The sequence below is a fragment of the Pan troglodytes genome, chromosome 2 (genome assembly GCF_028858775.2).
Source record: "Pan troglodytes isolate AG18354 chromosome 2, NHGRI_mPanTro3-v2.0_pri, whole genome shotgun sequence".
NCBI classification, from domain to species: Eukaryota; Metazoa; Chordata; class Mammalia; order Primates; family Hominidae; genus Pan; species Pan troglodytes.
Window position 1 is genome coordinate 51,492,634 of NC_086015.1, and position 70,801 is coordinate 51,563,434.

The 70,801-nt window shown below is 47.7% G+C and overlaps 1 protein-coding gene, 1 long non-coding RNA gene and 1 pseudogene across 17 annotated transcripts; 2 read left to right on the top strand and 1 right to left on the bottom strand.

The window, feature by feature from the left end:
• Positions 1 to 10,138: 10,138 nt before the first annotated feature.
• ELP6 (elongator acetyltransferase complex subunit 6) lies at positions 10,139 to 33,601 on the bottom strand. Of its 16 annotated transcripts, none has more exons than XM_016940953.4 (8): positions 32,901 to 33,057; positions 32,206 to 32,302; positions 30,726 to 30,804; positions 29,762 to 29,832; positions 23,885 to 24,003; positions 21,213 to 21,414; positions 17,761 to 17,907; positions 10,139 to 10,903 (listed from the first exon to the last, which is right to left on the bottom strand). In XM_016940953.4, exons 1-8 carry the CDS (start codon positions 33,026 to 33,028, stop codon positions 10,817 to 10,819), a joined length of 930 nt encoding a protein of 309 aa, XP_016796442.1. In that variant the 5' UTR covers positions 33,029 to 33,057; the 3' UTR covers positions 10,139 to 10,816. The 16 variants fall into 16 exon arrangements, 15 of the variants coding, with proteins under 15 accessions (XP_016796442.1, XP_063661750.1, XP_063661752.1 ...); XR_010155185.1 differs by lacking the exons at positions 32,206 to 32,302; positions 32,901 to 33,057 and adding exons at positions 15,122 to 15,661; positions 33,117 to 33,292 and having other exon boundaries at positions 10,163 to 10,903; XM_009445378.5 differs by lacking the exon at positions 10,139 to 10,903 and adding an exon at positions 15,104 to 15,661 and having other exon boundaries at positions 32,901 to 33,044.
• Positions 18,361 to 19,692, top strand: LOC129143451 (bolA-like protein 2; annotated as a pseudogene).
• Positions 33,602 to 52,584: 18,983 nt separating the features above from the next.
• LOC134809563 (uncharacterized) lies at positions 52,585 to 57,255 on the top strand. Its single transcript, XR_010155594.1, has 3 exons — positions 52,585 to 52,671; positions 53,620 to 53,738; positions 56,435 to 57,255. It is a non-coding gene; the product is annotated as an uncharacterized LOC134809563 (long non-coding RNA).
• The last annotated feature ends 13,546 nt before the right edge of the window (positions 57,256 to 70,801 follow it).

Sequence of the window (70,801 nt, forward strand, 5' to 3'; positions counted from 1 at the left end):
ATGTCAGGTTTTTCTTACTGCCATAATTTTGCAAAGGTGATTTCGTATCAATCCTTTATTTTAAGAGATAGGGTTTTGCTCTATGGTCCAGGCTGGAATGCGGTGGCACAATCACAGCTCACTGCAGCCTTGACCTCCTGGGCTCAAGCAAGCTTCCCAAGTAGCTGGGACCACAGGTGGGTATGACCACTCCCAGCTAAATTTTAGAGTTTTTAAAATAGAGATGAGGGTCTCTCTGTTGCCCAGGCTGGTCTTGAACTCTTGGCCTCAGGCAACTCTCCCATCTTGGCCTCCACAAGTGCTAGGATTATAGGTGTGAGCCACCATACCCAGCCCCTATCTTATTTTTGATGCACTTCCAGTTAAGTTGCAGAAACCTGATTTTAGTTTTTATATATAGTAAATCAAATGGAACAGTTCCATTTAGCCCTAACTAGGTAGAGCTCAACTTTACTTCAGATTGTTCCCCATAAGAAAGGTGAATTCAGGCCGGGCACAATGGCTCATGCCTGTAATCCCAGCACTTTGGGAGGCCAAGGCAGGCGGATCACGAGGTCAGGAGATTGAGACCATGCTGGCTAACATGGTGAAACCCCGTCTCTACTAAAGAAAATACAAAAAATTAGCCAGGCGTGGTGGCGGGCGCCTGTAGTCCCAGCTACTGGGGAGGCTGAGGCAGAAGAATGGCGTGAACCTGGGAGGCAGAGCTTGCAGTGAGCCAAGATTGCGCCACTGCACTCCAGCCTGGGAGAAAGAGCGAGACTCCGTCTCGAAAAAAAAGAAAAAAAGAAAGGTGAATTTGAATTCAGGCCAGGCATGGTGGCTCACGCCTGTAATCCCAGCACTTCGGGAGGCCAAGGCGGGCGGATCACTTAAGGTCAGGAGTTCGAGACCAGCCTCCCAACATGGTGAAACCCCATCTCTACTAAAAATACATAAATGAGCCAGGCGTGGTGATGCATGCCTGTAATCCCAGCTACTTGGGAGGCTGAGGGATGAGAATCCCTTGAACCTGGGAGACGGAGGTTGCAATGATCTGAGATCATGACACTGCACTCCAGCCTGGGCAACAGAGTGAGACTCTGTTGTTGTAACCGAGTGAGTTATAGAGAAACACCACACTTTGAGATGAATTGAGGAGTCCTTTATTAGCCAGCGACCGAGAGACGGCTAGCACTCAAAATTCTCTCAGCCCCAAAGAAGGGTCTAGATTTTCTTTTATACTTTGGTTTGGCAAGGGGAAGGGAAATCGAGTTGAAGCAATCCCACAGAAGTAAAAACAGGCAAAAAAGTTAAAAAGACAAATGGTTACAGGAAAACAGTTCCAGGTGCAGGGGCTTTAAATTCATCACAAGGTGTTAGGTGCGGGGGCTCTGGGTGCTATCTACAGGACACAAATGCGGGGGCTTAGGATACTATCACCTGAGCGAATTTCTGGGAACTGTGGACAGAGCTTGCCACAGTACCTTATCAGTTAATTGCACTTTTTGATGTGCTGGGAGTCAGCTTGCACAAGTTAAGTCCTTGAGGAAGGGGGTGGGTAAGGAGCCCTTGATGTCTTGCAAATGAAGGAGCCAAATGGAGTCTGTCCGGCTTTCTCAGCTAAGGAAGAGTCTATTCATATTAAAACAAGGTAAGGTATCACACTGTCTCAAAAAAAAAAAAAAAAAAAAAGAAAGGTACATTCAAAAACTTTAAAAACTAAATGTGGCATGGAAATCAAGAAATGATAACAATTTCTAATACTTGAGCTTCTACCCTGGGCCAATTCTCAAACCTGATCTCAATTAATCCTCAGAACAATCTTGAAATATAGAGGCTAAGTTTATTTTACAAATGTAGAAAATTTCTCTGCAAAGAGGAGATGATGTGTCCAAGGTCACTCAGAACTGAACAGAGGGCCGCCTTCTGGGACCCAAGACTCCAGGTTCCAGCCCACTGCCCAGCTGCCTCACCCTGTCATGAGCACAATAAAGGAGTTTCATGATTATGTGGATGTGTCTTTGCAATCACTCACACTGAGGATCATGCTTATCATGAATTAGCAATTAGTGATAGCAGCTGGCAACATCTCAAAGTGGAAAGAGCTGCTTCAGGGCCAGACTCCTTTTATTCAAATCCTGGCTCTGACACAAGCAGTACCTCTGTGGCTGGGAGAATTAACTTCACCTCAGGGAACCTCGAATTAGGAGTCAGGTTCCGAGATGCAAACAACACCAACAGCTGTGGGTTTTGAAAACAATAAAATTGGAGGGTGAACACATGTAAAATGCCTACACTGAAATAAACGGTAGCTTTTTTTTTTTTTTTTTTGAGATGGAGTCTCGCTCTGTCGCCCAGGCTGGAGTGCAGTGGAGTAATCTCAGCTCACTGCAAGCTCCGCCTCCTGGGTTCACACCATTCTCCTGCCTCAGCCTCCCGAGTAGCTGGGACTACAGGCGCCCACCACCATGCCCAGCTAATTTTTTGTATTTTTAGTAGAGACGGGTTTTCACCATGTTAGCCAGGATGGTCTCGATCTCCTGACCTCATGATCCGCCTGCCTTGGCCTCCCAAAGTGCTGGGATTACAGGCGTGAGCCACCGCGCCCAGCTTTTTTTTTTTTTTTTTTTTTTTGAGATAGAGTCTCACTCTGTCGCCCAGGCTGGAGTGCAGTGGCGCGATCTCAGCTCATTGCAACCTCCACCTCCTGGATTCAAGTAATTCTCCTGCCTCAGCCTCCTGAGTAGCTGGGACTGCAGGCACGCGCCACCACAGCCAGCTAATTTTTGTATTTTTAGTAGAGACAGGGTTTCACCATGTTGGCCAGGATGGATGGTCTCAATCTCTTGACCTCGTGATCCGCCCGCCTTGGCTTTCCAAAATGCTGGGATTACAGGCATAAGCCACCGCACCTGGCCCCAATGGTAGCTTCAATAACCATGATACAATCATTTAAAAATATTTAAAATGTCAAAGTTGAATGAATACATTTATTCAATGTCTTTATTACCTATCAAATTCCTACCATGTGTCAGAGACCAGGAATACAATAAGTTAATTTCCTGTACTAAAGAAGTTAACTGTCTTAGTGTTGAACCTTTAAACAAAACCTTATAGGAAATATAAGGTTTATTACAGAGGTCATAATAGCCCATAATAATAACCAATTATTGATTGTTGGGTTCTTGCCAGAAGCAGGTTTTACAATATATTTATCTCAAATAATCCTTGTGATGACCTTTAGAGGCAGGTAAGATAAACCCCTTCTTTTTTATTTTTATTTTTTTGAGACGGAGTCTCGCTCTGCTGCCCAGGCTGGAGAGCAGTGGCAGGAACTCAGCTCACTGCAAGCTCCGCCTCCCACGTTCAAGCGATCCTCCTGCCTCAGCCGCCCCCGGTAGCTGGGATTACAGGCACACGCCACCATGCCCGGTTAATTTTTGTCTTTTGTTTTCTCAGTAGAGACGGGGTTCCGCCATGTTGGCCAGGCTGGTCTCTAACTCCTGACCTCAGGTAATCCACCCGCCTCGGCCTCCCAAAGTGCTGGGACTATAGGCGTGAGCCACCGCGCCTGGCCGATAAACCCCATTTTAAGTTGTAAAAACCATTGCATCCAGAGCTCTGACAACTTCTCTGAGGTTCCACAGTTGCCGTGTTGCAGAGGCATCATCACATGTTGATCCACCTATCCCCAAAGCCCCTGGACTTCTGCCACTGAGCTTCCAAATGCTATGAGGAAAAGGGAATTGGAAACCAAAGACCAGGAATCATGAAGAAGATGCTGATGTGATTTTGGGTAGGGCCTTATAGGGTAAGAGCTTGTCAGGCAATAAGAACAACAGCAGTCAGCCAGGCGCAGTGGCTCATGCCTGTAATCCTAGCACTTTGGGAGGCCGAGGTGGGCAGATCACCTGAGGTCAGGAGTTCAAGACCAGCCTGGCCAACATGGAAACCCCATCTCTACTAAAAATACAAAAATTAGCTGGGCGTGGTGGTGCACGCCTGTGGTCTCAGCTACTCGGGAGGCTGAGGCAGGAGAATTGCTTGAACCCAGGAGGCAGAGGCTGCAGTGAGCCGAGATCATGCCACTGCACTCTAGCCTGGGTGACACAGCAAGACTCAGTCTCAAAAAATAATAATAATAATTAATAAAAAGAACAGCAGCAGTGGCTAATCCTTAAACCAGTTACCAGGCCTACTTTATATGTCATTGCTTACTGATCCTAACAACCCCAATAAAACCCATGAAATGGGCACTCTTTTCTCCCCATTTTTTTTTTTTTTTTTGAGACGGAGTCTCGCTCTGTCGCCCAGGCTGGAGTGCAGTGGCGTAATCTCGGCTCACTGCAAGCCCCGCCTCCCGGGTTCACGCCATTGTCCTGCCTCACCCTCCAGAGTAGCTGAGACTACAGACGCCCGCCACCATGCCGGGCTAATTTTTTGTATTTTTAGTAGAGACGGGTTTTCACCGTGTTAGCCAGGATGGTCTCGATCTCCTGACCTCGTGATCCGCCCTCCCTGGCCTCCCAGTGTTGGGATTACAGGTGTGAGCCACCACGGCCAGCTTGTCTCCCCATTTTATAAATAAAACAAACTGGGGCCTAGAAATGTCCAATCGCGGCCAGGCGCGGTGGATCACGCCTGTAATCCCAACACTTTGAGACGCCAAGGCGGGCAGATCATGAGGTCAGGAGATCGAGACCATCCTGGCTAACAAGGTGAAACCCCGTCTTTACTAAAAATACAAAAATTAGCCGGGTGTGGTGGCGGGCACCTGTAGTCCCAGCTACTCGGGAGGCTGAGGCAGGAGAATGGCGTGAACCCGGGAGGTGGAGCTTGCAGTGAGCCAAGATCGCACCACTGCACTCCAGCCTGGCCAACAGAGCTAGACTCCATCTCAAAAAAAAAAAAAAAAGAAAGAAAAGAAAAGAAAAGAAACCCCTTCTCTACTGAGAATACCAAAAATTAGCTGGGCGTGGTGGCGGGTGCCTGTAGTCCCAGCTACTCAGGAGGCTGAGGCAGAAGAGTGGCGTGAACACAGGAGGCGGAGCTTGCAGTAAGCCGAGATCGCGCCACTGCACTCCAGCCTGGGCGACAGAGCGAGACTCTGTCTCAAAAAAAAAAAAAAGAAAGAAAGAAAGAAATGTCCAATCACTTGAGTAAGATCACTATAGTCAGTTATTTCGTTGTTGTCTTCTCTGTAAGCTGATCGATCATACACATGCACCCCTTGCCCAATGTCCAGTGGCTGTAGAGCCTCCTGGCTGGATGAGTGCACCTCCCCTCTCCATTGTCAGCCTTGGCCAATAAAGCGTGAGTGAACACGACCTACACCAAGTCTAGCAGAAGCTTTAAGAGCCACTGCTTGTGTGCCTCTTGTTCTTCCCCTTAGCCAGGAGAACATAGTCCTGTGTTGGAACTGTTCCTTCAGACCAGGTGCCAGGATGAGAAGCCATGTGGAGCAGAACTGCAGCACATTACCCATGGTCCCCTATATGTAATGTGAGTGAGGAATGTGCTGTCCGTTTTAAGCCAACTGGGATTTGAGGGCTGTTTGTTACTACAGGAGAGCTGTAAGTGGCCGAGTCAGGATCGTAACCTCAATAGATGTAAACACCATAAAATTTACCCATTGTCCAGTGTATATTTCAGTGACTTTCAGTAAATGTATGGTGAAACTATCATCACAATCTTCTTTTAGAACATTTTCATCACCCCCTTTCCATTCTCACTCCCAGCCTCAGGCAACTACTAATTTATCATCTATCTCTATAGATTTGCCTTTTCTGGACATTTCATATACATGGAATCATACTATATATATATATATATACACACACACTATATATATATATATACACTATATATATACATATATACACATATATATATACACATATATACATATATATATATTGCTCTATCGCCCAGGCTGGAGTGCAGTGGCACAATCTTGCCTCACTGTAAACCTCCGCCTCCTGGGTTCAAGCAATTTGTCCTGCCTTAGCCTCCCGGGTAGCTGGGATTACAGGAGCCCACCAACACACCCGGCTAAGTTTTGTATTTTTAGTAGAGATGAGATTTTACCATGTTGGCCAGGCTGGTCTCGAACTCCTGACCTCAAGTGATATGCCTGCCTCAGCCTCCTGAAGTGCTGGGATTACAGATGTGAGCCACTGCGCCTGGCCTATCTTTTGTATCTGGCTTAATGGTTTTTGGTCTCACTATGTTGCCCAGGGTGGAGTACAGTGGCTATTCACAAGACATGATCACAGCACATTACAGCATTGAACTCCTGGGCTCAAGTGATCCTCCTGCCTCAGTCTCCTGAGTAGCTGAGACTACCAGTATGTGCCCGACTAGCATACTGCTTTTGAGGTTCACCCATGTTGCAGAATGTATCAGTACTTTAATTCCTTTTTTTACTGCTAACATTCCACTGCACAGATAGACTACATGATGATTTTTATCATCAGTTGATGGACATTTGGATTTTTTCCACTTTTCAGCTATTATAATAAACACAGCTGTGAATATTCCCATGCAAGTTATTCCATGAAAGGGCCATATATGCAAAATGACCCCCAAATGCAGAAGGAGCTGAGAAACCAAAGAACAAGGCAGACAAATCCAGTTTATCAGCAGAGGGCAATTTATTAGGGAACTTATGGACACAAGCATGGTCTTGGTCAACAACAAGTCAGGTAGATCTCCACACCATTATTCCCCAGACCCGGGACTTATATACCATAGGAAAAAGGGTATGTGCACTATAGAGACAATGAAAGGCAACCCTCTAGAACAGGCCAGAATGAGTTGCGTGATAACATCAAGGTTGCTTTGACCTAAAGGTAGGATATATTGTGAGTACATATTCTTACATTAAAGACAGTAAATAAACAAGGAATCAGGAGGCATTCACAGGACTGCAGTTAATCTGAGGTCAACAAGGCAAATTAGCATCCAAGATGGAGTCACTTTTGTCACCACACAAGAATTTGTGTAGAACTTTGTTTTCATTTCTTTTGGGTAGATAGCTATGAATTGAATGGGTTGAGTCATATAGTATTTATTTATTCATTTATTTATTCATTTATTTATTTATTTATTTTGAGACAGGGTCTTCTTTGTCACATACTGGAAGTGCAGTGACGCGATGTCAGCTCACAGCAACTTCTGCCTCCTGGGTTCAAGCAATTCTCGTGCCTTAGCCTCCTGAGTAGCTGGGATTACAGGCGTGTACCACCACGCCCAGCTAATTTTCTGTATTTTTAGTAGAGATGGGGTTTCACCATGCTGGCCAGGCTGGTCTCAAACTCCTGGGCTCAAGTGATTCACCTACCTCGGCCTCCCAGTGCTGGGATTACAGGCTTGAGTCACTGCACCCAGCCTAGGTTTAACATTTTAAGAAACTGCCAAACTATTTTCCAAAGTGACTGCCCCATTTTACATTCCCACTAACAATGTATGATATGAGGGTTCCTATTTCCTCACATCCTTGCCAGCACTTATTACTGTCAGTCTTTTTGATATAGCCATTTTAGTGGCTATGTAGTGGTATCTCATGGTGGTTTTTTTTTTTGAGATGGAGTCTCGCTCTGTCACCCAGGCTGGAGTGCAGTGGCGTGATCTTGGCTCACTGCAACCTCCGCCTCCTGGGTTCAAGCGATTCTTCTGCCTCAGCCTCCCGAATAGCTGGGACTACAGGCTGGGACCACCAAGCCTGTCTAATTTTTGTATTTTTAGTAGAGATAGAGTTTCATCATATTGGCCAGGCTGGTATCGAACTCCTGATCTTGTGATCTGCCCGCCTCGGCCTCCCAAAGTGCTGGGATTACAGGCACAAGCCACTGTGCCCAGCCCTTACTGTGGTTTTAATTTGTACTTCCCTAATAATGTTGAGCACTTATATACGCATGTTAGCCATTCCGATGTCTGCTTTGATGTCTATTCCAATATTCCGCCTTTTTTTTTTTTTTTTTTAAAGAGACAGGGTCTCAGCCAAGCACGGTGACTCATGCCTGTAATCCCAACACTTTGGGAGGCCAAGGCAGGTGGATCATTTGAGGCTGGGAGTTCGAGACCAGCCTGGCCAACATGGTGAAATCCCATCTCTACTAAAAATACAAAAATTAGCTGGGCATGGTGGTGCATGCCTGTAGTCCCAGCTACTTGGCAGGCTGAGGCAGGAGACCTGCTTGAACCTGGGGGGCAGAGCTTGCAGTGAGCTGAGATTGTGCTGCACTTCAGCATGGGTGACAAAGCAAGACTGTCTCAAAAAAATAGGACAGCATCTCACTGCATCACCCAGGCTGGAGTGCAGTAGTGCAATAATTGCTCACTGACTGTTGCCTTAACTTCCTGGGTGCAAGCAATCCTCCCACTTTAGCCTCCTGAGTAGCTTGGACTATAGCCATGCACCACCACACTCAGGTATTTTTTTTTTTTTTTTTGAGACGGAGTCTTGCTCTGTTGCCCAGGCTGGAGTGCAGTGGCGCGATATCAGCTCACTGCAAGCTCTGCCTCCCGGGTTCATGCCATTTTCCTGCCTCAGCCTCCTGAGTAGCTGGGACTACAGGCGCCCGCCACCAAGCCTGGCCAATTTTTTTTTGTATTTTTTAGTAGAGATGGGGTTTCACCTTGTTAGCCAGGATGGTCTCGATCTCCTGACCTCGTGGTCTGCCTGCCTCGGCCTCCCAAAGTGTTGGGATTACAGGCGTGAGCCACTGCGCCTGGCCACGCACAGGTATTTTTTTTTAAATTTTTTGTAGAGACATGATTTCACTATGTTGTCCATGCTGGTCTTGACCTCCTGGCCTCAAGGAATTCTCCTGCCTCGACCTCCCAAAGTGCTATGATTACAGGCATGAGCCACTATGCCCAGCTTGCTGCCCATTTTTTAACTGGATTATGTGTCTTCTTCTTCTTTTTTTTGACATGGAGTCTCACTCTGTCCCCTAGGCTGGAGTGCAATGGCGTGATCTCGGCTCACTGCAACCTCCACCTCCTGGGTTCAAGTGATTCTCCTGCCTCAGCCTCCCAAGTAGCTGGGATTACAGGTGTGCACCACCACACCCAGCTAATTTTTGTATTTTTAGTAGAAATGGGGTTTTACCATGTTGATCAGGCTGGTCTTGAACTCCTAACCTAGTGATCCACCCGTCTCAGCCTCCCAAAGTGCTGGGATTACAGAAATGAGCCACTGTGCCCGGCAAGTGTCTTCTTTCTTTTATTCTTTCTTCCCCCTCCCCTCCTCTTCCCCCCCCTCCCCTCACCCCTTTCTTTCTTTCTTTCTGTTTTTGAGACAGAGTCTCGCTCTGTTGCCCAGGCTAGAGTGCAGTGGCAGTCTCGGCTCACAGCAACCTGCATCTCCTGGGTTCAAGCAATTCCCCTGCCTCAGCCTCCCGAGTAGCTGGGACTATAGGCGTGTGCCACCATGCCCTAACTTTTGTATTTTTAGTAGAGACGGGGTTTCACTATGTTGGCCAGGCTCGTCTCAAGCTTGTGACCTTGTGATCCACCCATCTTGGCCTCTCAAAGTGCTGGGATTATAGGCGTGAGCCACCACATCCAGCAAGTGTCTTCTTCTTATTCAGTTGTTAAGAGTTCCTTCCATATTATGGATACAAGTCTCTTATTATAAATATGAACGCAAAATTTTTTTCAGGAAAACAAGTAGAATGAATAACTATTTCAGAAAAGGACTATTAAAACTGATATCACGAAGTGACTGGAAATAAAGACCAATAATAAAGAAAAAAATTTTAGATACTCTCCAAAAACGTTATTTTCTTGGCTGGGCGCGGTGGCTCACGCCTGTAATCCCAGCACTTTGGGAGGCCAAGGTGGGCAGATCACGAGGTCAGGAGATGGAGACCATCCTGGCTAACACAGTGAAACCCCGTCTCTACTAAAAATACAAAAAATTAGCCAGGCGTGGTGGCGGGCGCCTGTAGTCCCAGCTACTCGGGAGGCTGAGGCAGGAGAATGGCATGAACCCGGGAGGCAGAGCTTGCAGTGAGCCGAGATCGCACCACTGCACTCAAGCCTGGGTGACAGAGCGAGACTGTCAGAAAGAAAAGAAAGAGAAGAGAAGAGAAGAAGAGAAGAGAAGAGAAGAGAAAGGTGGGGGGAGGGGAGAGAAAAAGAAAAGTTATTTTCTTTCTTTTTTTTTTTTTTTGAGTGGCTGAGATGACAGGCATGCACTACCACACCCAGATAATTTGTGTATTTTTAGTAGAGACAGGGTTTTGCCATGTTGATGAGGCTGGTCTTGAACTCCTGGCCTCAAGTGATCCACCTGTCTTACCCTCCCAAAGTGCTGGGATTACAGTCATGAGCCACTGCACCTGGCCTACAAATTTTAAATGAGTTGAAATGTTATCCATATTTTAAAAATTATTTTACACTAGAAAGCACAGAATAGCAACTTCATTCCAGTGAGAAAGAAAAACATATTTTTGAGTCCTGAAGAATTAATTCATCAGAGATGAAACAGGAACATTACAAGGTCTTGTTCAAATAGCACTGCCCCCATAAATTCTTCCCCAATTTTCTGTGCCCGCAACAAAAAAGAAAAAAAAATTTAGGGGGAAATAATTGTTCTTTCCTATGAACATCAGCCTCATGTTAGTAGAATATTTTTATGGCCCATATCACACCTTATGATCCTGTTTTTCTACCCCTGTATTAGTCCATTCCCACACTGCTATAAAGAAATACCTGAGGCTGGGTAATTTATAAAGAAAAGAGGTTGAATTTGCTCACAGTTCTGCAGGCTGTATAGGAAGCATGACAGCATCTGCTTCTGGGGAGGCCTCAAGGGAGCTTTCACTCATGGTGGAAGGCAAAGCAGGAGCAGGTGTCGTATATGGCAGGAGCAGGACCAAGATGGGGTCTGGGGTGGCGGTGGTGCTACACACTTTTAAACAAAAGATCTCATGAGAACTCAGGACAGTACCAAGAGGGAAATCCACCCCTGTGATCCAATCACCTCTCAGCAGGCCCCATCTCCAACAGTGGGAATTAATTTCCACATGAGATTTGGGCAGGGACACAGACCCAAACTATATCAACCTCTCATTAGGCTACAGCAGTCTTTAGGATTGTTTTGGTTTTTGGTTTCAGGGTTTTTTGTTTGTTTGTTTGTTTTTTTGAGATGGAGTGCAGTGTCTGTCGCCCAGGCTGCTCTGTCGCCCAGGCTGGAGTGCAGTGGTGTGATCTCGGCTCACTGCAAGCTCCACCTCAGCCTCCCGAGTAGCTGGGACTACAGGCGCCTGCAAGCACTCCTGGCTAATTTTTTGTATTTTTAGTAGAGACGAGGTTTCATCATGTTAGCCAGAATGGTCTTGATCTCCTGACCTCGTGATTTGCCTGCCTCGGCCCCCCGAAGTGCTGGGATTACAGGCGTAAGCCACCACGCCCGGCCGGTTTTGGGTTTTTTTTGAGACGGTGTTTCGCTCTGCCATCCAGCCTCGAGTGCAGTGGCTTGATCATAGCTCACTGCAGGCTTGAACTCCTGAGCTCAAACAGTCCTCCCACCATAGCCTTCCGAGTGGCTGGGACCACACCACCATGCCCAGCTTTTTGTTGTTGTTGTTCAAGACAGGGTCTTGCTATTTTGCCCAGGCTGGCCTCCAAACTCCTGGCCTCAAGCAATCCTCCCACCTCAGCATCCCAAAGCGCTGAGGTTACAGGTATGAGCTACCATGCCCAGGCTTTAGGATTGTTTTTATCTTTATAACCCTTTTCATAAAACAGATCTTCTGGCTGGGCACGGTGGCTCACGCCTGTAATCCCAGCACTTTGGGAGGCCGAGGCAGGCGGATCACGAGGTCAGGAGATCAAGACCATCCTGGCTAACATGGTGAAACCCCGTCTCTACTAAAAATACAAAAACTTAGCTGGGCGTGGTGGCAGGCACCTGTAGTCCCAGCTACTCAGGAGGCTGAAGTAGAAGAATCGCTTGAACCCGGGAGGTGGAGGTTGCAGTGAGCCAAGATTGCGCCACTGCACTCCAGCCTGGGCAACAGGGCAAGACTCTGTCTCAAAATAAATAAATACATAAATAAAAATAAAATCCTGGACTCAAGTGATCTGCCTGCCTCAGCCTCCCAAAGTGCTGGGATTACAGGCATGAGCCACCATGCCCGACCAACACCAGGTTTTAATTGATAAGTAAGCAAGGATAAGGAACAGATTCTGTACACACGGAAAAATACAGAGAAAATTATATGCTAGTGATTAAAGAAATGTCCATTTCACACTAGAATCATTTTTATGGACCATATCACACCTTATGATCCTGTTTTTCTACCCCTGTATTAGTCCATTCTCACACAACCACCACTATTAAATTAATTAAAAATAAGTTAAACCCAAAGTTGACAGAGCAAAATCTCTGCATCATTGTCAACTGGCTCCATCATTCTGAAGAACAACCTGATAATGTGCCAGGGCCAGTTTCTGCTGTAATTCAGTAATTCCATTAGAGGGTATGGACTAAAATGTCATCACCCCTCACTTGTCACAGGCCCCTGTGCTGGTTTATTTATAGCACTTATTGTGGTCTAAGTTAAATATGTCCTTTGTCGATTCTGTTGATTGCCTGTCTTCTCTTCCAGAACGTAAGTTCTATGAGCTCTGCCAGTGACCTGGTTTGTCAGGTTCTAAACAAACAAGTACTTATCCCCGCCCGCAATAGGTAGAGTATATAAAATTTATAACAGCATAATTGATAACTGTAAAAACCAGAATCTACATGCCCAGAGGATAACTAAACAAACTAGAATATAATGATAGCATAAAATGCTGAATAGCTTTTTGTTTTGAGACTAAGTTTTGCTCTTGTTGCCCAAGCTAGAGCACAATGGTGCATTCTCGGCTCACTGCAACCTCCGCCTCCTGGGTTCAAGCGATTCTCCTGCCTCAGCCTCCCAAGTAGCTGGGATTACAGGTGCCCGCCACCACGCCCAGCTAATTTTTGTATTTTTAGTAGAGATGGGGTTTCACCATATTGGCTAGGCTGCTCTTGAACTCCTGACCTCAGGTGATCCACCCACCTTGGCTTCCCAAAGTGCTGGGATTACAGGCGTGAGCCACTGTGCCCCGCCCTCAATAGCTATTAAACATAAAATATATAAGGGGAGGCTGAGACGGGAGGATCTCTTGAGCCCAGGAGTTCAAGACTACCCTGGGCAGCAAAGTGACACCCCGTTTCTACAAAAAAATTAAAAACAGCCAGGCATGGTGGTGGGCACCTGTAGTACCAGCTACTCAGAATGCTGAGGTAGGAGGATCACTTGGAATTCACGTGAGCTAAGAAGTGCCACACTGCACTCCAGCCTAGGCAACAGAGAGAGAGAACCTGTCTCAAAAAAAATAGTGAAAACATTTATAAACTAAGTGAAGAAACATGATAGCAACATTTATGTCATGTAAAAAATGGTGCCTTGCCCATTCAAAACCGTAGCTCAAATGAAGTTTGCATAAATAATGAAGTCTTAGTCAAAGAATCATTAGATTCTTTAATAACTACTTTCTCTTAATTGCACTCATAACTTTCAAATACTCTATCAGGTCTACAGTATTTTGAGAATAAAAGCAGCTTACTGTTTCAGAGGGATAACATACACAATGGTATGATTTGAAGAGAAGTGTGATAAATTTTTCCTAAAGACTAAAAATCCAAAAAGTTAAAATTAAACAACAGATACAAGCTGGGCATGGTGACACGCACCTGTAATCCCAGCGACTTGGGAGACTGAAGTGGGAAGAGCCCTTGAGCCCAGAGAGTCGAGGCTGCAGTGAGCTATAACCACACTACTGCAGTCCAGCCTGAGCAACAGAGAGAGACCATGTCTCAAAACAAAGAAAAGAGGCTGGGCATGGTGACCCATGCCTGTAATCCCAGCACTTTGGGAGGCCAAGGCAGGCAGATCACCTGAGGTCAGGAGTTCAAGACGAGCCTAGCCAATATGGCAAAACCCCATCTCTACTAAAAATACAAAAATTAGCTGGGCACAGTGGCACGTGCCTGTAATCCCAGCTACTTGGGAGGGTGAGGCAGGAGAATAGCTTGAACCCGGGAGGCGGAGGCTGTGGTGAGCCAAGATCATGCCACCACTGCACTCCAGCCTGGGTGACAAAGCAAGACTCCATCTCAAAAAAAAAAAAAAAAAAAAAAAAGGCCAGGCATGGTGGCTCACATGCCTGTAATCCTAGCACTTTGGGAGGCCAAGGCAGGCGGATCATGAGGTCAGGAGATCAAGACCATCCTGGCTAGCACGGTGAAACCCCGTCTCTACTAAAAATACAAAAAATTAGCCGGGCATGGTGGCAGGTGCCTGTAGTCCCAGCTACTTAGGAGGCTGAGGCAGGAGAATGGCATGAACCCGGGAGGCGGAGCTTGCAGTGAGCCGAGATCGGGCCACTGCACTCCAGCCTGGGTGACAGAGCAAGACTGTCTCAAAAAAAAGAAAAGAAAAGAAAAGAAAAGAACAGCTATGTAAGTTCCTTTGTATACAGCAAAATAGTATTATTTTTTCATTTTCTTTAAGATAGAATTCATTGTAATATAATTTATATACCAAAAAAGCAACCATTTTAAGAGAATACACCTGGTGTCTACTCTGAGGTGACCTCAACTGAGTGGCTGAGTGGGACTAGTTGTCATCTACAGGATGCGGGGCAAGAGCCCACCTCCTGCAGTCTTCACAGGTGAGGGAGGCACCAGCAACTCGCCAAGGCCTGATCCGCCTGGCAGCAAGAACATCCCTTACCCCTCTCACCAAGGCCATACACACCTGCGCCTACACAGGGCCTCATGTGGCCAAGGCCCTGGTGCCAGGCCCTTGATGGCTAGGATTTGTTGGCATAAAGGCAAGGCACCACAGAAACTGGAGAAGCCAAAGGTCCCCACCTTTGGGTGGGGAGCTGGCCTCTGGGTTCCATGACTGTCAGTCAGCAAGTGTGGACTGTGGAGTGAGGCACAGTTACTTACAGCCTGCTGTGCAGCCTGTGTGCTTCCGAACCTCTCTAGGTCTGTTTCCTCGCTGAACTCACAGGGAAAGGGAAAGTACCTTTCCAGGATGGAAATTGAACAAGACAACCCACAGGAAGCTCCAGTGTGGAAACTTACTTTATTCCAGCCATGATTATCCTAGTTGTCACCTTGCACACCTGCCATCCGGTGCCATCTCCTGGCTGGCACATCTATACCCACTCTGGCTCTGAAAGGCTTATCAACCAAAAATGGGCAGCTGGGGCTAAGGCATATTTAAACAAAGGCTCCAAAGGACCCCTTTCACTTAGGTCTAGCATCCAGCCTCTCTCTCAGCAAAGGCAGGATCGTGGTCCCTTGTGTTTTCTGAACAGGGCCCAGGGCAGCCAAGGCATGCTATCACTGCAGCACTCAACCCTCTGGTCACAGTGGAGTCGCCAGTCCAGCCTGAAATATTACTACAGAGGAGAAAGACCCATTCTTGCTATGTTGCTCTATCTTCCACGTCCAAAAACAGTCCTATGTAGCTTCAGCTGCTCCGAAATCAGGTCACAGAACAGCAGGAGACATTCCTTTGGCAAAAAAGGACACGCTTTTGTCCTGTATCTTATACTGGTAAGTGAAGCTCTGATCCCGGTGGACTGTGGGCTGCGATGGTCTCCTCCACAGGATCCTCAGCTACAGAGACAGAGAAGAATGAAAGAGGAGCAGCCACCCCAGGACCTGCTCCACTGGGAACCCCACCCTACCTTCTCTGTGCCCTTCAGCTGAGGCCTCTATGAGATGATAGTCAGACGTGCCATCTGGTAATGGGGCCAACTTGTAAAATAAAGCCTATCACCAGCTAACTACAAATAAAGGGTTCCCCTCCATTACAGTAGTCATATTGGCTCAATATAGAAAATGTGAAAGAGGAAAAAAAAAGGAAACAGAAGGAAAAAGTCTTTCAGAGGAAGACCCTTAAAGTATTTTTATGTTTTTTTTTTTTTTTTTTTTTTTTTTTTTGAAGCAGAGTCTCACTCTGTTGCCCAGGCTGGAGTGCAGTGGCGCAATCTTGGCTTACTGCAACCTCCGCCTCCTAGGTTCAAGCAATTCTCCTGCTTCAGCCTCCCAAGTAGCTGGATTATGGGTGCGCATCACCATGCCTGGGCAATTTTTGTATTTTTAGTAGAGGCGGGGTTTCACTATGTTGGCCAGGCTGGTCTGGAACTCTGATCTCAGGTGATCCGCCCACCTCGGCCTCCCAAAGTGCTGGGATTACAGGCGTGAGCCACTGCGCCCGGTCCCTTTGTTCTTTCTTCTAAGCATGGTTTTGTACTTGCGGGCTAGACTAATTTTGAAAATCACATTAGAATTTGTACATTCACTACAGAGGCCCAGGAAGGCTAGATACCTGTTTTGATGGTGTTTCTGCTGACTACAATGCTCTGGAGGTCTGGCTGAAGAGAGGCCACAGCTGCCCAGCAGCACCTTCTCCTCAGGCCCTGCTGCAGCACTACACACATAGCACTGCTGGGCTTGGTCCTCTGTGTGACCTACCAGACTTGCCTCTGAAGGACTCTGGGCCAAGACTCCTAGCCACTCTTACTGGGTCAGGAGTGCTCAACTTGAAGTTAACCAGGAAGCTGTGGTGGAGGCTTGGGAGTGGTTCCAGAAGAGAAGTTTGAGAAGGCACAGAGCCACATGGCAGCCCATTTAGAGGGGTAGAATCCAGCTTCCCTCCCAGGGCAGGACTCTCAGTTTCTGCCCAAGTACTCCAATTGTTCTGGTGAGTGGCAGCAGTTGGGGCAGCAACCCTGGTCCACGGGTACGGCCTCCCCAAGTCGTTTTTCTTTTTTCTTTTTTTGAGACAGAGTCTCACTCTGTCGCCCAGGCTGGAGTGCAGTGGCGCGATCTTGGCTCACTGCAACCTCCGCCTCCTGGGTTCAAGCGATTCTCCTGCCTCAGCTTCCCGAGTAGCTGGGACTACAGGCCCGCACCACCATGCCTGGCTAATTTTTGTATTTCTATTAGAGATGGGATTTCACCATGTTGGCCAGGCTGGTCTCGAATTCCTGACCTCAAGTGACCAGCCCGCCTCAGCCTCCCAAAGTGCTGGGATTAGAGGCGTGAGTCTCCACCTGTAAAAGGAACAGGCTGGGCACAGTGGCTCACGCCTGTAATCCCAGCACTTTGGGAAGCAAAGGGGGGTGGGGGTGGATCACGAGGTCAGGAATTCAAGACCAGCCTGGCCAACATGGTGAAACCCCGTCTCTACTAAAAATATTAAAAAAATTAGCCGGGCATGGCAGTGGGTGCCTATAATCCCAAGTACTAGGAAGGCTGAGGCAGAGAATTGCTTGAACCCAGGAGGCGGAGGTTGCAGTGAGCCAAGATCGCGCCACTGCACTCTAGCCTAGGCGACAGAGCAAGACTCCGTCTAAAAAAAAAAGGAACAGTGTTGACCTGAATAGACGACGCCTGCTGCAGTATTGCGGAGGAATTTTGCTGTTATTTGATGGCATGCCCCTGCATTCCACTCTAGACAGCTGTCTCCTCTTTAAGAGTGCCCCACTTTGGTCACAAATGGGACCCCCATGGAAAACGTGGGCTGGTCCATGAGGCTAAGCGCAATCTGGAGCAGGTGTATTACCTGAAGTCTCACAATTTCCAGTGTTTCCCTTCCACCTGAAGTCATGTCCCAACCAGACAGTCCCTCAGGCCTGACTCTCCCCTATGTAGTCAAGAATCATAGGTACACAGGCAAGAAGCCCGTTGCCCAGGAGGCCCCTGCATACCTGCCCGTGCACATCCCTGCAGAAGCCAGTGGCCAGGCCCTCAGCCCGCAGTATCAGATGGCTCTGATGACTGAGGCCATTCAGCAGGATGTCATTCTCCTCATCCTCCGCATCTCCACTGTCGTGCACAAGGACCACCATGTTTCCCTGCATCAGATACAAGATGGAAGCCTGCTCCTTACTGGAAAGGACACCCAGAGTCAGGGAGTGCCAGCCTCTCGTTGCCTCCACTCCCCTGTACATCCTCTCACAGATCACCCTCCCTGCTGCTGCTACAGCCAGCCCCTACCTGTGCTCCCAGACCCTAATTCCAGTCACCTACTGGACAACTTCACCCATATTTCACCCATAATGAGCCAACCCATATTTTCAGCTCACTTCATCTAAACCAACAGTCTTCAAAATTAGCTCAATCTCCTGAATTCCTGAATGTTACTAAAAGTGTCACCATCCTGCCAGGCAACCATTCATTCAGTCAACAGTTCCTGAATACTTAGAGTGTACCAGATCCCACAGTAGGAATAACAAGTGAGAGATATGGGCCCAGGAGACAGACAGATGCTGACAATACAGAATGATAAGACCAAGGGAGAGGGAAGCATGAGGTGTATGGGAGCACAACGAACAGGCATCCCCTGTAACCCGGAGGAGCAGGTCAGGGGGTGAGCTCATGTGAGCTGAATCTCAGAGGGCAAGTAGGAGTTAGCCAAGCCAAAATGGAGGGGAAGGTCAACCCTGCCAAAAAGTGACAGCTTGAATAATGAGACCTTTCAAAGGAATACTGTTCAGTTGTTAAAAAGAATAAAGCTGGCCGGGGACAGTGGTGCATGCCTGTAATCCCAACACTTTGGGAGGCCAAGGCGGGAGGATCATTGAGCCAAGGAGTTCAATACCAGCCCGGGCAACATAGTGAGACCCTGTCTCTACTTTTAAAGAATAGTAATGGGAGGCCAAGGCGGGAGGATCATTGAGCCAAGGAGTTCAATACCAGCCCGGGCAACATAGTGAGACCCTGTCTCTATTTTTAAAGAATAGTAATAAAAGGCCGGGCACGGTGGCTTACGCCTGTAATCCCAGCACTTTGGGAGGCCGAGGTGGGTGGATCACCTGAGGTCAGGAGATCAAGACCAGCCTGGCCAACATGGTGAAACCCCGTCTCTACTAAAAAAACACAAAATTTAGCCGGGCATGGTGGCATGTGCCTGTAATCCCAGCTACTCGGGAGGCTGCGGCAGGAGAATTGCTTGAACCCAGGAGGTAGATGTTGCAGTGAGCCGAGATCGTGCCACTGCACTCCAGCCTGGGCAAAAGAGCAAGAGTCCATCTCAAAAAAAAAAAAAAAAAATTAGCCGGGCGTGGTGGCAGGCACCTGTAATCCCAGCTACTTGGGAGGCTGAGGCAGGAGAATCACTTGAACCTGGGAGGTGGAGGTTGCAGTGAGCCAAGGTCACTGAGGTCGCACCACTGCAATCTAGCCTGGGCAACAAGAGCAAAACTCCGTCTCAAAAAAAAAAAAGAATAGTAATAAAAAAGAAAAAGAATAAGTGGCTCCTGTAGGGGTGCAAAGCAGCGTGGCCAGGCCGGGGTCTGAGCTGGGGTTCTGTCCCTGCTGGGCTATGGCCCCAGCTGGACTGCTGCCACAGAACTCAGCACCAAATAACTCCAGGAGAAGCTACAGTGGGACCCGGAGGCAAAGCATATGGAGGTGGAGGACGTGACCCTCAACCGTCGTGCCTGCAGCTTCCGAGTCCTGGTGGTGTTGGCCAAGTTTGAGGGGAAGCTGCTGCTTCAGACACACTGGCGGGTAAACATGTGGCTAGCTGGAGGCTCTCGCACATCCATGCTTTTGAGCAGAAAACCCTCATCCCAGAGCAGTGGGCTTGTGAACGGCAGAAAGGAGGGACTGGCATCTGCACAGCCATTAAATTATAAATCAGGACCAGAAAAAAGGGAAAAGAATGAAGCAGATCCATGTGTTATTTTTGGGCAATGGACAACAAAATATACCGTGTATTAATAAATGAAAAAAAGAAATAGCGAACAGTGTGGATGGCAGGTTACCAGTAATGTGAAGAAAAATGCAGGGAGACAAATATGTGCATATACTTTGAGAGGCCGAGGCAGTAGAATCACCTGAGCCCAGGAGTTCAAGATCAGCTTGGGCAACATAGTGAGACTAAGTCTCTACAAAAAGTAAAAATATAGAAAAAAAACAAATATGTGCATAATTGTACAGACTGGCTGGAAGGATGCACGTTGGAGGGAGGGAGAGAGGCAAGAGCACTTTTTGCTAAAGTACCCTTTATACTCTTCCTTCTTTTTCTCTTTTTTTAAACAATGCCCAAGTTTTACTTTTTCAACTAAAAGAAGTATTCTTACAAAAAGAGGGTGGTAGCAGGTCACAGACCCAGCTGGGCTGCAGAAGGTGGCTTTGGCTACTTACTGTCACCCCCTAATCCTAACTGTGCCTTCCACACCCCTAACAGTTCCTCCTCCTCCCATTCTTTCTGCATTACCCTGGTTCCTGGCTCTGCAACTGTAGCCAGGACGGCCTCAGAAGTTCCCTGAACAGAGCTTCCAGGCAGGACTTTGCATACAGGTGTTCAACACACACTGCTGGATACCCACACACCTGGCTAACTCAGTTAGCTTATCTCTCCCATTGCTCTGTACGCTCAGTCTGACCGCACCATACCACTGTCCACACGTTCCTGCCAGCTACACCATCACACACTGACAAGTGGCTACTGTGGGCCAGACACAGTGCTGGCATGTTACAAGCTTCATCTCACTTCACTCTTGCAGTCAGGTACCTGTGAGGTAGGCACCACAGCCATTCCTATTTTATTGATTGGCCTATTATTATTGTTAAAAACCCTATTATGGCTATTAAGTGCAGTAGTATTTACATCTAAATGATCACAACCAGTTACAGATTTCTTTGTTCCTTCTCTGTTCCCACTGCTGTATTTGACTAACCAAAAGAAAACAGAAACAAAAACTCTAAAACCTCTATTATGGCAAAAATCTCTATTTGTCCCTCATAACTTGGTAATCAAGGTAATATTGTATATCCTATACTTGTATTGCCCTTTACAATTTTTAAAGTAGTTCATACTCATTATTTTAGCTGATCTATAAAATACACTCAGGGATGATAATAACTTGCCCCAGGACACACAGGCTATTCTGACAGACCTGGGACTGCAGCGGTGCCACACGTAACCAGCCCCACTGAATGCAATGTTGATCATCCCTTTATTTTGGGGGGCTTTACTTTTCAGCAATGGCAGGTAAGGGAAAACAGGGTGGCTGCAAAAGCTTTCTGGGCCTGCCAGAGTAAAGCCAAAACCCCAAGCAAATAAAAAGATCACAGCAAGCAAGTGAGGTCTGGACCTGTCTGAGTTCTTGGAGGTCACAGGTGGGCGCAGAGAAGGCAGTTCCATGAGTACCTTTAGTTCCCAGCACACGGTGGCTCTGCAGTAGTGAATGAAGTCTAGCACAGCCACCGCCCCCATGCCCAGGCTCAGGAGCACACTGAGGTCGTCCACCAGCAGCACCGGGTACGTCCACCGAGCCTCTCCACTGTCTATTGGCTTCAGGGCCTCCCGTACAAACTCAAACAATGGTTTCAAGTTCCCAGCATTAGCCTCCCTGGAGAGACAGGACAAAAGTTACCAGACTTCACTCTCTCTACAGATGTTTATCAAGGACCAAGTAGCACGACAGGAGAGGGCTAAGGGGGACAAAGAACTGTATCACAATTCTTGGCAACAAAGACTTCATGATCTGGTTAGAAAGAAAAGGCATGCACATGTACAGGAGTAATTCAAATATTTCCTGAGGCCTACTAGGTATAAAGCACTGTGTTAGAAACTGGAAGACACAAAAATAAACAGCTCCTAGCGCCCTTAAGAGACACCATACATAGCTGGGTGCAGTGGCTCACACCTGTAATCCCAGCACTTTGTGAGGCTGAGGCGGGTGGATCACTTGAGGTGAGGAGTTCGAGACCAGCCTGGCCAACAATGGTGAAACCCCGTCTCTACTAAAAATACAAAAATTAGCCAGGTGTGGTGGCGCACACCTGTAATACCAGCCACTCAGGAGGCTGAGGCAGGAGAATTGCTTGAACCTGGGAGACGGAAGTTGCAGTGAGCCACGACTGAGATCATCCCACTGCACTCCAACCTGGGCAACAAAATGAGACTCTGTCTCAAAAAAAAAAAAAAAAGAGACACCATACAGCCTCTCAACCCAAGAGCTTAAGGAATCTGGAAGATCAGCTTGGATTGGGCAGGCGGCAACCTTCCCAGGAGGTTATACACAGCTGGAAAAAGTTAAACAGGCTGGGCACAGTAGCTCACACCTGTAATCCCAGCACTTTGGGGGGCCAGCGGGGGAGGATCATTTGAGCCCAGGAGTTCAAGAACAGCCTAGGCAACAGAGTGGAACTATACCTCTACAAAAAAAAAATTTTTTTAATTAGCCAGGCATGGTGGTACGCCCCTGTAGTCCCAGCTACTTGGGAGGCTGAGAGGAGAGGAGTGCTTGAGCCGAGGAGGTTGAGTTTGCAGTGAGCCATGTTTGCACCACTGCACTCCAGCTTGGACAACATAGCAAGACCCTGTCTCAAAAAAAAAAAAATGAAAAGAAGAAGTTAAACAGCAACTCAGTTGCCCTGATGGTGAGTGGCAGTGGCCTAAGGCTTCTGTATACGTAACAGATTTGACCTGTTTCTGAACAAGCCAGCTTGCCTATCTCCGTCTTCTCCAGTGACTACCCCTGGCCATCATTTCTCAGCAATGAGTGGAGGAACAGAGCCCAGGGCCCAGGGCAACTGGCCTACTGCCTTATGCTCCAGGGATGAGCCCCTGGCATTGGGTTATCTTCACTAACAATGAAGACATCTCCCCATACCTTGGGATGAGGTATAACCAGCCCCTGCCTTCAAATGAGGAAACCCCAAGTCAGAGATGCTAAGGGATGTGTGTGAAGTCACACACAGGGTCAGGAAACATGGCCTCACAGCCACTGCATAAGGGTGTGTGCGTCTGAGAGATAAGGCAGTGGGGGAAGTTCCTGTGTGGACCACTTTGTAGTGGACGAAGAACAGCAGCCAAGCGGGGAGTCTTCACAGAGCTATGTTTGTGGCCAATGTTCAGAAAGGAGGAAAAGCAGGAAAACCAGTCTCAGGCCTGTGATGTTGAATACCAAACCAGGGGAAAAATTTTTTCTTAAATGTCTGAAAAGTAAATATTTTAGGCTTGCAGGTCATATGGTCTCTGTCCCAACTACTCAACTCTATTTTTTGCTGTAGTGCAAAAACAGCCAAGGACAACATGCAAACAAATGAACGTGGCTGTATTCCAATAAAATTTTATTTACAAAAGATAAATTTAAAAAAAGGAATTTTGGCCGGGCGCGGTGGCTCACTCTTGTAATCCCAGCACTTTGGGAGGCCGAGGCGGGCGGATCACGAGGTCAGGAGACCGAGACCATGGTGAAACCCCGTCTCTACTAAAAATACAAAAAATTAGCCGGGCATGGTGGCGGGCACCTGTAGTCCCAGCTACTCGGAGAGGCTGAGGTAGGAGAATGGCGTGAACCTGGGAGGCAGAGCTTGCAGTGAGCCGAGATCACGCTACTGCACTCTAGCCTGGGTGACAGAGCGAGACTCCATCTCAACAACAACAACAACAAAAAAAGGAATTTTAAAAAAGACAAACAGTTTAAAAAATATGAAACAAAACAAACAAAACAAATGTATTTACAAAAACAGGCAGCTGACCCATAGCCCATAGTTTGCCATTGCAGTCTCCACTGTTGCAGAGCACAGGTGTATACTAGGGCTCTAAGCCAGGGCTGGAAAACACAGCAAAGCATATCGTTCTGCCATCCTTCCAGCAAATGATCCTCTCTATAGCTTTTGGGACAAATGTCCACCCTCAGCCCCATGATAAGAGCCAGCATTTGATGATGCTGCAACACCAGATGAAGTGTCTGACTCCTGAAGCCAGTTCCATCCTCCTGCACAATAAGAAGGAATCACACAGCAACCAGGAACCCTGCCTGGGCCCACCTGCCACGTGTTGCTTCCGGGCTGGGCTGCAGGCTGACTGACCTGAGAAACTGCAGGGGGTGTGGCTCCTTTTGAGCCTGGAAGACGACGTCCACTGCAGACTTGAGTCCCTCAAGGAACACAAGCTGCCCACGCTCCCGTGCCATGGTCAGGCTGACACCCTAAACATGAAAAAGAGAGTGAGTTACTATGCCTTGTAGGGGAACCCATCAGACTAGATGCCAGCTTGCAAGAGGGCATAAGACACCTTCCAAACTTGGCAGAAGTGTATCTGATCACCCAATATACAGGCCTGTCTTCATTCCCCTGGGTGCTCCCAAACCCATAATGTCCCATCTGTTTTCAGATGTGTATTTCCATTTAATTGTTACATTAAAAGAAAAACTAGCCAGGCATGGTGGCACATGCCTGGAGTCCCAGCTACTTGGGAGGCTGAGGCAGGTGGATCATTTGAGCCCAGAAGTTTGAGACAAGCCTGGGCAACATGGCGAGACCTCGTCTCTACAAAAAAAATTTAAAAAAATTAGCCAAGTGTGGTAGTTTGCACCTGTAGTCTCAGCAACTCAGGAGGCTGAGGTAGGAGGATCACGTGCGCCCAGGAGGTCAAGGCTGCAGTGAGCCATGATCATGCTGCTGCACTCCAGCCTGAGCAACAGAGCGAAACCCTGTCTCAAAAAGACAAAAAAACAAAAACCTAGGCCAGGCTTGGTGGCTCACGCCTATAATCCCAGCACTTTGGGAGGCCAAAGTGGGCAGATCACCTGAGGTCAGGAGTTCAAGACTAGCCTGGCCAACATGGTGAAACCCCATCTCTACTAAAAATACAAAAATTAGCCAGGCGTGGTGGCAGGCGCCTGCAATCCCAGCTACTCAGGAGACTGAGGCAGGAGAATTGCTTGAACTGGGAGGTGGAGGTTGCATTGAGCCGAGATCGCACCAGTGCCCTCCAGCCTGGGTGACAAGAGTGAAACTGTCTCAAAAACAAACAAACAAACAAACAAACAAACAACAAAAAAACCCCCACAAAAAATGGGATGCAGAAATTTAGTATGCCTATCCCTGCTCAGACTAGGACTTTTTTTTTTCTTTTCATTTTTTACTTGTCACTGACTTGAAGCTCAAGAACTTTTTTTGTTTTTGAGACAGTCTCTCACTCTATTGCCTAGGCTGGAGTGCAGTGACGCAATCTCGGCTCACTGCAACCTCTGCCTCCTAGGTTCAAGCGATTCTTGTGCCTCAACCTCTTGAGTAGCTGGGATTACAGGTATGCACCACCAGGCTAATATTTATTTATTTATTTATTTAGAGATGGAGTTTCGCTCTTGTCGCCCAGATTGGAGTGAAATGGTGCGATCTTGGCTCACTGCAACCTCCGCCTCCTGGGTTCAAGCGATTCTCCTGCCTCAGCCTCCTGAGTAGCTGGGATTACAAGCATGTGCCACCACGTCCAGCTAATTTTTGTATTTTTAGTAGAGATGGGGTTTCTCCATGTTGGTCAGGCTGGTCTTGAACTCCTGACCTCAGGTGATCCACCTGCCTTGGCCTCCCAAAGTGCTGGGATTACAGGCGTGAGCCACCGTGCCCGGCCTAATTTTTTTATTTTTAGTAGAAACAGGGTTTCACCATACTGACCAGGCTGGTCTCGAACTCCTGGCCTCAAGTGATCCACCTGCCGATATCAGGAAACCTGCCCCGATAGTCACGTAGGTTCTTTTCTATTTTCCCTGAGCGTTGGCCGGCTTGAGAAATAAAGGGACAGAGTACAAAAGAGAGAAATTTTAAAGCTGGGCGTCCGGGGGAGACATCACATGTTGGTAGGTTCCGTGATGCCCCACAAGCCGCAAAACCAGCAAGTTTTTATTAGGGACTTTCAAAAGGGGAGGGAGTGTGCGAATAGGTGTGGGTCACAGAGATCACGTACTTCACAAGGTAATAGAATATCACAAGGCAAATGGAGGCAGGGCAAGATCACAGGACTGCAGGACCGGGGCGAAATTAAAATTGCTAATGAAGTTTTGGGCACCATTGTCATTGATAACATCTTATCAGGAGACAGGGTTTTGAGAGCAACTGGTCTGACCAAAATTTATTAGGCGGGAATTTCCTCTTCCTAATAAACCTGGGAGCGCTATGGGAGACTGGGGTCTATTTCATCCCTACAGCCTCGACCATAGAAGACGGCCACGCCCAGGGGGGCCAGTTCAGAGACCCACCCCCAAGCGCGTATTCTCTTTCCCAGGGATGTTCCTTGCTGAGAAAAAGAATTCAGCGATATTTCTCCCATTTGCTTTTGAAAGAAGAGAAATATGGCTCTGTTCCGCCCAGCTCACCAGCGGTCAGAGTTTAAGGTTATCTCTCGTTTCCTAAACATTGCTGTTATCCTGTTCTTTTTTCAAGGTGCCCAGATTTCATATTGTTCAAACACACATGCTCTACAATTTGTGCAGTTAATGCAATTATCACAGGGTCCTGAGGTGACATACATCCTCCTCGGCTTGAGAGATGACAGGATTAAGAGATTAAGTAAAGACAGGCACAGGAAATTATAAAAGTATTAATTTGGGGAACTAATAAACAAACGTCCATGAAATCTTCACAATCCACGTTCTTCTGCCATGGCTTCAGCCGGTCCCTCCGTTTGGAGTCCCTGACTTCCTGCAACATGCCTCGGCCTCCAAAAGTGCTGGGATTACAGGTGTGAGCCACTGCACCTGGCCTCAAGGACTTCTTAAATATGGTTCATGAACCACCATCCAATTAAGAAACCCTTTAAGATACCTGACTAAAATGTACATTCCTGGCTGGGTATGGTGGTTCACGCCTGTAATCCCACACTTTGGGAGGCTGAAGCAGGTGGATCACCTGAGGTCAGGAGTTTGAGACCAGCCTGGACAACATGGTAAAACCCTGTCTCTATGAAAATACAAAATTAGCCGGGTATGGTGGCACATGCCTGTAATCCCAGCTACCTGGGAAACTGAGGCAGGAGAATCACTTGAACCTGGGAAGCGGAGGTTATGGTGAGCTGAGATCACACCATTGCACTCCAGCCTGGGCAACAAGAGTGAAACTCTGTCTCAAAAAAAAACAAAAACAAAAGCAGACCCCTGGGTCTAATTCCAGAATGAGGGCAGAACTCAGGATCTACATCTCAACAAACACCAGGAATGGTGATACATTCTAAATGTGCAACCCACTGCTCCACCTGTGCAGAAATAGGTCACATGGGGCTCGGCATGGTGCCTCACACCTGTAATCCCAGCACTTTGGGAGGCTGAGGCAGGAGGATCCCTTGAGCTTAGGAGTTTAAGACCAGCCTGGGAAACATAGGGAGACCCATTCTCCAAAAAAAAAAAAAAGAAAAAAAAAAGAGAGAAAGAGGCAACATGTAACTCTTTAGACTTTCCATGCCCCTACATCAGGTCTCAATTGCTCATTCACACACAAAATGCCCAGGGTCTTCCAATGTCCAGCACCATTTGCTCCAATAGCTGCAGCTGACAGAGAAAAAGACTCCTGATCATCACCCTTGCTCTTGCTCACTACCACTCTATTTATGTAAGTGCAACAATATGCCACGAGTATAGAAGCTCACGCTCCAGTACTTCACATGCCAAGTACTGTGCATGACATTCCTGCTGTGCTGATCATCATACAAAGGTAAAAGAAAAAGTAGCCAGTTTAGATATGCGAACACACAGCTATCTCATCCTGAAACAGATCCAGTGGCCATAAAGCCATGCTGCAGAGCCCTGGAATGCAACATATTTTCTTTACATCCTGACTGTTCTCCCTGGGCTCCTGCCCCGATGTCTAACACAGGAAGTTCTCCCTTCTCTGCAAAGGATGGGAAAGAAAGAATCTACCATCCTCTCACCTCCTCATTTGCTTCTGCCCAACAGAGAAGAGGCAGTGACTTGGTCCAATAGTAAGACTGGATTTTATTTTATTTTTTATTTTTATGTATGTATGTATGTATGTATGTATGTATTTATTGAGATGGAGTCTTGCTCTTTCACCAAGGCTGGAGTGCAGTGGCACGATCTTGGCTCACTGCACTTTCTGCCTCCCAGGTTCAAGTGCTTCTCATGCCTCAGCCTCCCAAGTAGCTGGGATTATAGGCGTGAGCCACCATGCCTGGATCCTCTGAGAAATAAATGAGTAGAATGCACGCCCCATGAGTGAGATGATCCCAAAGTGTTAGGATTAAAGGTATAAGCCACCACCCCTGGCAGCCAAGAATTTTTATAATGACTAGGCCTTCGGTTTTATCAAATGCTTTTTTTGCATTAAGTGACATGATCATATGAATTTGTTTCTTTAGCCTATTGACATGGTGGATTACAACAGCTGATTTTCAAATGTTGAACCGGCTTTGCAAAACTCTAATAAACCCAAGTGTGGTGTATAGTTCTTCTTATACATTTCTGGACTTGATTTGCTTATATCTTGCGGGGGCAGGGGTGGGGGAGTTGCATCTCTGGGAGATTTTTTTTTTCCTTTTTTTTTTTTTTTTGAGATGGAGTCTTGCTCTGTCTCCCAGGCTGGAGTGCAGTGGCGTGATCTCAGCTCACTGCAAGCTCCGCCTCCTGGGTTCACTCAATTCTCCTGCCTCAGTCTCCCGAGTACCTGGGACTACAGGCGCCTGCCACCATGCCCGGCTAATTTTTTGTATGTTTAGTAGAGACAGGGTTTCACCGTGTTAGCCAGGATGGTCTCCATCTCCTGACCTCGTGATCTGCCCACCTCAGCCTCTCAAAGTGCTGGGATTACAGGTGTGAGCCACCGTGCCCAGCCTTTTTTTTCCTTTTTTTATTGAAACGCTGTGTCACTCTATAGGAGCATGCCAACCACCTGGCTAATTTTTGTATTTTTAGTAGAGATGGGGTTTTGCTATGCTGGCCAGGCTGGTCTCCAACTCCTGACCTCAGGTGATCTGCCCACCTCGGCCTCCCAAAGTGCTGGGATTACAGGCATGAGCCACCACGCCTGGCCCAAGACTGGCATTTTAAAGATCACTGCTGAAGAGTAGCCCAGTTCTCTCCCTCTCTAAGCCTGGCCTGTCCAAAAACAAACCAAAAAACAGCCCGTCAGCTTCCATTCGCAGGCAGTGAAGTCCACCTAGTAACAGGTAATGTCCCAGGCTAGGTCAAGAAGTTCATCGGCCTTTTGGCCATCTTATTCTTGCCTGCCTGTGTCTGATGTGGTGAGGGGCAGGAAACAAAAGTCCCTCTCCCCACATTGGGGTCTGAAGCCCTAGACTTAGGGAAAGACAGTGGGAGGCATCCAATTTAGCAGCAGACCAAAGTGTGATCTCCAACCAAGGAGGACGAAAATCAAAACTCATACGGAGAAGGAGAAAACCTTAACTGGTCCAGAATGAGTAGAGAAAGGTTTGATTAATTAACATCTACAAACAGCAGGTCTGGTTCTACGAAGTCTCAATTAATAAGACATGCTGAGATGCTACCTTAGCCCTTCGAGTAAGGGGTTCAGGATCCCAAGATTTCTTTTTTTTTTTTTGAGACAGAGTCTTGCTCTGTCGCCAAGCTGGAGTGCGATCTCGGCTCACTGCAACCTCTGGCTCCCGGGTTCAAGCGATTTTCCTGCCTCAGCCTCCTAAATAGCTGGGACTACGGGTATGCACTACCACGCCCAGCTAATTTTTGTATTTTTAGTAGAGATGGGGTTTCACCATGTTGGCCAGAATGGTCTCCAGCTCTTGACCTCGTGATCCGCCCATCTTGGCCTCCCAAAGTGCTGGGATTACAGGCGTGAGCCACCACGCCCGGCCCAATATTTCTTTAGTCCCTCTTTTGCTAAGTTCTGTACAATGCAAACAGGAAAGCCAAGCTTTTAGACCATGTGTGACACACACACTCACTCAGGGACCTCACCATGGAGCTCCAAAATATTTACCAGCTTCTGTCCCACGATACTGTAGTGGCTGAAGGACTGGATGAGTGCCACAAAGCAGACTTTACAATTAGCTAGAAAACAAAACAATTATTTTAAATAAATCCTCTGGTTACAACCAGACTCACTGATTTCATACCTCTGGAAAAAAAAGCACTGAGGCAAATCTAGAGACCCAGAGGCTTTGCAACCTGACATACGCAATTTGATTCTAAGATGTACTTTTTTTCTTATTTAACAGTTATATCTTATTTTACTGGTTCTAAGATATACTTCTGTTAGATGTAGTACTAGGTACTTATTATTATCATTTGAGATGGTCTCGCTCTGTTGTCCAGGCTAGAGTGGCACAATCATGGCTCACTGCAGCCTCAACCTCTCTGGCCTCAAGTGATCTGACCACCTCAGCCTCCCGAGTAGCTGGAACTATAGGCGTGCCCAGCTAATTTTTGCATTTTTTGTAGAAACAGGGTCTCCCTATATTGCCCAGGCTGGTCTCAAATCCCTGGCCGCAGCTCATCCTCCCACCTGGGCCTCCCGAATGCTGGGATTATAGATAATGAGCCATTACGCCCAGCCATGCAGCAGCCATGTTCTTTAGGAAGCATCTACTGCCAGGACAAAGTGTCAATGGGGTCGAGTGCCCAGAGACCTCGAGATACACAAAGACCAAGGAGCAACAAAATCAGGAGGCCACATAGGACCTCAGTGAGGCAATGTCCACACAGTGGGTGGAGAAGGGGAAGGTAGGACACAGAAACAGTGAGCACATGCCACTCTTTGGCAGGGCTGGGGAAGGAACAAGATGGCCTAGTAACCTGTTATCCTAATAAAATAGCCCCCCTAGGTATCCCAACACCAAGGCTTGGCTTGTAAATGCTGTTATTGCTTCTTTAAATAGTTTTGGTTTTTATTATTTCTGCACCCATCTTGGGTTTCTTTTCTACAGCATCAATGAGTCCCATACCTTTGAGATAGAAGGAGAGAAAGTGGTGTACAAGGAAACTCCCATCTGTCTTGGCATCACAGAGTAGAGTCAGTTTCCCCTAAAAGTTACAAGGAACACAAAAAGGTTAGACTCCCTGGAAAGAGGTCAGCTTAGTGCAGAAATCTAGTCAATTGTGTCCACACCTTAATTTCTACACCTGAAGAGTTAATTTTTTTAATGATATACATGCTAAGGTACCCTGAAATGATGAAAATAAGTCAAAATTATGGAAAATCCATGACTAAAGTTATCACTTATTGTTACTCATGATAGGCAAGCATATCTCAGCCTCCACCTCCTCAAAGCAAACAGAGAATAAACTTATTTCTCTTCCTCACTTCTCATGTTAGTCACTCAGGAACCAGTCTTAGGAAGAATTGGATCCTGAACAAAGGATGCTTTTACCATCAGACTCCAGTGAAAATCAGATTGCTAGGACTGGAAGAGGCCTTCAAAAGGCCTCCCTGCCAACTACTTTATATTCTGATGCCAATTCTATTCTGTAGGGTGAGGGAGAAGGGAGGAAGAAGCAGTTGCTGATACAGATGTCTGATAACAAAGTTCACCCAATGGCCCTGCTTCAGAGGCCTGATCATGGAGAGCTCTAGAAAGACCTCTAAGGGTGGTCTCTGCAGAGCCTGACTGTCCTGCTCCATTCACCCCTATTTCTGTCAGTGACAGGGAAGGTCAGGATCAAGTGATATCATGCATGCCACCTCCTTGCCATGTGACCTTCCACAAATGCCTTAACTTCTCTGGGCTTCAGGTTTTTTCACTTACAAAATGTGAACGATCACATCGTCAGACCTTCAGTGTTACCCCTAGTGCTGTCATTTCCTGGTGCCCACTTGATTACTCCATTCTTTCACCTGGCCCTAGGCTGACTTTGGAAGTGCCAGTGGTAACTGGCAAGGTAATCAGAGTCATCTGGACAAGAACTGCCTGGCAACTAAAATCCACAAGGATCTACTGAAAGCTACCATTTGGCGCTATGGGGTCATAAAAAGGCTTTAGACACTTAGTATCCCGGTTGCCTGGAGGAGTTTACCATTTCATTAGGAAGACAAAGATTATGAATAAACCAGGCTGGGCGTGGTGGCTCACGCCTGTAATCCCAGCACTTTGGGAGGCAGAGGTGGGCGGATCACCTGAGGTCAGGAGTTCCAGACCAGCCTGGCCAACATGGTGAAACCCCGTCTCTAACAAAAAATACAAAAAAAAATCAGCCGAGTAATTAGCCCGGTGTGGTAGCGCACGCCTGTAATCCCAGCTACTTGGGAGGCTGAATAAGGAGAATCACTTGAACCCGGGAGGTGAGGTTGCAGGGAGCCGAGATCGCGCCAGTGCACTCCAGCCCAGGCGAGGGAGCGAGACTCCATCAAAAATAAATAAATAAGCCAAAAGATACACTCCTGAAAGAGGTTACTCCTACGTTAAAATGTGAAAGGTTTCAAGGTACCCCGGAGTGTGAGGAGCGTGGAGAGAACAGGTCAGCCTGGGGTGCCCAAGACGGACTTGGTCCAAGCCAATTTCGCTCTGTCCTGCTTCTAACAGTTCTATTAGAGATCACAAGGAGGAAGAGTAAGAAGAACAGCAGCGTTCAATACAATGTGCCAATTGCTCCGGGGCGAGGTGGCGGTTAGGAAGCTCGCCCATGAAGACGGCGGCGAAACGAACTCCCCTCTCCTCTCGGGCCTATTCTGCAGTCTCCTCTGAGCGCCTGGGACCCCCCACCCCAGTGAACACGCACAGCGCGCCACAGTTCACGTCCGCGAATATAACCCAACCCCACTGTCGGCCATGCTTCCCAGGTACTTTTTTTTTTTTTTTTTTTTTTTTTTTGAGGTGGAGTCCCGCTCTGTCGCCCAGGCTGGAGTGCGGTGGCGAGATCTCGGGTCACTGCAACCTCCGCCTCCCGCGTTCAAGCAATTCTCCTGTCTCAGCCTCCCGAGTAGCTGAGATTACAGGCATGAGCCACCACGCTCGGCTAATTTTTGTATTTTTCGTAGAGACGGGGGTTTCACCATCTTGGCCAGACTTGTCTCGAACTCTTGACCTTAGATGATGCACCCGTCTCGGCCTCCCAAACTGCTGGGATTACAGGGGTGAGCCACCGCGCCCGGCCGCTTCCCAGGGACTTTTAAGGACACGCACAGCCGTTGAGAATATGCGAGATGGCCCAGAAGCCCACTTTCGGCGGGCCCAAGTCTCCAGTCCAATCCCCGGGTCGATCCTCTGCGGACTACAACTCCCAGGTACCCCGTGCCGGGTCGTCGCGCCATTCCCCGGGGTCGTGCGCACCGCCTCCCGGATGCAGTATTCCGCTGCCCTGCCAGGTCCCGCCCCCTTCCGGCCAGCGGGACCTCTTACCTGCTCCGCCCTGTCGGGGGTGGTGTTAAGCAGGTTATTAAGTTCCACGAACATTCCGAGCTCCTGGGACTAGCGCTCTGGAGGAGAACCCGGAGTGCTGCAGAGACGACGGAAGCTGGAGAGCAAAACACACCCGACAGCCCGGCTCGCGCAAGGAAGCGCGCATGCGCAATGCCACTTTTGCGAGCCTGCCACAGCCAATGAGGCGGGTGCCTCGATGGGACCGCTGCGCACGCGCGTAGACGTGCGTCGAGTCCCAGGTGGTAGGAAACGATGGGCTTCTCTGTGCGACTGCCAGCGGCCTCTGGCGGCTCATTCCGCGCAGATCTGCGTGGCGCCCGAGCCCTCCCAGTGGGCCCCCAAGGCTCCACGCGACCAAGTATTCTCCTTCCCTTGGCCTCGCTCTCTGCCCAGCCCCGGGCTCCTTTTCTCCACACGTGGCTGTCAAGCGCCTTCTGTATGCCCCACACTCCTGGGAGCTTGGGCTACATCGATGAACAAAAACAAAGGACAGGGAATTTATTATTATTATTATTATTATTATTATTTAATTGAGACGGAGTCTTGCCCTGTCGCCCAGGCTGGAGTGCAGTGGCGCGATCTCGGCTCACTACAGGCTCCGCCTCCTGGGTTCACGCCATTCTCCTGCCTCAGCCTCCCGAGTGTAGCTGGGACTACAGGCGCCCGCCACCACGCCCGGCTAATTTTTTGTATTTTTAGTAGAGACGGGGTTTCACCGTGTTAGCCAGGATGGTCTTGATCTCCCGACCTCGTGATCCGCCGGCCTCGGCCTCCCAAAGTGCTGGGATTACAGGCATGAGCCACCACGCCCGGCCGACACGGAATTATATCTTGAAAACTTGTGTGGAGAAAACCAAAGTGGGATTAGGGAGTACCAATGGGGGCAGGGGTAGGTTTCAGAATTAAAGAGGTTGTCAGGGTGGGTCTCACTAAGAAAGTGTGGTTGCAGCTGGGCGTGGTGGCTCACACCTGTAATGCCAGCACTTTGGGAGGCCTAGACGGAGGGATCACGAGGTCAGGAGTTCGAGACTAGCCTGGCCAATATAGTGAAACCCTCTTCTCTATTAAAAATACAAAAAATTAGCCTGGCGTGGTGGGGGGCGCCTGTAATCCCAGCCACTCGGGAGGCTGAGCCAGTAGAATCGCTTGAACCCGGGAGGCAGAGGTTGCAGTAAGCCGAGACCACGCCATTGCACTCTAGCCTGGGCAGCAGTGTGAGACTTCGTCAAAAAAAAGTGTGGTTGCAACACGCCCTGTATGCCTGTCCTCAGAGCCTTTATACTAACTCTTCCCTCTTCCTGGAATGCCCCTTTTCCCAGATATTAAGCTGATTTTAAAATTCCCCACTTCCTTCAGGTCTCTGCTCAGATGTCACTTTATTCGTGAGGCCTTCCCTGAGCACCTTACTTAAATCACAAACTGTCCCTTTCCCAACACTTCTTTTTCCTTGCTTTTATTTTTTTCCATAACATTTATATCTATTATACCGTATATAGTTTTGTTCTAGCCCAATCAGCCTCAGATCAGTGGACAAACCTGTAATTCCACCAAAGTCAAGTTTATTGACAGTCACTAAAATAATTGTTATATGATTTGGGAGTCAAATTCAGGTGAAATTTAAGTGAACCGGTGTTTGATATGCTCAAAGCACAGCACAGCTGTGTGTGGAGTCCTAATCTGGCGTGGACTGCAAAGGGGACCCAGGGTCATTTCTGTGGAAACTGCAAGGTTAAGATCGATGTGGAATGTAATCGTTAGCTGAAGCTCTGCACCTGGGATGGAAATCGAGGCTGCTTCTCTGTGTCAAAGGGATGTAGATCCTTCAGCCAAGAATGAGATGTTTCATGCTTATTGAAATGTGAGAAAGAGAAAAAAAAAATTGGCCTGACACTCACAGCTAGGTCTTGGTGTTCCTGTTGAGCATAAACAGTTTCACAAAACACCAACATCAGACTGATTGTGACGGATCAAGACAAAACTAGAACACTCCATAATCATGTTGAACACAAAACATGTACATTGTCCAAGCCACAACCAAACATCTCATTTCCCAGCAAATAAGAGTACCACTTCTTTACCAATCTCTTTAGCCTGATACAAGTTCTTTTTTTTTTTTTTGGCCTGATACCAGTTGTTTATCACATACTGGCTTTGCAAAGATGCCTCCCTGTAAATAAGATATATCAGGGTACCTAATCATAGAATTACCCCAATCTTCTGACAGCCTCCATCTCCAAGCAAAGCTGTACTTCCTTAAACCCTCCCCTAAATCACTTAACAAGCCCAAATCCTATAATTATTTTCTAACACTCTCTTAATGAGACACCCCATGGTTCCCCCATGGTGTACATTCTCCCTCATAGCAATGAGTAATAAACTTAGTGTTTTCAGTAATAAGTATAGTCCTGGTGGTCATTGCCTGGAGGGAATAGACATGATGTCAAGCAGCAAAGTTTTAATTTTAGAGAACAAAGTTTCTTGCTAAGAAAGCAGTAGTCGCCACCGAGTGAGGTGGCTCATGTTAACATGGGAGGCTGAGGCAAGATAATTACTTGAAGCCAGGAGGTGGAGGCTGCAATGAGCCGAGATCACACCACTACACTCCAGACTGTGCGACAGAGCAAGACTCTGTCTTAAAAAAAAAAAGAAAAGAAAAGAAAGAAAAGAAAAAGAAAAAAAGCGGTAGTCTCTCAAAGAAAGGGGTTATTTATGAGACTACAGCTGCAGCATGTTTAATCCCAGCTACCTGGGAGACCTTGAACCTGGGAGATGGAGGTTGCAGTGAGCTGAGATCGCGCCATTGCACTCCAGCCTGCACATCTATTATCTGTGATGAGAAAATAGCAGGACAGGTTTTCACAGTCTGAACTAATTTTACGTTTCTTACTTTCCTTATTTGAACTTTAGTACCAGAAGGCAAGAGGACAGGGATTTTTGCCTGTCTTCTTTGCTGTTATTTCCTCAGTGCCTAAAAGACTGCCAGGCATTGGGCCGGGCCTGGTGGCTCATGCCTGTAATCCTGGCACTTTGGGAAGCTGAGGTGGGCAGATCACTTGAGGTCAGGAGTTTGAGACCAGCCTGGCCAACATGGTGAAACCCTGGCTCTACTAAAAATACAAAAATTAGCTGGGCTTAGTGGCACATGTCTGTAATCCCAGCTACTCAGGAGGCTGAGGCAGGAGAATCGTTTGAACCCGGGAGGCAGAGGTTGCAGTGAGCCGAGATCTCGCCATTGCACTCCAGCCTGGGTGATTATTTTCCAAAGTGGTTGTACCATTTTACATTCCCACCAGCAATGTATAAGGGCTCCAGTTCCTTGGCAATAGGTGGTATGGTCAATCTTTTTAATTTTAGCCACCCTGATATTACACTGCTTTTTCTTTTCTTTTCTTTTTCTTTCTTCTTTTTTTTTTTTTTTTTAAAGACAGAGTCTTGCCCTATCGCCCAGGCTGGAGTATAGTCTGTGATCTCAGCTCACTGCAACCTCCACCTCCCAGGTTCCAGCAATTCTCCTACCCCAGCCTCCTGAGTAGCTGGGATTACAGACGTCCACCACACATCCAACTAATTTCTGTATTTTTATTTTTTTGTTTTTTGGAGACAGAGTCTCACTCTGTGGCCCAGACTGGAGTGCAGTGGCAAGATCTCGGCTCACTGCAACCTCTGCTGCCTCCTGGGTTCAACCAATTCTCATGCCTCAGCCTCCCGAGTAGCTGGGACTACAGGCACATCCTATGCCCGGCTAATTTTTTGTATTTTAGTAGAGATGGGGTTTCACCGGGTTGCCCAGGCTGGTCTTGAACTCCTGAGCTCAGGCAATCCGCCTGCCTCGGTCTCCCAAAGTGCTGGGATTACAGGCATGAGCCGTTGTGCCTGGCCAATTTTTGTATTTTTAGTAGAGAGAGGATTTCACCATGTTGGCCAGGCTGGTCTCGAATGCCTGATCTCAAGTGATCCACTCACCTCGGCCTCCCAAAGTGCGGGGATTACAGGCGTGAGCCACCGTGCCTGACCACATTGCACTTTTAGTTTGCATTTCTGTAGTAATGAATGATGTTGAGCATTTTTCATTTTTTCATGTGCTTATTTGCCATCCATATGCCTTTGGTGAAGTGTGTCTATTCAAATATTTTGTCCTTTTTTTTTTTTTTTTTTTTTAGACGGAGTCTCACTCTGTCGCCAGGCTGGAGTGCAGTGGTGCAATCTTGGCTCACTGCAACCTCCGCCTGCTGGGTTCAAGTGATTCTCCTGCCTCAGCCTCCCGAGTAGCTGGGACTACAGGCGTGTGCCACCATGCCCAGCTAATTTTTGTATTTTTAATAGAGATGGGGTTTCACCATGTTGGCCAGGATGGTCTCGATCTCCTCACCTTGTGATCCACCTGGCTTGGCCTCCCAAAGTGCTGAGATTACAGGCATGAGCCATTGCGCCCGGCCAAAATACAATTGATTTCTGTATGTTGATCTTATCCTGCAACTTTGCTAAACTTGCTTATTCATTCTAGTAGCTTTTTGAAGATTTCCCTTGGATTTTCTGTATAGATGATTATGTCATTCATGAATAGACAGTTTTCTTCTTCCTTTCTAATCTAGATGCCTTTGATTTCCTTTTCTTGCTTGAGTGCAGTGGCTAGAAATGGTGAGAGCAGACATCTTTTATTTCTGATCTTAGGGCAAAGCTTTCAGTCTTTCACCATTAAATATATGTTAGCTGTGGGTTTTTCATGGATGCCCTTTATCAGGTTGAAAATGTTCCCTTTTTTGATACTCCTTTTTCTGGCCTTGGTAGTTTCCTTGTATGCTGAATGCTTGGTGACCCTCTGCAAGTCTCCAGGTTCTCTCTGTGCAACACTGTCATCTCTGGTGCTCTGTCCTATGAACTCCAGCTGCCTTGGTTTCCCCAGACTCTTAGCTCTGTCTTTTCTTTTCTTTTCTTTTCTTTTTTTTTTGAGACAGAGTCTCGTCCTGTCACCCAGGCTGGAGTGCAGTGGCGCAATTTTGGCTCACTGCAAGCTCCGCTTCCTGGGTTCATGCCATTGTCCTGCCTCAGCCTCCCGAGTAGCTGGGACTACAGGTGCCTGCCACTATGCCTGGCTAATTTTTTGCATTTTTAGTAGAGACGGCGTTTCAACGCGTTAACCAGGATGGTCTCGATCTCCTGACCTCGTGATCCGCCCGCCTCGGCCTCCCAAAGTGCTGAGATTACAGGTGTGAGCCACCGCGTCTGGCCTTAGCTCTGTCTTTTCAACTCAAGGAGTATTCCAGGGCCAGACGTGGTAGCTCACACCTGTAATCCCAGCACTCTGGGAGGCCGAGGCGGGTGGATCACAAGGTCAGGAGATCAAGACCATTCTGGCTAACACGGTGAAACCCTGTCTCTACTAAAAATACAAAAAAATGAGCTGGGCATAGTGGCGGGTGCCTGTAGTCCCAGCTACTCGGGAGGCTGAGGCAGGAGAATGACGTGAACCCGGGAGGCGGAGCTTGCAGTGAGCCGAGATCACGCCACTGCACTCTAGCCTGGGCAACAGAGTGAGACTCTGCCTCAAAAAAAAAAAAAAAAAAAAAGACGAAAAATACAGCATGCGGGCATGGTGGTGCACACCTGTAGTCCCAGCTACTTGGGAGGCTGAGGTGGGAGGATTACATGAGCCTGGGAGGCTGAGGCTACAGTGAGCTGTGATTGCACCACTGCACTCCAGCCTGGGCAACAAAGCGAGACTCAGTCTCAAAAAAAAAGGAGTATTCTAGGCTCCACCTTAGTTTCTCCTCACTGTCTGGAAATTCTTTCAAGGCAGTGTGAACGTAGACGATCCTAGGTTCATCACATTATTTTCCCATCTCTCATGGATTATGTCCTTTGCTGGGAATGGAAGTCTGTGGATTATCTTTTTGTTGTTGTTTTATTTTGCTTTGATTATCTTTTGAGATCCAAAGTTAAGAACATATTCCTTTACTGTTTGAGCTTATTGAGTTTTTTAAAAAAGGTCTTTCTTACCCCAAATATCATAAAGATATTCTCTTATATTTTCTTGAAAAGTTATAAAGTATTTCTTTTCACATTTAAGTCTTTAATCTACCTGCAATTGATTTTTGTGTTTGGTGTGAAGGAATACAGATCAATTTTAGAATAGCATGTTGCATTTAACTTTGCTGGTAAGTTGATTGGTATTATGTTGTATCTTTTTTTTCCCCTTTTTTTTCTTCCATTTCTTTCTTCTTATTACTTTTTGGTTCTAGTCTAATCCATATATATTGAATCTTAGATATAGTTGAGGATAATCAATATATTTTTAATATACAATATTGATTCTTCCTATATTTATTCATTCTTGTTTTGATAGTGATGAATTAGTTCTACTTATTTTCCCATTAGAAAGATGCCCTCATTGGCCAGGTGCGGTGGCTCACGCCTGTAATCCCAGCAGGTTGGGAGGCCAAGGCGGGTGACTCACTTGAGGCCAGGAGTTCAAGACCAGCCTGGGCAACATGGTGAAACCTTGTCTCTACTAGAAATACAAAAATCAGCCAGGCAGGCTGGGCGCGGTGGCTCACGCCTGTAATCCCAGCACTTTGGGAGGCCGAGGCGGGCAGATCACGAGGTCAGGAGATCGAGACCATCCTGGCTAACACGGTGAAACCCCATCTTTACTAAAAATACAAAAAATTAGCCGGGCACGGTGGCTGGTGCCTGTAGTTCCAGCTACTCCGGAGGCTGAGGCCGGAGAATGGCGTGAACCCAGGAGGTGGAGCTTGCAGTGAGCCGAGATCGCACCACTGCACTCCTGCCTGGGCGACAGAGCGAGACTCCATCTCAAAAAAAAAAAAAAAAAATCAGCCAGGCATGGTGGTGCATGCCTGTAGTCTCAGCTACTCAGGTGGCTGAGGTGGGAGGATGGCTTGAGCCCAGGAGACAGGGGCTTGCAGTGAGCCAAGATTGTACCATTATGCTCCAGCCTGGGCAACAGAGCAAGAATGCCTAAAAACAAAACAAAACAAAAAACGATGCCCTCATGAACATACTAAACCATGTCTCTTGGTGAACATATGCAAGAGTTTCTCTAGTATCTGGAGTGGAATTGTTGGGTTATAGGCAGCGTTGAATTTATCATAAAGCTAATAAAGCTAATCTACTGTTCATAATGTTGTACTCTTTTTGTCAAAGAGAACTCCCCTCCAATTGTATAAGCTTCAGGTCCTGGAATACTTGGATTTGCCCCCATTGTTGTTTATGCACATGTTGAACAGCATAGTGCAACTATGGAAAATTCAAACAGCTTCTCTGCAGGAAAGAATAGTGTTCAAAGGACTGGAGGAACAAAAGGGTGAAGGGGATTTTACGTAGCAATTAGGAAGCTCCTATCTCCCCTGGCCTTGAGTGCTCTCCTCTGTATTGAAGTGGGCTGGAAGCTTGTAAACTAAATCTTCCAGACTGCTTTTCCAGCTGGTTTCTAATGCAGCTCTGTCAGGGAGACACTGGAAGGAGACTGGAAGGCAGGAAGAAGGAATTTTTCTGTTCATGATCACTCCCCTGGCAGGGTCAGCATCAGTAGTGGGTGACTGGGCTGCAGCAGGCAGCGACGGTCTCAGCAGAGGCAGCAGGGGTGAGCACAGGTGCCTGGGTTCCAGCAGCCACGAGGGCAGCCACACCTCCGATGGCTCTGCAGTTCCCATAGCTCCTTCTGTCCACAGTCCCCATCACGCCCTCAGTTCGCCATATATTCAGCTTCTTTTGGATCTACAGGCCTTCATCATCTGCATTTTCTTTCCATTAGCTCCATTTCCTTCCGTCCCTAGCAGGAATCTATGAACTATCCTTGAACTCAGAGTTCTCTTGAAGGCACCCTCAACATCTTCATCTTGTTGGCCTCCTGGGAATGGCACCTGCTCTGCAGCTCCCCGTCCTGGATGCATCCTGTAGCCCCACTTCTCTTCCAGGTGCTGGTGACCCTCACTTCTAGAAAACAGCACGGGCCCTGCCAGCCCCAGTCCCTGCGCTGCTGCATGGACACTATGGCTCCCTGTGCCTCCCTGTCTCTCAGTTGATGAGTTGCTGCCTCATCAATAGGTTGTTGTCTGACACCTCTATCATCTGTGACAAGAGGTTGTGTGTTTTTTTTTTTTTTTTTAATAATAGAGATGAGGGCCAGGTGTGGTGGCTCACGCCTGTAATCCCAGCACTTGAGGAGGCTGAAGCAGGCGGATCACTTGAGGTCAGGAGTTCGAAACCAGCCTGGCCAACATGGTGAAACCCCGTCTCTACTAAAAATACAAAAATCAGCCAGGTGTGGTGGCGTGCGCCTGTAGTCCCAGCTACTCAAGAGGCTAAGACACGAGAATTGCTTGAACCTGGGGATTGAAGGTTGCAGTGAGCCAAAATCACGCCACTGCACTCCAGCCTGGGCAACAGAGCAAGACTTCATCTCAAAAATAATAATAATAATAATAATAGTGATGGAGTTTTGCCATATTGCCCAGGCTGGTCTCGAACTCCTGGGCTCAAGCGATCCTCCCATCTCAGCCTCCCAAAGTGCTGAGATTACAGGTGTGAGCCACCACGCCCAGTCTAGAGAGTTTTCATACCACAAAGTTGAAGGTGAACCTGTAGAACCCATAAACTGTTGACAAAAGAAAAAAGCGGGAAGCAGCCTTGGGTTATCTCCAGCACACCCACCAGAGGGCAGCAGACACTGGCTAAAGCTCTTAGTCCTAAGTCCTGAGTGCTGGAAACAGTTGCAATGGCCAGCACGTGGGCAGAGCTCACCGCAGACAGTCCTCAGAGGTCGGAATCTGCCATGCATCTGGCAATCTCTCTGCTGCCCCTGCCCCAGCCTGCCCTTAGCTCCTCTCTCTGGAGCCCAGTGGTAGTCTTCATGGGCTCTCCTGCTTCAGGCTGTCCTGACTTAAGGAATGTCCCCACTGCCCTCATCCCTTCACAGCTCCTCTGCAGATCAGAGTGCAAGCCAGAGTCCTACAGTGGCCTCACAGCCCTGGCTGCTTGGAATCCTTACCCGTTCCCCACTCACTGTGGCACCACCAGGCTCCGCGCTGTTACTCCAGGCCTCAGACACGGGCACACTCAGGGGCCATGTGCTTCTGTTCCCTTTGTTTATGAGCTATTCCCCCAGGTGTCTGCAGAGCACGCTTCCTTGAACTCCTTCAGGCCTTCCCTGAGCACACCCTTGTAAGTACACACAGACGGCACCACCACATCCCTTTCAGCAGGACCCAGGGGAAGAGCAGTCACCAGACACCCTCCAGCTCTCTGTTCCTGCAGGGCCCAGCACGGCTGCATACAGCCTCACCTGAGGTCACACCCTTCCTAAGGCAGCCTTCATCTGGTGACTGAGCAAAGCAGGGGCTATAAAGAACTGGCCATTTCCATCTCATGTGAGACTCTGTCCGACTGTCTAACTTCTCCAAGACTTTGTTGGGTGCCCATCACTATTCAAGTTCTCCTGCCCAATCCTGCTTCCGCCTCCTTCCTTCCACAGGTGTTGGCCTCATATTCCATCTCAGTAAATGCCTCTGAAGAGCCCACACCTGTAATTCTAGCACTTTGGGAGGTCGAGGCAGGAGGATCACTTGAGGCAAGGAGTTTGAGACCAGCATGGGCAACATAGTGAGACCCTATCTCTACAAAAAATTAAATTAGCTGAGCATGGTGGTGCACACCTGTGGTCCCAGATACTCAGGAGGCTGAGATTGGAGGATCACTTGAGACTAGGAAGTTGAGGCTGCCATGAGCCATGACTGCACCACTGCACTCCAGCTTGGGCAGCAGGACAAGAACCTGTCTCAGAATGAATAAATAAAAAGAAAGTTGTTCCAGTCACCTGTCTGGCATGTGTACAGCTCTGGGAGACACTCTGCTGGCTTTTCCCAGACGCCAGCCAGCTCCTCCACTTGGACAACTCTTGCCTGCCCAGGCCTCTCCTACTTCTGCCTCACTCCCAGCTGGGGTTTCCTTCCTCATAAAGGACCTCCACTCAGCTCAGCCTTTGGGGAAGCAAGGCTAAATACACTCTTTTGTCATCTTTTGCGACCCTCTTGCAAGCACATCTTTCTCCAGCTATACCATAGGTCCTTGTCTCATTCCTCACATTTTTTGGCACCTACTGTATCAGAGGTATTCTTCTAGATGCTAGGGATACATGACCTCAGGTCATCTGCCTGCCTCAGCCTCCCAAAGTGCTGGGATTACAGGAGTGAGCCACGGCACCTGGCCGCCAATGCATGTTTTAGACCAGCCACTGAAGCCACAGCACTGGCTGCCTCAGAAGGGGTGGGGCAGGAGGCTGGGAGGGGCTAAACCAGGACTTGCAGTGGGGATGGGGAGAGGAGAAATGTTAAAAAAACTATCCAGGGCCAGGTGTGGTGGCTCATGCCTGTAATCCCAGCACTTCTGGAGGCCAAGGTGAGAGGATCACTTTAGCCCAGGAGTTCAAGGTTGAAGTGAGCTATGATCATGCCACTCCACTCCAGCCTGGGCAACAGAGAAAAACCCTGTCTCAAAAATAGAAACACAGGCTGGGCACAGTGGCTCACACCTGTAATCCCAGCACTTTGGGAGGCCAAGGTGGGCGGATCACCTGAGGTCAGTAATTTGAGACCAGCCTGGCCAACATGGTGAAACCCTGTCTCTACTAAAAATACAAAAATTAGCCAGGCATGGAGGCTGTAGTCCCAGCTGTTTGGGAGGCTGAGGCATGAGAATTGCTTGAATCTGGGAGGTGGAGGTTGCAGTGAGCCAAGATCACGCCACTGTACTCCAGCCTGGGCGACAGAGTGAGACTCAGTCTCAAAAAAATTAAATAATAATAATAATAATAAAGCCTCTGGAAATGGTCCTAAGTGCATTCAGAAAATGAGTAAATATTTATTCAAGTAAATCTACTAAAACTTGGTAGGACTAATCAAAGCTATGATATTTAAACCAACATGCATTCCTTCTTTCTCCTTCCCAGTTCAGTGAGATGGAAAGTCCACTCCAGACTGGTTCAGCCAAGAACAAAGGATTCCCTCTCCAACTAGCTCCCAGTTGGAGAACTGTCTTCCCAAGAGGGATAGAATGCCGGCATTTTCCACCCGGCTCCCAGCTACCTGTTGCGGAGGCTAAGCCCTATATGAGTATGGCCAAGATGGTAGCTCTCTTAGTGCACCCAGGCCTCACGCAGGGGATAGAGACACTACATTGTGTGTGGTGCCACTGAAAATACCGGGGCCCTGATTGTCTTAATTCTGGCTCATAAGGCAGAGGCAAGCCAAGAAGACTACTTCCCTACTCTCCACAGAGTGACAATCTCTTACAGCAGGTGTGTCACTCAGCAAGAGATGGGCCATTGTCCCTGACCCCAGCTCCAGAACTGTGGCTCAGAGATTTTGCCTGGGTAAAGGGGAAGGCCGGGAGCTTCAGATTTTTTCCCAAACAAATTGACTTTGTTTGCAAGAATGTGGAGAAGTTCAAGCCTAATGGTGCTCTCAGAAACAATGGAGGTTCTGATTAAAAAAAAAAATGCCATTAAGAGGAATTGAGAAAATAAATCAGAGATAGAAGCAAAACCATAGGTTGGCTAGTTTACTAGACAGGACCAAGGAAAGATACAGTTAAGAGCCATTCTGGAGTCACAAGTCTCAATCATTGACCTAAAGAGATATCCCTTCAGGCCAGGCACGGTGGCTCACACCTGTAGTCCCAGCACTTTGGGATGCAGAGGCGGGAGAATCACTGGAAGCCAGGAGTTCAAGACCAGCCTGGCCAACATGGCGAAACTCCATCTCTACTAAAAATATAAAAATTAGCCAGGTGTGGTGGCACACGTCTGTAATCTCAGCTACTTGGGTGGCTGAGGCAGGAGAATCACTTGAACCCAGGAGGCAGAGGTTGCAGTGAGCTGAGATCACACTACTGCACTCCAGCCTGGGGGACAGAGCGGGACTACCTCAAAAAAAAAAAAAAAAAAAAAAAAAAAAAAAAAAAAGAAAGAAAGAAAAAGAAAAAGAAAAAAAAGAGAGAGAGAGAAAGAGACATTCCTTCAAAAAAGCCCAGATTTAATTGGATTCCTCTGTAGAGCAATTTGTACCCCAAGGAATTGTTGAAAACAGTAGAGCAATCAGACAGCAATTAGCAGAGTGTAACAGCTGTATGTGGTCAGGGAATGAGATCAAGTCCTGCCAGAATCACTGCCATCCCAGGGTGACTGTGGGCATACCCAAGGCTGTGCCCTCTGGGGAGCAACATAAGAGGCTGCACACTATGGGTGGTGATCGGGATTGGGGTGGGGGCCGATGAGTGTAGACTTCACTAAATAATCCACTAGTCACCAAACAAATAAACAAAAACCAATAACAAGCCATGGAACAGAGAAACCAGTGCCCGAAGTTTTACAATATATCACCTAAAATGTCCAGTTTCCAATAACAAATTACATAGAAGACATGCAAAGAAACAGGAAGGTCTGACCCAAACCCCAGGGAAAAAAACAGGCAATAGAAACTACCTGTGAGAAAGCTCAGATGTCAGATTTAATGGAAAGACTTTAAAGCAATCATTATGAATATTTTCAAATAACTAGAGAAAACCATGATTAAAGAAGTAAAGGGGCTGGGCACTGTAGCTCACACCTGTAATCCCAGCACTCTGGGATGCTGAGGTGGGAGGATCGCTTGAGCCCAGGAGTTCGAGACCAGCTTGGGCAACATAGTGAGACCCCGTCTCTACAAATAATTTAATAAACTAGTTGGGTGTGGTGGCATGTGCCCCTGGTCCCAGCTAGTTGGGAGGCTGAGGTGGGAAGATCACTTAAGCCTGGGCAGTCAAGGCTGCAGTGAGCTGAGATTGAGCCACTGCACTCCAGCCTGGATGATGATAGAGCAAGATCCCACCTCAAAAAAAAAAAAAAAAAAGAAAAAAAAAAAAGAAGTAAAGGAAGGTGTGATGAAAATGTCCCATCAAATAGAGAATATCAGTTAATAGACACTGGGCATGGTGGCTCACGCCTGTAATCCCAGCACTTTGGGAGGCCAAGGTGGGTGGATCACTTGAGGTCAGGAGTTAGAGACCAGCCTGGCCAACATGGTGAAACCCCGTCTCTACTTAAAATACAAAAATTAGCCGGGCAAGGTGGCGCATGCCTGTAATCCCAGCTATGTGGGAGGCTGTGGCAGGAGAATCGCTTGAACCCAGAAGGTGGAGGTTGCAGTGAGCCGGCACACCACTGCACTCCAGCCTGGGTGACAGAGAGACACTTCATCTCAAAAAAAAAAAAAAAAAGATAGATAGAAATTATTATTATTTAAATTTTTTTTAGAAACAGCCTCTGTTCTCCAGGCTGGAGTACAGTGGAGTGATCACAGCTCATTGCAGCCTCGACTTCCTGCGCTCAGGCGATCCTCTCACCTCAGCCACCACACCCAGCTATTTTTTTTTTTTTTTTAGACAGAGTCTTGCTCTGTTGCCCAGACTGGAGTGCAGTAGCATGATCTCAGCTCACTGCAACTTCCGCCTCCTGGGTTCAATCGATTCTCTTGCCTCGGCCTCCTGAATAGCTGGGATTACAGGCGCCCATCACCACGCCCAGCTAATTTTTGTATTTTTAGTAGAGACGGGGTTTCCCCATGTTGGCCAGGCTGGTCTCAAACTCCTGACCTCAGGTGATCCTCCTGCCTTGGCCTCCCAAAGTGCTGGGATTACAGGCATAAGCTACTGTGCCCAGACTTTTTTGTAATTTTTTGTTTTTGTTTTGTTTTTTTTGAGACGGAGTCTCACTCTTGTCGCCCAGGGTGGAGTGCAGTGGCACCATCTTGGCTCACTGCAAACTCTGCCTCCCAGGTTCATGCCATTCTCCTGCCTCAGCCTCCCGAGTACCTGGGACTACAGGCGCCCACCACCATGCCCAGCTAATTTTTTGTATTTTTAGTAGAGACAGGGTTTCACCGTGTTAGCCAGGATGGTCTGGATCTCCTGACCTCGTGATCTGCCCACCTCAGCCTCCCAAAATGCTGGCATTATAGGCGTGAGCCACTGCGCCTGGCCCTTTTTTGTACATTTATAGAGACAGGGTCTCGATTTGTCCAGGCTGGTCTTTATCTCCTGAACTCAAGCAATCCTCCTGCCTTGGCCTCCCAAACTGCTGGGATTACAGGCTTGAGCCACTGTGCCCAGCTCAGAAATTATTTTTAAAAAAACAATCAAATGGGCCAGGCACAGTGGCTCATGCCTGTAATCCCAGCACTTTGGGAGGCCGAGGTGGGCGGACAATTTGAGGTCAGGAGTTAAAGGCCAGCCTGGCCAACATGGCGAAACTTTGTCTCTACTAAAAATACAAAAATTAGCCAGGTGTGGTGGCACATGCCTGTAATCCCAGCTACCTGGGAGGCTGAGGCCCAAGAATCACTTGAGCCTGGGAGGCAGAGGTTGTAGTGAGCTGAGATCATGCCACTGCATTCCAGCCTGGGCAACAGAGTGAGACTCTATCTCAAAAAAAAAAAAAAAAAAAAAAAAAAAAAGAATCAAATGGAAATTTGGGAGTTGAAAAGTGTAATAATTGAAATGAAAATTTTATTAGATGATCTCAACAGTAGATTTAACTGGCAGAATAAAAAAATAGAAAACTTGAATGTAGATCAACAGAGATTATGCCATCAAAAGAACAGAGAGAAAGAAGAATGAAGAAAAACAAACATAGCCTCAGAGGAATGTTGGACACTGTTAAATATACCAATTATATGCATAAGAATATCAGAAGGAGAAGGTAGAGAGAAAGGAACAGAACAAAATACTCAGAGAAATAATGGCTGAAAACGTCTGAAATTTGCTATAAAGTGTTAATACATCCAAGACACTCACTGAAATCCAAGTAGGGTAAACACAAAAAGATCAATGAACCAAAACATTATATTAAGAATTCTGAAAGTCAAAGACAAAGAAAAATCTTGAAAGCAGCAAGAGAAATAATATGACTCATCACTTGACAATGAATGCCAATGCCCATAAGCCTTACAGGTAGCTTCTTTTTTTTTTTTTTAGACGGAGTTTCACTCTTGTTGCCCAGGCTGGAGTGCAATGGTGCAATCTCGGCTCACTGCAACCTCCACCTTCCGGGTCCCAGTTCAAGCAGTTCTCCTGCCTCAGCCTCCTGAGTAGCTGGGATTACAGGCACGCGCCACCATGCCCAGCTAATTTTTGTATTTTTAGTAGAGATGGGGTTTCACCATGTTGGGCAGGCTGGTCTCAAACTCCTGACTTCGTGATCTGCCCGCCTCGGCCTCCTAAAGTGCTGGGATTACAGGCGTGAGACACCGCACCGGGCTACAGGTGGCTTCTTATCAGCAACAATGGAGACCAGAAGGTAGTAAGAATGCATGTTCAGGCCAGGCGAGGTGGCTCATGCCTGTAATCCTAGCACTTTGGGAGGCCGGGCAGATCACCTGAGGTCAGGAGTTGGAGACCAGCCTGGCAAACATAGTGAAACCCCGTCTCTACTAAAAGTACAAAAAAATTATCTGGGCGTGGCAGCAGACGCCTGAATCCCAGCCACTTGGGAGGCTGAGGCAGGAGAATTGCTTGAACCTGGGAGGTGGAGGTTGCAGTGAGCTGAGATCGCACCATTGCACTCAGCCTGGGCAACAGAATGAGACTCCATCTCAAAAAAAGAAAAAAAAAGAGCATGTTCAAAGAGCTAAAAAAAAATGTCAGTTAAGAATATTAGGCCAGGCATGGTGGCTCACACCTGTAATCCCAGCACTTTGGGAATCTGAGGCAGGAGGATCACTTGAGACCAGGAGTTCAAGACCAGCTTGGACAACATAGCAAGAACCCCTGCCTCTACAAAATAATTAAAAATTAGCTGGGCATGGTGGTGAGCACCTATAGTCCCAGCTACTGTGTAGGTTGAGGCGGGAGAGTTGCTGGAGCCCAGGAGTTCAAGATGACCGTGAGCTTGATCATGGCACTGTACTCCAGCCTGGGCAACAGAGCAAGACCCTGCCTCAAAAAGAAAGAAAAGAAAAAAAAAGAATATTATATTCAATAGAGCCACCTTTCAAAATGAAGGTGAAATAGGCTGGGTGCGGTGTCTCATGCCTGTAATCCCAGCTCTTTGGGAGGCCAACGTGGGCAGATCACGAGGTCAGGGAATCAAGACCATCCTGGCTAACACGGTGAACTGCATCTCTACTAAAAATACAAAAAAATTAGCCGAGTGTGGTGGTGGGCACCTGTAGTCCCAGCTACTCGGGAGGCTGAGGCAGGAGAATGGCGTGAACCAGAGGGGCGGAGCTTGCAGTGAGCCGAGATGGCGCCACTGCACTCCAGCCTGGGTGACAGAGCGAGACTCTGTATAAAAAAAAAAAAAAAGAAGAAGAAGGCGAAATAAAGACATTCCCAGATAAACAAAAACAGAGAATTTGTCGCTAGGCTGCCTTACAAGAAATACTAAAGGAAACCTTTTTAGCCTGAAAACAAGCAACTCCAGATAGTAATTTGAATCCATATTTTTTGCCTGTGTTTTCATCTTTTTTTTTTTTTTTTTTTTTTTTTGAGACAGGGTGTCACTCTGTCACCCAGGCTGGAGTGCAGTGGCACAATCTCGGCTCACAGCAACCTCCGCCTCCCAGGCTCAAGGTATCCTACCACATCAGCCTCCCAAGTAGGTGGGACTACAGGCATGAGCCACCATGCCTGGCCATTTTTTTTTTTTTTGGCTGGCTATTTTTTTTTTGAGATGGAATTTCACTCTTGTTGCCCAGGCTGGAATGCAATGGTGTGATCTCGGCTCACTGCAAGTTCTTCCTCCCAGGTTCAAGTGCTTCTCCTGCCTCAGCTTCCCAAGTACCTGGGATTACAGGCATGAGGCCACCACGTCTGGCTAATTTTGTATTTTTAGTAGAGATGGGATTTCTCCATGTTGGTCAGGCTGGTCTTGAACTCCTGACCTCAGGTGATCTGCCCGCCTCGGCTTCCCAAAGTGCTGGGATTACAGGCGTGAGCCACCGTGCCCAGCCACCTGGCCAATTTTTAAATTACTTGTAGCGATGAGGTCTCACTACGTTGCCCAGGTTGGTCTCAAATTCCTGGGCTCAAGCAATCCTCCAGCCTCAGCCTCCCAAAGTGCTGGGATTACAGGCGTGAGACACCACACCCGGCCTTGCCAGTGTTTTCATTGCCTTTATACAGAGACAAATTTTTGGAGGTCCTACCATTTTTGCTGACGTCATTATAAATTTTGTTGCCTTAGTTTTAGGTCTTCTAATTTTTGCGTTTTGTTTAGAGACAGAGTCTCACTATGTTGCTCGAGCTGGTCTCCAATGCCTGGCCTCAAGCACCCTCAGTGTCCCCAGTAGCTGGGATTACAGGCATGAACCACTATGCCCAGCTATTTTAAAATTTTGTTTTATTTATTTATTTTCTTACTGACAGGGTCTTGCTCTGTTACCCAGGCTGGAGTGCAGTGGCACAATTGCAGCTCACTGCAGCCTTCAGCACCTGGGCTCAAGCAGTTCTTCCACCTTGGCCTCCTGAGTAGCTGAGACTACAGGCTCATGCCACCATGCCTGGCTAATTTTTTATTTAGATGGGAGTCTTGCTCTGTTGCCCAGACTGGTCTCAAACTCCTGGGCTCAAGCGATCCTCCCACCTTTGGCTCCCAACGTGTTGACATTACAGGCATGAGCCACTGCGAGGGGTCTTCTGCCTGTTTTATCTTGAATTAGAAAGTGTGAGTCCTCCAAATTGGTTCTTTTCAAGGTTGTTCTTTTCAATGCAACAATCTGGGTTCCTTGCATTTCAAATGAATTTTAGGATCATCTTGTCAATTTCTGCAAAGAAGGCAGCTGGGATTTTGTTGGGATTGCATTTAATCTTCAGATCAATTTGTGGAGCATTACCATCTTAATAATATTATTTTTTATTTTTTTGAGACGGGGTCTCACTCCAATTGCCCAGGCTGGAATGCAGTGGCATGATTTCAGCTCACTGCAGCCTTGACCTCCCTGGGCTCAGGTGATCCTCCCACCTCAGCCTCCTGAGTCTCTGGGACTACAGGTGCACACCACCATGCCCGGCTAATTTTCATATTTTTAGTAGAGACAAGGTTTTGCCATATTGCCCAGGCTGGTTTCAAACTCCTGGACTCAAGCAATCCACCCACCTTGGCCTCTCAAAGTGCTAGGATTACAGGTGTGAGCCACCACACCTGGCCCTCGCTTAATCATATTAAGTCTTCCAATCTGTGAACACAGGATTTTTTGTTTTTGTTTTTGTTTTTGAGACAGAGTCTCGCTCTATCGCCCAGGCTGGAGTGCAGTGGCGCAGTCTCGGCTCACTGCAACCTCCCCCTCCTGGGTTCACGCCATTCTCCTGCCTCAGCCTCACGAGTAGCTGGGACTACAGGCACCTGCCACCACGCCCGGCTAATTTTTTGTATTTTTTTTTAGTAGAAACGGGGTTTCACCGTGTTAGCCAGGATGGTCTCAATCTCCTGACCTCTGATCTGCCCACCTCGGTCTCCCAAAGTGCTGGGATTACAGGTGTGAGCCACTGGAACACAAGATATTTTTTCATTATTTTGGGCTTTAATTTCTTTCAACAATGTTTCTTTTTTCAGTGTAAAAATCTTGCACTTGTTTTGTTAAATTTATTCGTTTTTTTTTTTTTTTTTGACACAGAGTTTCACTCTTGTTGCCTAAGCTGGAGTGCAGTGGCACAATCTCAGCTCACTGCAACCTCAGCCTCCCGGGTTCGAGCAATTCTCCTGCTTCAGCCTTCCAAGTAGCTGGGATTACAGACATGTGCCACCACACCCGGCTAATTTTGTATTTTTAGTAAAGACGGGGTTTCTCCATGCTGGTCAGGCTGGTCTCGAACGCCCGACCTCAGGTGATCCGCCCACCTCGGCCTCCCAAAGTGCTGGGATTACAGGCATGAGCCACTGCACCCAGCCTTCATAAATATTTTTAAGTAACTAAAAATAAAAAAGAATATTTAATTCTTTTTGATGCTATTGTAAATGGAATTGTGTGTGTGTGTGTGTGTGTGTGTGTGTGTGTGTGTGTAACTTTTCTTTTTTTTTGAGACAGGGTCTCACTATGTCACCCAGGCTTGAGTGCAGTGACACAATCACAGCTCACTGCAGTCTCAACCTCTCAGGCTCAAGCCATCCTCCCACCTCAGCCTACTGAGTAGCTGGAACTACAGGCACGTGCCACCATGCCTACCTACTTTTTGTATTTTTTGTAGAGACAGGGTTTCACCATGTTACCCAGGCTGCTCTCAAACTCCTAGACTCAAGTTATCCTCCTGCCTCAGCCTCCCAAGTTGTTGGGATTACAGGCGTGAGCCACCACGCCCGGCCATTCTATGTGTTTTGACAAATGTATAATGACATGTTGATACCATTATAATGTCATACAGAATAGTATCACTGCTCTAAAGATCCACTGCACCACACCTATTCATTCCTCTCTCCTCCAAAAACTTTGTCAACCACTGATCTTTTCACTGTCTCCATAGTTTTTCCAGAGTGTTATACTATACAGTATGTAGCCTTTTCAGATTGGCTTCTTTTGCTTAGTGATATGCATTTACAATTCCTCCATGTCTTTCTTTCTTTCTTTTTTTTTTTTTTTTTTTGAGACAGAGTCTCGCTCTGTTGTCCAGGTTGGAGTGCAGTGGCTCGATCTTGGCCCACTGCAACCTCTGCCTCCCAGGTTCAAGTGATTCTCCTGCCTCAGCCTCCCAAGTAGCTGCAATTACAGGTGCCCGCCACCATGCCCAGCTAACTTGTATTTTTAGTAGAGACGGGGTTCCACCAATTTGGCCAGGCTGGTCTCGAACTCCTGACCTCAAGTGATACGCTCACCTTGGCCTTCCAAAGTGCTAGGATTATAGGTGTGAGCCACCATACCCGGCCACCTCCATATCTTTTGTGGCTTGATAATTTATTTACTTTTAGCATTGAATAATAATCCATTGTCTGGATGTACCACAATTTATTCATTCACCTACTGAAGGACATCTTAGTAGCTTTCCCAAGTTTTAGCAATATGAATAGAGCTGCTACAAACATGTGTATGCAAGTTTTTGTGTGAACAAAAGTTTCAACTCATTTGGGTAATACCAAGGAGCATGACTGCTGGATCATGTGGCGAGGGTGTGTTTAGCTTTGTCAGAAGCTGCCAAACTGTTTTCCAAATGACTGTACCATTCTACATCCCCACCAGCAATGAATTTGAGTTAATGAGATTTTTTTTCATTTTCAAATAGTTGCTAGTGTATAGAAATATAATTGATTTTGTATATTAATCTTGTATTCTGCAACTTAACTCATTTATTAGCTCTAATAGTTGTGTGTGTGTGTATTCTTTAGGATGTTCTGTATTTTCTATACACAATATGCAAGTTCATGGCACATAGAAATAAAGATAGTTTTACTTCTTTTCCAATGTGTATGTTTTTAATTTTATTTTCTTGCCTAATTGTCTAGGCTGGACCTTCCAGTACAACGTAACATCCAGATGTACATTTCCAGCCCACACCCGGTTCCAGCTACCTCACTGATGTGGAGTTCTAACTGGGGAGGAGGAGCCAGGCTGGCTGGAGCAGGTAAAAGCAAAAAGAGAAAGCAGATAAGCTATGAGTCTGCCTTTCTTCATGGTCCAGGACACATAGCCCTCTTGTGTAAATAACTCACAATCTTCCTGCAGCCAGCTATCACCAGACCCTCGGCTGATAGAAAAATGCAAGTTAGCTCACTGCAACCTTGGCGTTATCATGACTACACAAAGCCCTCTTCAACACACAGCACAAACACCACCCTATAAAATCCCCAGCAAGCCTTTGTCTCTTTGCAGTCAGCTCCTCTCTTGCTGACTTGCCCATTGCACCCTTGCAACATATTTTCATGCTTTTTCTAACAATTCTACCTTTCTTTACCTACAGCTGTCTTGGTAAATTCTTTTACCGCCCAGGTGACACCAGCCCCAGATAGTTGTGACCTGTGACACTTCGGTGGCCCGTATGGGGAACTCTCTCTCCTTACAGGAAACTCTCTCCCCTCTGTCTTTCTCTTTCCCAACTTGGGACCCTTGGTGGAAAGCATCTAAGCACAGAAACAACTGTAGGTCTCTGGCTGGAGCTACACTCTGGTGGGACTGAAAGGTGTCCGTGTGAAAGCGTCTGACTGCCACCGGTCCAGATAGTCGCTGCTCACCCACAACAACTGACATAGCTACTTAGATGCCTAATAGGAGTCTCCAACCAACTCATGATCGTCTCACCAAACCTGCTTCTCTCACAGTGTTCTGCAGTTCTATCCTTCTAGTATTGAAACCAAGTCATCCTTCACTTCTCATTTTCTTTTTCTTTTTTTTTTTTTGAGACAGGGTCTGACTCTTTCACCCAGGCTGGAGTGCAGTGGCACAATCTCAGCTCACTGCAACCTCTGCCTCCTCGGTTCAAGCAGTTCTCCTGCCTCAGCCTCCCAAGTAGCTGGGATTACAGGCACCCGCCACCATGCCCGGCTAATTTTTGTATTTTTAGTAGAGACAGGGTTTCACCATATTGTCTAGGCTGGTCTCGAACTCCTGACCTCAAGTTATCTGCCCACCTCGGCCTCCAAAAGTGTTAGGATTACAGGCGTGAGCCACTGCACCCAGCCTACTTCTCACTTTCTTTCATCCCACATTGGGACCACCAGTAATATCTGTGGTCTCAACCTTCACAATATGTCCAGAATGTGACCACTTCCCACCAGCTCTATAACCAGCAGTCCACTCTGAGCCTCCAGCATCTCCTGCCTGGGTCAGTGCAGTAGGCTCCTAACCAGTCCTCTTAGTCTACTCTTGCCCTAGCTTCAGCTAAGTGATCCTTCTAAAATTAGATCAGGCTGGGCACAGTGGCTTATGCCTATAATCCAGACACTTTGGGAAGCTGAGGCAGGAGGATTGCTTGATCCCAGGAGTTTGAGATAAGCCTGGACAACATGGCAAGACCCTGTCTCTACAAAAAATAATAAAATTAGCCAGGCATGGTGTTGTGTGACTGTGGTCCCAGGTACTCGGGAGGTTGAGGCAAGACTACTTGAGTCTAGGAGGCCAAGATTGCAATGAGTCATGTTCACAACTCTGCACTCCAGCCTGGGTGACAAAGTGAGACCCTGTCTCAAAGAAATAAATAACAAAACTAAATCAGACCACAACATCCTTCTGCTAAGTACCCTTCAATGGCTTTTACCACATTCTGTGAGAAAAGCTGGGGTCCTTACAGTGACCTAAAGGCCAAGGTTTCACTTCATTTCATTTGATTTCCCCTCCCTCCCTCCCTCCCTCCCTCCCTCCCTTCCTTCCTTCCTTCCAAGGGTGGGAATAACTCAGCCCCTGGCTAGAGGGCAAGGCCCCACTCCTGGGCGGCCCCCATGCCTTGCATTCCATATTCCAGTCCCAGCTCAGGCGCTCCATCACTGAGTGGCATTGGGCAAGTCATGGCCTCTCTCTGGGCATCAGTTTCCCCATATGTAAGTTTCCACAGAGGCTGGTATAGGTGGCCAATGTTTCCTTCCATCCTGACTGTCCAGGATTCTGTGATTCCCTTCTAAGCCACTGTGTCCTCAGGAAATCCCTTGTGCCAGCCTGTGGGTAGCTCAGGCCTTTATGGCAGGGTGAGGGTGGCCCCCGGGTCCTGGAGCTCTGGCCTCAAGCAGATCTGGATGGGGCTGGATGCCAGCCACCCACCAGAAGTGGGACTGGGGCTCCCTGTGCCCCCCCAAAGCACAAGACTTGGAGGGCATGGGATTGGCGGTCCCTCGTCACCTTTTGTTCCTGTCTCTGGGGCTTTGCAGGCCAATGGAAATGCAGCCCTGAGAATAAGAGCCCCTTGTCCAGAGTTCTGAGCCCTAATCCTCTTACGTGTCACCAGCGGAAAGCCGGAGCCGGTGGCAGAAGGGCTGCTCTGATTCCCTGCCAGCCTGCCCCTCGTCCCACACTCTGGTGCCAACCCAGTCGCATCACAAAGGGCTGCTGCCCCAGCCAAGCAACCGCACCACTGAATGAAATCACCACTTGGGCGCTGGCGACGGGGTGCTCAGACCGAGAGCTCTGGACAGGGCTTGGATGGTTCAGGAAAGGCTGAGCATCCACCCTGTCCTGAGAGCCACTGTCCAAGTCAGAGCCCCAGCTTTGCCCGGTGTGGCTGGGCCCAAGGTTCTTCCTCCCTCCCTTGGGATCCCAGATTGTTGTTCTAGCCATAAGGTGGCCCTGGATTAGGTAGTCATGGGACCTCTCTTGGCTCCCTCTTCCCTTTAGGAGGCGTAGACAGACCCACAGCTCTCTGCTGAGACTGACGGGGCCTGGAAGAGGTGGGTGCAGTGGCCTCCCACACAGAACCTCCCTGTCTGAATAGTCGAGGGACAGACACCTCCATACAAGGCAAGAAGTGCCCCTGTTCCAGTGCGGCCTCTCAGAGGATACAGCAACCCGCCTGACCCCTGGGGAAGCTGGACAAGGCTCTGCTGGACTTGGAAGAGTGGGTAGGAGCAGGACAGATGACTGAGGTGGGGTTGGGAGAAGAGGAAGGAGGTGGGGCCTGCCAGGAGGACAGCGGTACAGCCGAGGACGGTGTTCTGAGGATGGGGGTGAGCAGCTGGCAGCGGCTACACAAGGACTGTAAAAAGTGAACCCTGTCCCAGAGGCCTGGGCATGCAAAATAGGGACACAGGTACCCCACAGAGACAAGACTTCAAGAAGACAGAGGACAACTGGCCACCAGTTTTACCTGAATATTTAGTTGGAAGAAGTTAAAAAGATACCATATAAGCACTATAAAGTCAGTGCTTTAAAAGGAAAACAAACAGCCGTGAAGTGAAATGCAAAATTCACCTGAATTTTAAAGACGAAACAAAGAACTATGTATCCATGGAGACACTTCAGACTCTGCAGGCAGATCCCGGGCCCTGTCTCGCTCCTTAGCCATATGTTTGAGTAAGGTGGTTATGTAATTGGGACTACATGCAGTTAGACCACCCAGTCAATCAGACAAGTGTCCCACCCGCCAAAGAGCACAGCGTGGAGCCGGGGAGAAGGTAGATCCATCCACAGACAAGTGTTTTTTGTTGTTGTTTTGTTGTTGTTGTTGTTGTTGTTTGTTTGTTTGTTTTTTGAGACGGAGTCTTGCTCTGTCGCCCAGGCTGGAGTGCAGTGGCGCGATCTCGGCTCACTGCAAGCTCCGCCTCCCGGGTTCACGCTATTCTGCCTCAGCCTCCCAAGTAGCTGGGACTACAGGTGCCCGCCACCACGCCCACCTAATTTTTTGTATTTTTAGTAGAGACGGGGTTTCACCGTTTTAGTCAGGATGGTCTCGATCTCCTGACCTTGTGATCCGCCCGCCTTGGCCTCCCAAAGTGCTGGGATTACAGGTGTGAGCCACCGCGCCCTGCCGTTGTTGTCTCTGTCACCCAGGCTAGAGTGCAGTGGTGTAATCCTGGCTCACTGCAGCCTCCACCTCCCAGGTTCAAGCGATTCTCCAGCCCCAGCTTCCCGAGTAGCTGGAACTACAGGTACCTGCCACCACACCCAGCTAATTTTTGTATCTTTAGTAGAGACGTGGTTTTGCCACGTTGGCCAGGCTGGTCTTGAGCTCCTGAACTCAGGTGATCCAACCTCCTCACCATGGTGGTCCCCAGGGCTCAAGCCTGCAGCCCACAGGGGCTTACATTTCTGCTTTTAAAGTAATTAATGCAGCCGGCCTGGAGGCTCACACCTGCAATCCCAGCACTTTGGGGGGTTGAAAAGGGAGCCCAGGGGTTCAAAACCAGCCTGGGCAACATAGTGAGGCTCTATCTCTACAAAAAATAAAAAATTGGCCGGGTGTGGTGGCTCACGCCTGTAATCCCAGCACTTTGGGACACCGAGTCGGGCAGATCACGAAGTCAGGAGATCAAGACCATCCTGGCTAACACAGTGAAACCCCGTCTCTACTAAAAAATACAAAAAATTAGCCGGGTGTGGTGGCGGGCGCCTGTAGTCCCACCTACTTGGGAGGCTGAGGCAGGAGAATGGCATGAACCTGGGAGGCAGAGCTTGCAGTGAGCCGAGATGGCGCCACCGCACTCCAGCCTGGCGACAGAGCAAGACTCCATCTCAATAAAAATAAAAATAAATATAAATAAATAAATAAATAAAAGAACAGTTCTCTCCTTCCTTCACCTATACCGCCCACCCGCATCCACTGCTGGGAACCCTACCCTGATGAACTCCTATCCTGCTTGAGCCGAGAAATTCAAGACCAGCCTGGGCAACATGAGGAGACCCCCATCTCTACACACACATACATATAAAATACAAAATTAGCGGGGCATGGTGGCATGGTGGCATGCACCTGTAGTCCCAGCTACTCAGGAAGCGGAGGTGGGTGGATCAATTGAGCCCAGGAGGTCCAGGCTGCATTGATCTGTGACTGCACCACTGCACTCCAGCCTGAATGACAGAGCAAGACCCTATCTCAACAACAACAACAACAACAGAAATAAAGAAACTTCAAAAATATTTTCCCCTAAAGGATTAATAAAAGCATGAAGATGCAGCCTGGGTGAAGCTATTTGAGTGAATAGATAAGAAGGGTGAGAGATAAGATATACTGGGCTGAGGCCGGGTGCGGTGGCTCACACCTGTAATCCCAGCACTTTGGGAGGCCGAGGAGGGCGGATCACAAGATCAGGAGATCGAGACCATCCTGGTTAACACAGTGAAACCCCGTCTCTAGTAAAAAAAAAAAATACAAAAAATTAGCCGGGCATGGTGGTGGGCGCCGTAGTCCCAGCTACTCGGGAGGCTGAGGCAGAACGGCATGAACCTGGGAGGCGGAGCTTGCAGTGAGCCGAGATCGTGCCACTGCACTCCAGCCTGGGCGACGGCGAGACTCTGTCTAAAAAAAAAAAAAAAGAAAGAAATACTGGGCTGAAGTAGGACGTCTTGAATGAGTAACTTCCCCACACTGCAACCTCAATGAAATTCACTGAACTTCAGCTTCCTCCTGTTTTTGAGACAAGGTCTCCTCTGTTGCCCAGTATAGAGTGCAGTGGTGTGATCATAGCTCCCTGTAGCCTTGACCTCTTTCCCTCCTCCTGCCTTGGTCTCCCAAAGTGCTGGGATTACAGGTGTGAACGTTTTTTCTTTTTCTTTTTTTTTTTTGAAATGGAGTCTTGTTCTGTCACCCAGGCTGGAGTGCAGTGGCGTGATCTTGGCTCACGGCAACCTCCACCTCCTGGGTTCAAATGATTCTCCTGCCTCAGCCTCCCAACTAGCTGGAATTACAGGTGCACACCACCACACTCCCTGCTATTTTTTGTATTTTTAGTAGAGACGGGGTTTCGCCATGTTGGCCAGGCCGGTCTTGAACTCCTGGCCTCAAGTGTTTTGCCCACCTCAGCCTCCCAAAGTGCTGGGATTACAGGCATGAGCCATCATGCCTAGCTGATTTTTTCAAAAGGTTAGGCCGGGCGCGGTGGCTCACGCCTGTAATCCCAGCACTTTGGGAGGCTGAGGCTGGTGGATCACCTGCACTTAGGAGTTCGAGACCACCCTGGCCAACATGGTGAAACCCCATCTCTACTAAAATTACAAAATTAGCTGGTTGTGGTGGCAGCCTGTAATCCCAGCTGCTTGAGAGGCTGAGGCAGGAGAATCGCTTGAACCTAGGAGGCAGAGGTTACAGTGAGCCGAGATCGCGCCACTGCACTACAGCCTGGGTAATGAGAGCGAAACTCCATCTCAAAAAAAAAAAAAAAAAAAGAAAAAGAAAAACAGTAAAGGTAATGCCTACATACATCTGAGGGTTGTCATGAGAATTAAATGAAATAATGCTGTTGAGTACTGTGCATAGCGACTGGCTCTGTGACAGTTACTACTAAGCTTATGAATCATGGCTTAATAAAGCCTGAGGATTTGAGGGTTACTCTGGAAGGAATATCCTGGCCACCCAAGGGTTGAGCAGAAACCTTCTAAATTTCCTCATCAAACCCACTGTCCTCAGCAGTCCTGTGTGCAGTGCCGTGCACAGTGACCTCCCGCCTGCAGGTTAAGCCAGCTAAGCCAACAGGCTGGGAAATGGTCAACTCGCGACCCAGGAAACAAGAACAGGAGCTTCACAGTTTCCAAAGCATTGTTCACACTCCCCACCACCCCACCCCTCATCAGCTTGCTTTTAGCGCCACTGACACTGCACCCTGGGACCAACCAACACACAGGCAGAGAGGAGTGTGACGCCAGGTGAAACAGCCAGGCTCTGGGACTGAGACTGGTGAAGGTCTTGGCTGGGGGTACAAAAGGCACACCCAACAAAGGTGCGCATGGCAGGTGGCACTTGTAGTTAGCTCAAAATTCTGGAGGACAGAATTGGAGCTCAAAAGAATTTCAACAGGTTAGCAATATGATACTCAGTTTTTACAAAGGCCAAGTCTGTCCTTGTGCCCTCAAACCCATCTGAACAAATGGAGTAGTACTTCTATCAGAAAAATGACATTGGGGACCAGCTCAGGGTGACTAAACTGAGAGATGCATGATGTTAGCAAGTCACTGAGGTCCTCAGACCCGGGCAAGAAGGGCCGTGATCCTCCCCGTGGGGCAATGCTCCTCAGAGGCAAAGGACATGCCCACTCAGAAGCCACACTCACACCATGCTTGGCACTGGGGATCCCAGAATCTCTTGCCCAAAAGGCTCCAAGCCCCTGCTCCCCTAGCGATGGGGTCTGAGAGGAGGCTAAGGGATTGTGAACAAAGCGGGAACATGTGGCCTCAGGGGGCCGCACGCGGATCCGTGAAATCCCCTGCATTACAGGTACAGCCCGGGATACAAGGAGAGGGACCAGGTTGGGGGCAGCAGGGCTCCTCTCCCAGCCCCAGCACATTCTCAAACAGAACTCTGAGGAGTCCAAGAAACCTAAATTCAAACTTAGCGTTCCAAGTCATCATGAAGGTCAGAGTGGAGATTTGCTTATTGAATAGTTTGTACGATTACTCATAAACTTTCAGACATGGCCCTCTGTGTGTCCCCCAGTCCTGCCCTGTGAATGTTCATGTGTGCCTGGGCAAGGAGGCATGTGTGCTCCTCTGAGTTCAGGCAGCACCTAGAGAAGTGCAGCCCCTTCCGAACCCCCACAAATGTCCTAAGAAAAGCACCTGTGACATTGAGGGGGCCAGGAGAGCTGTCACGTGAGGGTCAGCTGAGGGGACTAAAGACATTCAGCCAAGAGGAGAGTAGGTTCAGGAGTGGCACTCTAGTTGTATTTTGTTCTTGGAAAGATGATGAAAGAAAAAGGAGGACTTACTCATTTATTCCAAGCGCTCAGAGAGTAGACTAGGTCCACAGTGTGACTCAGGGAGGCAGGAGGGCTCACTGAAAAAATGACCCATCTAACAAAAGGTGGGGAAGGTGGGGAAGTGGTAGAAGAACAAAACAGGGAGTGAAGCACGGTGGGAAGTCATGAGGGCCTTTCTGCTGGAGGAAGTCCAACTGTGCGAGGTGCATGATCTTTGAAATTTTGCAGGGGTGATTTCAGCCACAGATGGAGGTCTGGGGCCAGCTGATGATCAAGCTCATCCTGCCCCAAGAGTCTCTCTGAGTCTGCCTGGGGAAAGCATGTTGCAAGTCCCTCACAGACAAGCCTCCCCTGGTCCCTGACATTATGCATCTGAAACTCTTTCCATTTTCCAGGAAGGGTAAATCAAGGCACAGGGCAGGGAAGTCACATGGGTACCTGGTTACCAGCTTGTCCCGCTCCGTGTCAGAGGGGCCTGCAGTGTGCTCCTGCTGGTCATGCTCTCCTCCACTTTTTTGCAGGTTGGCAGGGTCTCTGGGGTGGGTGACAGTTCTCACATGGATAGTTCTCTATGAATGCCAGAAGCTAGAGTCCGATGTCTGGCATTTGGCAGGGCCTGGGAAGCCAGGGGAGCCAAAGGGAGGTCTTTTTTCCTGTGGGAACTCATTCCAGTTGCCAGCAGAGTGAGGAGCAAAGCCATGGCACTTGGCTTTCTGGTGGTTACTCCTGGCAACCTTGTCGTGGCCTTGGACATGGACCCGGTCTGCCCCAGGGTTTCTGTTTCTCCATCTGTAGAACAAGGGTGAACTTCTGCCCTGGCTGGCCATAGAGCCGGCCGGACCAGGAAGCGTGCTGTCCTCCTTGAGAGGGCCAAGCAGTCACCAGAGTAAAGACAAGTGAGAATCAGGGCCTGCCGCCTCCCAGGAGAGGCCCAATTAGAGCAGCGAGTGGTTCCCACCAGAGGCTCTGGCCGGCCCTCAAAGCTAGCCGCGTGGGCAGGCAGCAGCAGGCTGTGTGATTAACGATGGCAGCTCGGGCCGCCCACTGGGCCTGGCCTCAGGAACTTCCAATGAGCACACATAGTGCCAAGGGGAAAGAGGGCCAGCTCCCTTTCTTCTGCAGCGAAGGGAGGAGGGAGCCGGCCGAGGGAGCACCCGGCAACCAGAGGGCAAACCCAAACAAAGGGCCACGCTTTTGAGGGCTCCTGAGACCTCGGCACAGGCCTCCCCGGGGGCCTCAGAGAGGGGTGGCATCAGGGATCCAGAGTTCAGCTCACTCCACAGGCCCCATCAATACATCCCAAGAAGGCTCAGCCCTCTTCCAAGCCCAGGGCCACGATGCAAACAAGAAACTGCTCCATCCTCAAGGAAACAGAGTCTACCATGCATTCATTCATCCATCCATCCATTCATTCAACAAAGACTACCACCTACTGAGTGCCCTGAGACCAGGTAGTGAACAAGACAATCAGGATCCCTGCTCTCAGAAATCTCTATTCTGACTCCTCAGGCAGAAAGCAAGTAAACCAATGCGGAAAAACTACACAGAGGCAAAGAATGGTTATGGGCACTGACTCCACAGGCTGAAGGCTCTGGGTTCAAAGCCCAGCCCTGGCTCCACCATCTGACCACTGGAAAGCTATTTAACCTCTGTGCCTGGGCCTCCTCCTCTGTAAGGTGGGATAATAAAAGTATCTATCACACAGGATAGCTCTAAGAATTAAAGGAGTTAATATATGTAAAGCACTTCAAACACTACCTGGCATATAGTAAACACCACAGAAATATTGTTTTTCATTTGTTTGTTTGTTTGTTTTGAGACGGAGTCTCGCTCTGTAACCCAGGCTGGAGTGCAGTGGCACGATCTCAGCTCACTGCAACCTCCACCTCCCAGGTTCAAGTGATTCTCCTGCCTCAGCCTCCCGAGTAGCTGGGATTACAGGTGCCTACCATCACACCCAGCTAATTTTTCATATTTTCAGTAGAGACAGGGTTTCATCATGTTGGCCAGGCTGGTCTTGAACTCCTGACCTCAGGTGATCTGCCAGCCTTGGCCTCCCAAAGTGCTAGGATTACAGGCGTGAGCCACCACGCCTGGCCAAGTATTTGTTAAATGAAAAATAAAGTAGTTTCCAGTAGAGACATATACTCTGAAGAACCTGAGTGGGAGGGAATGTCGGGGGAGGTGTGGGGTGAGGAGAGCCACATCAGGGAAGGTAAAAATTAGACTGCTTTTGGCTTCAAGAAATAAGAAACCTGGAAACTGGGCAGCCCCAGAACTGGCCATTTCAGGGACTCACGGACATCTGTGAAGAACCAGGCACTTTGCTGCTCTCTGTTCTGTTACCTTCAGCCTTGGCCTCAGGCTGGCGCCCCTCGTAGCCACAAGATGGCTGCCACTGTGCCAAGGATTATATCGAAGGATGTAATGCATGTCAGAGGTCACTGGAGAAGAGATCGTCTATTCCTGGTGATAGAAAAACTTTCCTGGAATTCACCCCAGTAAGCTTCACTTCACAACTCATTTACCAGAGCAGCGTCACGTGTTCACGCTTAAAGCTGATCACCAAGGCTGGGCGCAGTGGCTCACACCTGTAATCCCAGCACTTTGGGAGGCCAAGGTTGGTGGATCACCTGAGGTCAGGAGTTCGAGACCACCCTGGCCAACATGGTGAAACCCTGTCTCTACTAAAAATCCAAAAAATTACTGTGGCGGTGGGCACCTGTAATCCCACCTACTCCAGAGGCTGAGGCAGGAGAACCGCAGGAACTCTGGAGGTGGAGGTTGCGGTGAGTCGAGATAGTGCCATTGCACTCCAGCCTGGGGAACAAGAGCAAAACTCCGTCTCAAAATAAATAAATAAATAAATAAAAATGTAAAAATAAAACCAATCACTGGCAAGGTGACAGAAATCACCTGGATTGGGTTACCAATTAGGACTCGCTCCTAAACACAGGGGCTCTCAGGGGAGGCATGGTAACGAAACAAAGACAAGGTCCTCAGGAAGGATCACCATATTGTTGTTGGGTAGGCAACCACCAAATTCTGCAACAGAGGGTCAGGGGAGGCCTCGTTGAGGACGTTGCTCTGAGCAGGGATCTGAATGATGGGAAGGAGCCATCCGTACAGCGATGTGAGGGAAAGACATTCTCAGCAGAGGGAGCAGCACGTGCAAAGACTCTGAAGTGAGTCTTGTTATTCAAGGAACATAAGGAAGACCACAGTGGCCATAGGATGGATTGAACAAAAGGGAAACAAGACGATAATAGCTTTTGGAATTTTAAATATATAGTGAGAATTTAAAAATATTAACTGTAGCATATATATGAGGAGAGAAACAAATGAGTTAGTGCTCTAAGGTTCTTTAATTGCCTGGGAAGAAGATAACAATAATGTGAAAACCAGACATTGACAAGAAAGGGATGCAAGTTATAATTTCTACAACCATGCTATCTAATACAGTAGCCGCCAGCCACGTGACATTGAGGGGCCAGGAGAGCTGTCGCATGACGGTCAATTTACATTTAAATTAAGTAAAATTAAACAAAATTAAAAATTCAGTTTCTTAGTTGTATTAGCCACACTTCAAATGCTCAATAGCACATGTGGTTACCACACTGAACAGCAGCAACACCGAATATTTTCATTCAGTACAGAATGAAAAATGGGTCAAAACTCTTCTAGAGAAATTACTAAATGAATATAGAAAAAGCGAGTAACTTTCATTTCTTTTTTTTTTTTTCTTTTTTTGAGACAGAGTTCTGCTCTATCACCCAGGCTGGAGGGCAGTGGCATGATCTCGGCTCACTGCAACCGCCACCTCCCAGGTTCAAGTGATTCTCCTGCCTCAGTCTCTCGAGTAGCTGGGATTACAGGTGTGCACCACCACGCCTGGAAAATTTTTGTGTTTTTAGTAGAGACAGAGTTTCGCCACATTGGCTAGGCTGGTCTCAAACTCTTGGCCTCAAGTGATCTGCCTGCCTCCGCCTCCCAAAGTGCCAGGACTACAGGCATGAGCCACCGCTACCAGCCTTGAAAAAAGCTAATAACTTTCAAACTGATAGTGGCAAAGCATAAAATGATAAAAATAATCATTTCTTATTTTGCAAACTGGGCAATGGTAATGAATAAAATTTGAAATTTTAATTTTACTCACGGATTTTCAAATGAGATTTTTTTTTTTGAGACTGAGTCTTGCTCTGTTGCCCAGGCTGGAGTGCAGTGGCGTGATTTTGGCTCACTGCAGCCTCCGCCTCCTGATCTCAAGTGATCCTCCCACCTCAGCGTCCCGAGTAGTTGAGACCACAGGTGCCCGCCCCACGCCCTGCTAATTTTTGTATTTGTATTTTTAGCAGAGACAGGCTTTCGCCATGTTGGCCAGGGTGGCCTCGAACTCCTGATCTCAGGTGATCCACCTACCTCAGCCTCCCAAAGTGTTGGGATTACAGGCGTGAGCCACTGCACCCAGCCGAGATATTTTTTAAAAAATATTTTATTAGGTATTAGATAGTAGTGCAGGTCAGGCATGGTGGCTCACACCTGTAAAACCAGCACTGTGGGAGGGCGAGGCGGGCAGATCGTTTGAGGTCAGGAGTTGGAGACCAGCCTGAGCAACATGGCGAAACCCTGTCTCTACAAAAAAAAACTACAAAAACTAGCTGGGCATGGTGGCACGCATCTGTGGTCCTGGCTTTGCAGGAGGCTGAGGCGGGAGGATTGCTTGAGCCTGGGAGGTCAAGGCTCCAGTGAGCCAAGATCGTGCCACTGCACTCCAGCCCAGGAGGCAGAGCAAGACCTTGTCTAAAAAAAAAGAAAGAAAAATAGAAAAAAAATTCCACAATGTTCTACTAAACATTAAAGGAAGATATGGTGCCAATATACACAAACCCCTCAGGAAAATATAAAAAGAGGTACATTGGCCGGGCGCAGTGACTCACACCTGTAATCCCAGCACTTTGGGAGGCCGAGGTGGGTGGATCACGAGGTCAGGAGATCGATTCCGTCCTGGCTAACACGGTGAAACCCCGTCTCTACTAAAAATACAAAAAAATTAGCCAGGCGTGGTGTCAGGCACCTGTGGTCCCAGCTACTCGGGAGGCTGAGGCAGGAGAATGGCGTGAACCTGGGAGGCGGAGCTTGCAGTGAGCCGAGATCGCGCCACTGCACTCCAGCCTGGGCGACAGAGTGAGACTCTGTCTCAAAAAAAAAAAAAAAAAAAAAGAAGTACATTACCCAACACATCTTTTTTTTTTTTTTTTTTTTTTTTTTTTTTTTGAGATGGAGTCTTGCTCTGTCACCCAGGCTGGAGTGCAGTGGCGCGATCTTGGCTCACTGCAACCTCTGCCTCCTGGGTTCAAGCAATTCTCGTGCCTCACCCTCCCGACTACCTGGGATTACAGATACCCCCCACCATGCCCAGCTAATTTTTGTATTTTTAGTAGAGACTGGGTTTTGCCATGTTGGCTAGGCTGGCTTCAAACTCCTGACCTCAGGTGATCTGCCTGCCTCCGCCACCACATCCAGTTACTCAATATATTTTAGAAGGCTGACATAACCTTGATACCAAACACCCAACAAAGATAGGCAGGTTATAGGCCAATCTAACTCATTAACATATATGCAAAGACTAAAAATACACTTTGGAAAATTTGATCTAATAATAATTTGAAAGGTTAATGCATCTGACCAAGTTAGGTTTATTCCAAAATTACAAGATTGGTTTAACATTTGAAAAATCAATGTAATTTTCTGTATTAAGCAAATAAGTTAGGAAAATTACATGATTAGCCTAATAGATGTGGAAAAGCTTTTGATATAATTTAACATCCATTAAAATTAAAACTCTTCAAAACTATGAATAGAAGAGAACTTTAATGTGATAAAGGGTAGCTGCAAAAAAAGCTTACAGCAGGCAGTCTTAATGATGAACTGTTGAAGGCATTTTTTCTCTTTGAGATTGGCAATGATATGAGGATGTCTGCTCTCACCATTATGTATTCTTAAGGTACTGAAAGGTCCTGGCTAGTGTGATATCCAAGAAAGAGAATTAAAACGTGTAAGGATTGTAAAGGAAGAAACAAAGCTATTATTATATGCAGATTACATGATTTTATACATAGAAAATCCCAGTGCACTATGGGAAGCAGAGGAGGGAGGATTGCTTGAACTCAGCAGTTCGAGATCAGCCTGATAACATAGCAAGACCTTGTCTCTACTAAAAACCAAAAAATGTAGCTGGGCATGGTGGTGGGCATCTGTAGTTCCACCTACTCAGGAGGCTAAGGTGGGAGAATCGCTTGAGCCCAGGAGATCAAGGCTGCAGTGAGCTGTGATTGCACCACTGCACTCCAGCCTGAGCAAAAGAGCAAGACCCTGTCTCAAAAAAAAAAAAAAAAAAGAAGAAGAAAAGAAAATCCAAAAGAATGTACGGATGAATTATTATAAGGGTATTTAGCAAAGTTTGCTGAATACCAAATCAATACTAAAAAATAATTGAGCTTCTTTACAAAAAGCAGTATGTATGTTTCAATATGAAAAGCAATATATAACTAAAAAATTAAAAACTAAAAAGTTGGCTGGTAGCAGTGGCTCACACCTGTAATCCCACCACTTTGGGAGGCTGAGGCTGGAGGATGGCTTAAGACCAGGAGTTCCAGCTTACAGTGTTATTTGTGTGTCACTGCAGTCCACCCTGGGTGACAGAGTGTGATCCTACCTGTAAAAAAATAAAAATTAAATTAAAAAAAAAAAACAAATCAGCCAGGCTCAGTGGCTCATGCCTGTAATCCCAGCACTTTGGGAGGCTGAGGTGGGCGGATCACCTGAGGTCAGGAGTTCGAGACCAGCCTGGCTAACATGGTGAAACCTCATCTCTACTAAAAATACAAAAATTAGCTTGACGTGGTGGTGGGTGCCTGTAATCCCAGCTACTTGGGAGGCTGAGGCAGGAGGATCGCTTGAACCCGGGAGGTGGAGGTTGCAGTGAGCTGAGATATCCATGATATCTTTTTTTGAGACTGTGTCTCAAAACCAAACCAAACCAAACAAGAAACCCCAAATCGTATGGTATGTGGCCTTTTGAGTCTGGCTGCCTCTGCTCAGCTTAAGGTTTTTGAGATTCACCCATTTGATGTAGCTCATACTTTTTTTTGTTGTTAAATAGTATTCCACTGTATGACTGTACCACAGTTTATCCACCCACAGTTGGCATACTTTGGGTTATTTTTTGGTTTCGGTGATTATAAAGCTGCTAGCCCCATACATATGCAGGTCTTTGTAAGGACATGTTTTATTTCTGTTGACTAAATATTTAGAAATGCAATTACTGGGTTCTGTACATGTTTACCTTTATAAGAAACTGCTAAATTGTTTTCCAGCGTGGCTATACCAACTTGCTTTCTAAGCCATGTTCCAGTGGCTCCTCCAGTCCTCTTCAGCACTTATCTTCAGCAATTTTTTTTTTTTTTTTTTTGAGATGGAGTTTCGCTCTTGTTGCCCAGCCTGGAGTGCAATGATGCGATCTTGGCTTACTGCAACCTCCACCTCCCAGGTTCAAGCGATTCTCCTGCCTCAGTCTCCTGAGTAGCTGGGATTACAGGCGCATGCCACCATGCCTGGCTAATCTTTTGTATTTTTAGTAGAAATGGGGTTTCACCTTGTTAGCCAGGCTGGTCTCAAACTCCTGACCTCAGGTGATCTGCCCGCTTCAGCCTCCCAAAGTGCTGAGATTACAGGCGTGAGCCACTGTGCCTGGGCTATTTAGCCTTTTTAATTTGAGCAATTCTAGTAGGTAAGTAGTGGTATCTTACTGTAGTTTTTATTTGTATTTCCCTAAATACTAATGATATTGTGCATCTTTTCATGTGCTTATTTGCTATCCAAATAACAACATCTTCCCCTTCCCCTTCCTCCTCCTCCCCCTCCCACCTCCCCCTCTTCCTCTTCCTCTTCCTCCTCTTCTTCTTCTTCTTCTTCTCCTTCTCCTTCTCCTCCTTCTCCTTCCCTTCTCCTTCTCCTTCTCCTTCTCCTTCCCTTCTCCTTCTCCTTCTCCTCCTTCCCTTCTCCTTCTCCTTCTCCTTCTCCTTCCCTTCTCCTTCTCCTTCTCCTTCTCCTTCCCTTCTCCTTCTCCTTCTCCTTCTCCTTCCCTTCTCCTTCTCCTTCTCCTTCTCCTTCTCCTTCTCCTTCCCTTCTCCTTCTCCTCCTTCTTCTTCTTTCTCCTTCTCCTTCCCTTCTCCTTCTTCTTCTTCATCATCCGGGTCTTGCTCTGTTGCCAAGGATGGAGTGCAGTGGCACAAAATAGCTTCACTGCGGCCTCAACCTCCGTGGCTCAAGCAATCCTCCCACCTCAACCTCCCTAGTACCTCAGACTACAGGTGTGCACAACTACGCCCAGCGAATTTTTGTATTTTTTGTAGAGATGGGGTTTTGCCATGTTGCTCAGGCTGGTCTTGAACTCCTGAGCTCAAGCTATCTGCCTGCTTTGGTCTCCCAAAGTGCTGGGAATAACTTTTTTTTTTTTTTTTTTTTTTACAGGGTCTCACTCTGTTACCAGGCTGGAGTGCAGTGGCGCAATCTCGGCTCACTGCAACCTCTGCCTCCCGGGTTCAATCGATTCTCCTGCCTCAGCCTCCTGAGTAGCTGGGATTATAGGTGTGCACCCAGCTAATTTTTGTATTTTTAGTAGTGACAGGGTTTCACCATGTTGGCCAAGGTAGGGAATAACTTCTATGGTGACTTTTTTGTTCAGATCTTTTGCTCATTTGAAATACCAGGTTGTCTTTTTTTTTTTTCTTTTTTAAGACAAAGTCTCTCTCTGTCTCCCAGGCTAGAGTACAGTGGAGTGATCTCAGGTCACTGTAGCCTCGACCTCCTGTGCTCAAGTGATCCTCCCACCTCAGGATACTACCCCCAACCACCCTGTCCCCATCTCCCACCAGTAGCTAGGACTATAGGTATGTGCCACTACACCCACATAATTTTTGTATTTTTTTGTAGAGATGACATTTCACCTTGTTTCCCAGGCTGGTCTCAAACCTCTAGGCTCAAATGATCTGCCTGCCACACCCTCTCAAAGGGCTGGGATTACAGGTGTGAACTACTGCACTTGGCCTGTTGTGTTTTTATTTTCATTCAGTTTGAAATATTTTCTTATTCTTCTTTAGGAATTACTGAGTGTTTGAACTATAGTTCTAAATGTGTTGTTTAATTTCCAAATGCTTTGAGGTGAAAGTTTCCAGATATCTTTGTCATTGATTTCTAGTTTACTTCTATTATAGTCAGAGAGCATGCTTTGTATGATTTAAATACACTTACATATATACACACAGTTTAAGAGACAGGGTCTCCCTCTGCTACCCCA

Bases quoted from the DNA above. Each gene is read 5' to 3' on its own strand.
- ELP6 (XM_009445378.5), bottom strand. From the start codon at position 33,028: ATGGCGCGACGACCCGGCACGGGGTACCTGGGAGTTGTAGTCCGCAGA. The intron at 24,004-29,761 runs GTAAATATTTTG...TTTCATGTTTAG, and splicing joins GTATCGTGGGACAGAAGCTG to GGTGTCAGCCTGACCATGGC. The intron at 15,662-17,760 runs GTATGCAGGGGC...CTGTCTCTGTAG, and splicing joins GCAGGGATGTGCACGGGCAG to CTGAGGATCCTGTGGAGGAG.